Source organism: Urocitellus parryii, chromosome 9 (genome assembly GCF_045843805.1).
Source record: "Urocitellus parryii isolate mUroPar1 chromosome 9, mUroPar1.hap1, whole genome shotgun sequence".
Taxonomy (NCBI): Eukaryota; Metazoa; Chordata; class Mammalia; order Rodentia; family Sciuridae; genus Urocitellus; species Urocitellus parryii.
In genome coordinates, this window is record NC_135539.1 from 132291802 (window position 1) to 132362227 (window position 70426).

Sequence of the window (70426 nt, forward strand, 5' to 3'; positions counted from 1 at the left end):
CTCTCGTCTCTCTGCTCTTTCTAAGCTCATTCTTTTCTTCAATGTGGCTTATTGACTTCCTGTGACTATATTATTTCTCTAAAGGCTAATTGAGGATTCTGATGGCTGGTTAATATTGATCAGCTTCCACTTGAGACTTGAGCCCATCTGCAGCCCTGCCCTCTCTCCCCAATCCCTTTCCATCCTGGATATCAGACTTGGCAGTGGGAGACTAGGAGGGGGTTTTCATGATACCACCTTTGTGTTAAAGTGGTGGGCACAGCAGCACTGAGTTTGACATCAGACTTCCGCTCTGCCACTTATAAATGACTTGTCTCTGTTTTCCTACCTGTAAAAGGGGCTGATAAAGATGCTGACCTTGAAAATTGTTGTGAGAATTAAATAACTCAAGGACCAACTATTGTCAGGCACAGTGTGGAACTGCAATGGAACCTGCACAGATTATTGTACAGGTGATCTGCTTTATGGTGCCTGTTCAGTGGGTAACTGACGGTTGTGCAGTGTATGAGGTTTGGGAATCACATTGTCTGGCCCATACTAAATGCTTATTAAACTTGACCTATGTGCATTAAATATTAGCTCTGTGAATTTACCTTATGTTTTAAATATATCTTAGTCTAGGGATGTGCTTATCAATGGGCTTTTATTTATCAGTGTATTTTTGTATCGGTTTCCTTACATACACTGTGCCAAAAAAAAAAATGCCCAGAAGTGAAGAATTCTCTTTCTGCTTAAGTTCTAAATTCCAGCTAGCATCAGGGTTCAAGACAGGAGTTACAAGGAATGGAAAACTTTTGCATCTTGTTTTGTAGCACAGAGTTTCCTTGGCCTTATCGAGAAGCACTGTGGACATTTTCAGAGAGAGACAATGAGTCACTATGGAGCTAGCATCAGAATTTTTATTTCATCCTATCATCAGGCAATGAATAGTTGCGGCAGAATCATTCACTGTCAGAATTTAGGTTCAGCACCAATAGATCTGCCCAGAAAGACTGGGTCGTGGCATGACGTAGGAGAAAAAGCTCTGCTGTTAGAGTCACAAGACACAAATTCCTTGTGCTGCCTCTTATGCATTGCGTTGCTTTGAAAAGAGGCACTTTACAATTATTAGCCTCAGTTTTTTTCATCTGTAACTTGGGAATAATAACATCCTCTCTGACCATGGCATGTGATTGACGAGTGTCAGTATGTGTCCTTTATGCATTGTAAGAGATTAAGCAAATGGAATCTATTACCTTTATTATAAAACCATTACTTTCTGTAGAGATTTCTGTTACCTGCTGGGTTTCAGAAATGGCTTGCAGCTAGTCTAGGTGTACTTGGAACTGGTCGGTTCCTGGGGGAAAATGAAGACTCAGCCTTAGAAACCCAGAATGTAATGAACAGAAGGCAAGCTTTATCCCAGAACAGAGGTTTGCAAACTTCAGCCTGCATCAGAATCACCTGGAAGGCTGAGCACGGTCCCCAGAGTTTCTGATGCTATGGGTCTGGGTGGGGCCTGAGAATTGGCATGTCCCACACATTCCCAGATGCTGCTGAGACTGTCGGTCTGGGCACCAGTCTTTGAGAACCACTGTACGAGGGCAAGCAGGGAGGCTTCCTTGTGGAACAGAAGCAGGCAGGGTGAAAATCCAGGTGGGTAAGGAGGCTTGGGAGAAAAACTGGAAAAGAGACAGAAAATGGGGAAGATGTGTGCAGAAAGGGCAGAACAAAGAGAAAAGTCACACTCCATCACAAATGCAAGTAGGGGAAGTTGCTAGGTGATGGATGAGGGAGAGAGGTGAGTTTCTTCTGTAAGAAAAACCAGGTGAGAGGCAGGAGCACAGGGTTGGAAATATGCATGTTTGGGGAGGCAGAGGAGGTGGAAATTTCTCATTAAGAAGTGGGGAGCCGTGTGGTTGGCACTGGTGGGGGGTGGGAGTGGAAATGGGCTGGGGGAGAGGTGTCTCTGTAGAGTAAGGGGACAGATGAGATGTGGCAGAGAGGGGTAATTTCAGGGCTGTGTGGTTTGGCTTGGTAGTGCAGCACAATAGAAATTGGGAGAAAGGGGGTGGAATTTAGATGTGTGACCTGCCCCATAGCTTTCTTGCTCTCTGCATTTATCACATCACATCACACCCAGCAAGACAGCCCCCCTCCTCCTGGCTCATTAGGAGATTTGATTCGGCTTGGCTCCTGCTGTCAGCAGCTGTCTGGGGCAAGATCTTTATGCTCCCTGCTCCCTGTGCAGCACCGAGCCTTCAACCAGCAGCAGAGCTCATTAGAAGAGGGTCCTCTGGACACTTGATTTTCAGCTCTTTGGTGGCCCGAAAGAGTTAATACCTACTCTTCGCTGGGTGCAGAGAGGCGGCTGTGGGCTATGGGGACTTCTTCCTGAGCTGCAGCCAGAGGAGCTGCAGGTTAGTGAGGCTGAGGAGGAAGGTGCGGGGAACGTGCCAGGTCAGCTCTGCTCAGGGGCACCTCCTGCATCCTGCCAATGAGGATGGGCGTGCAGACCGTGCCCGGGAGCCGAGCCGCCGCCTGCTGGGTGTAGGCTGCTTCAGTATTTACTGGATGTGACAAGCAGAGAGAAGAGCTTTCAGCGGGGCCGCTTGCTGCCTGGCTCAAGTGGTGGGAGGTGTGTTGTGCACGCATGCCTGTGTATGTATGTGTGCGCGAGCCTGTGTCCATGCAAACATGCCCTTCTCCTGCCAAGGACTTCACTGCTAAAAGCAAGCTCTACTCTTTCCTCAGAGCTCCTTAACCCACAGCCTCTCTCACCATCCAGTTGGTAAAGACCTGCAGGCCATGAGGACTGGTCAACGACAGTGAGTATTGCTTTTGCTTTTCTCTTTCCTCCCTGGGGTGTCTGTGTGCACCGATTGCATTATCCATATTTAATTAACCTGCCTCTTCATGCATATTGATTGCTTTCTCCCAGTTGAGTCTCTTAGTTTCTCTCCCCTTCTTTATAAATCTTTGCTTTTAACCTGTTTTTTTCCTTGAGTATCCTTTTTTCCATTATGTCCCATCCTGTCTGCCCCTGAGTCACCTGTGAGGTGGTGTCCACTTACCAGAGCATACTCCCCATGGGTGCAGTCACATCTTTGAACTTCCTGGGCTCTGGGCAACCCCTTGATTCCACCCTCCATCCCCCAAAAGTCTAGGACCAATTGGGATAAGAGCCCCAAGCTGTTGAAATGGTCAGGGTAGCTGGGTTGGAGTATATTCCTAGTTCTCATTTAATGGAATTCAAGGTTGAGCTCATCAAAGGATCAGTGGGGGTGGGGGGCGGGGCTGAGGGGCAATTTGGGCAGAGCTGGATTTGGAAGACAGAGAGACAGGTGTCTGAACAGCATGGGCAAACCAGTGTGGGCTGGCAGTGAGGATGGGAAGGACAACCAGGCAGGAACAGAGGTTGAGTGGTCTCCTGCCCTAAATGACCTTGCCTGTCATATGTGGGTAGTAGTCTCTGGTTGCGCTCAGCTCCAGGATAATGGAGGCCACCGACAGGGGCTTCCCCCACTCCTGGGGGAGAATCCCATAAGCAAGGTGCCCCAGGAATGATTTGTAGGGGCCCTTACCATTGTAAAGGGCTTTGATTTCCTGACTTCTGGGCAAGCAGGTGTAAGCCCAGTTTGGACAATAATTGGGGGAAGTATTCCTAGTGTCGGGGAACACAATCTATGGGGATGAGTCTTTGCATCAAACCTAATTTTTTTCCTCTTTTAGTTCTAGCAAAGCATTCTTTTTAAATTTGTTAATTATAGTATTATTAGGGGAGTAATTTAAAAAAAGTATTTGTGAAATGTTCAGGGTGATACCAAAATAATTTAAATGGTGTAGCTCACATAGGAGCCTTATCTATCTAAATTAGGTTTCTTTGAAAATGGATTCTATGTTTGGTGTCAGAGTTCCCCAGGGGAACCCTTTATGGATAGGCTGCTCTCTTCACGTGTTCCTTCCTATCAGTTCTCTTCTGTGGGAACAAAGGGCCTGAAGTATTGAGAATGGGACCCTCAGGAGAGAGACTATAAGTCAATCAGCCTTCCACCTCAGTATCCTCTCCTCCCCGCCCCCTGTCCTCCCTCCTCGGGTCAAGAGTAGGCCAGTCCTCAGGCTGAGGAAGGTCACGCAACCTCCATATGGGCCTGAAAGAGTGACTTGCATATTCATTTCTTCAGGCTGCGCCTGTCATCCCTGTAAAGGAGCAAGCAGGGTCCCTGAGAGGGCTCCCTTGGAGTTGCTCCAACCTCCCTCCTGCTCCCATCTCCCAAGCCTTAACACACTCCCACCTGGGACAGGTGCCCTTGGAGGGGAGCAAGAACCAGAGCAGCAGCCAACCACGTTATTCTGGAGCAAGGGCTGCCCCGCTCCCCCTCCCTTCCTGGCTGGTCACTTGGGCCCCACTCTAGTAAGAGAAAGAGAACAGTAATTTTTGGCTTGTCAGGCCCGTGTCTCCCTGGAGGCACGTGTCCCACTTTCTGTTGATGGCCAGTGGTTGGGGAAATAGGAACTTCCTACCAGTGGTCAACAGAGCAAAGCCACCCAACCATTTGTTCTTGTCCATCCTTGGTTGGTCACCCCTGCTAAGGACAAGTAGGCATTTGTGGGAGCTGGGGTGTGGGGAGGTGCTCCATTAGTGGATAGTCCTCGGAAGGAAATGTGTAGTCAGATGAGAGAGGGTGACCCCTCTTACAGCAGATTCTTTGATTTTAGGTGAGAGGACGTGAAAGGGTAAATCCCTGAGCCCCGCAGTCTTATTTGCTGCCCCGGCGTCCCAGCAAACCAGCCCAAGGGTTAACCGTAAGCGGATGCCTGTATGGCTGCCTTACTGATGCCACGCAGGTAATGGATCCATGACCTTTCTTGTCCCTGTTCCTCTCCTCTTTTCTCCACCTTCCCACCTCCCCTGCTGTGCGAGCCTGGCCCAAGCCGTAAGCCCCTGGGTGGTCCACTTGCCTCTGTCCCCCAGGCCTCTGTGTGGACTGAGCTGCTCTTGCCTGTGTGCTTCTTGCAAAGCTGGGGTTTTGCAAGCAGAACTTGCCTTAGCTCCACTCTCCCGCTGACTGTTAGGACCTCTTTCTTGGCTGTGACTGGTGGGGTGGAACAAGGGACTGTGCATGAGCTTGTATGGAACCATTTAAGACCTCTGTAATTTCCTGGGGTGGAAGACGGGGGAAAGTTTAACTTTTTATTTTTTAATATTTTTTATTTATTTATTAGTACTGGGGATTGAACCCAGGGATGATCTACCACTGAGCTACATCCCCAGCCCTTTTTATTTTTTTCTTTTGAGACAGGGTTTGTCTAAATTGCTCAGGGCCTTGCTAAGTTATTAAGACTGGCCTTGAACTTGGGATCCTCCTGCCTCAGTCTCTTGAGTCTCTGGAATTACAGGCCTGTGCCACCATGACCTATTTTTCTTCTTCTTCTTTTTAAAGTAACTTAAAATTTTACCTTTGTTTCTCCCATTATTTGAGCTCTAACTAACTTATTAGAAGATTATAACTTGGGTCTCAGCTAGGAAAGTGGAAAATAAAAATCATTTTGCCCCAAAGAATATTTTTAAATTTTTCTTTAGTTATAGACGGACCCCATACCTTTATTTTATTTATTCATTTTTATATTATTTGTTTATTTTTATGCGGTGCTGAGGATTGAACCCAGTGCCTCACACATGCTAGGCAAGCACTCTGCCACTGAGTTATAGCCCCAGCCCTATTTTATGTATTTTTATGTAGTGCTGAGGATCGAACCCAGTGCCTCACGAGTATTAGGTGAGCTCTCTACCACTGAACCACAACCCCAGCCCCGAAAGAATATTTTGTTGAAGACTTTTTCCAGTGGTTTGGGAGAGTCACGGTTGTCTTGGTAACAAGTAGCCCCCCTCACACTGGCCCATGCTAAGCCTTCTTAAATGGCTTGTGTGGATTTGCCACTTTTTGAGAGTCCGTTAATTGCCCTTTGGGGGCAGTACCTGATTGTTTTATGACTAATGATCCCCAGGCCATTGGGACGAACTGCCTGGCTGGAAGTCGAGTTTGGTCTTGGTACAGCAGGAGTGGGACCTTTAACTTGAATTCACAGAACTGGATGACTCCAGGGCCACTTCAATCAGCTGCTTGCATGGCTGTTGTTGGGCACCCTGGGGTTTGTAAGAGTGAGTGGACACAGGAGATGTTTGCTGTCTCAGGAGAGGCGATGTCTCTTGCGGATGTTTTGAAATGCCAGTAGATGACTCTGGTGTGGTCTGGCGGAGATCAGAGATGGGAACAGGGATGTGCAGGCCATTTTTCTGCAGGACAGAAGATATTTCTGGAAACTTGGATGTTCCAGCCCTAAGAGGCTCTTTGGAGATGTACTGTAGCATACAAATGTGGTCCATCCCTGCCAAATATAATGCCAACTCAGTGGAAGACATTTGTAGGATGAGATTTCTGTGAACAAAGAGAATTACAGGGTCAGGGATGGAAATCCATTTGAGCCAAAGGAAGTGATTGAATTGGATGATGTTTAAGGCCTCTGCCTAGTCCCAGGATTGGGAAAAGGAGGGAAAGAAAGTCTGGCCAAAGGTCTTGCTTACAATGGGGAAAACGGCCATTTCTGTTGGTAATTTGGACCATTTCCATGGTAATTGGTTACCCATGTGCACGTGGCAGTTCCTTTTATAAGTCAATCTGAAGCCCTGATCTGATCATACCACACCCCATCTACTTACCTTTGCCCTCAACAGGAGGAGTTACCATGGATAAAGGTCAGGGGTTAGCAAACTTATTTTGTCAAGGGCTAGAGAGCAAATATTTTTCAGTTATTTGGGTTAACTACCTAACTTCACCCTTGTCGTTGAAACCAGCTTTATATAATATGTAAACAAACAGCGTTGTTGTGCTCCAATAAAACTTTATGTACATAAACAGGCACCTTGGAGGGCTTTGGTTTGCCAACCCCTGGTTAAAAGGTAAATAAGGGTTAATGTTGAGAGTCAGAGAGGGTGGGAATATTTCTCATTGGATCCTGTCACCTTGTGGGTCCTTCGGAAAATAAAAAGTATGAGAAATTAAACAAAAGTGTTAAAAATTTAAATGTGCCCATTGACATAAGCCAAAGTATGAATAGGAATACAGGAGTTTAGTTAAGCAAGTGTAAGAACTAATGAAGGAGATCTTGGTTCTTAATTGTGGATTGTGTCAACTGCCCTGCCGCTCCCCTGTAGACATCAATCCCTGAGGTCCATAGCCCTTCATTCCTATATATCCTATGGGTGGGATGAGTGGAGAGAACCCGAGAGGGAACCGACCAGCCTCCAAGCCCTAGGCTTTGCGCTCTGACTCTCTGATGTGCACTCTGCCTTCTGCAAGCCCTCCTTCCCTGGTGGTGTGGAACTACTTCTGGGGTTTTGCAATTAGAAGCTGCTACTGTTGCTGCTACTTTGCCCTCCTGGCAGGAAAGCAAAATGTGGATTGTTATTTTGTCACCACTGTATTTCCTTTCCCTACAGAGAATCCTAATTTAGAAATTCTTCCAAGCTAATGACCTTCATTGACTTACTATCAACTTGCCCTGTCAGCTTTAAAAAGCATTAAGCCTCTAGAGTAGGGTAGGGTACCTATTAGCAGTCACATTAAGGAGGGAGGAGAGCCCTAGACTCTAGGTGCTCTCTTCTGGTTCTTCAGGGGTCCCCTGGGGGTAGGGGGACAGTGCTGGCTCCTGCAGCCGCAGTTCCAGGGGCCCTTTGGAGCTGACAACGATGATCGTGACAGTCCCGTCCTTCTGCCCCCGTGCTTGTTGCAGGAACAAAGGCATGAGGACTCGACTGGGCTGCCTGTCTCACAAGTCAGACTCATGTAGTGATTTCACAGCTATTCTTCCCGACAAACCCAACCGTGCTCTCAAGTGAGTAGTATGGCGGCCTAGCGCTCCTGGGGTGCCCACTGCGGGGTGCCCACCATGGGGTTATATAACCCATTCTTTTCTGGTTGCTGACCAGATAAGCCACAGGACAATAAATTCCTGCCTCTTGGCAGCTGCTTTAATATCCCTGAGCATGAGTGAAAGGAATGTATGGCTTAGTGATGTTGGAATAGGAACCCTCCTTTTCCTCCAAAGAAAACCATACCCCACATCACTCACAAAGCTGTGGGTGGCGAAGGATACTTCTTGGTTCTACTTAGTTGTCAATCTGAGCTCTCGATTTGGAAATAAACACTCAAACCTACTCTAAAAATATGCTTAGATTCAGATGATCTGGATTCCCTGCCTATTCTGTGCAGGCACTGTATTAAGTGATGTCACAGGTGTCGCCTCATTTAACCCTCACACAGCTCAGAAATGGGCATGATTTATCTCCATTTCAGCGGGGAAGATATCAAGGTGACAGTCAGAGATGGAGTCACGAGCTGAGCCTAACTTTTCTGACTCTAAGACCAGTTTCTTTCCACCGTTACTTTGATGTCTTTAAACCAGTTACTTCACTTCATTGTTTAGACTGAAAGTCGATATACAGAATTTCCCAAATTCCCACCTTGAAGTTTTTTCCAACCATCACTTAGGAGTGCACAAATTTATAGCCACTGAATTGCAGGATTCAGGTCTGGTCTTCATTTGTCCCCTCTTGTGCCTATTTATCCCCTTGGGCAAATATCAGTGGTGTTTGAGGGATAGGAGGTCATTTCAGAAATATTCAAGAGTGGTGTCTCTTCTTTCCTAGGAGGTTATCCACAGAAGAAGCTACAAGGTGGGCAGATTCCTTTGATGTGCTTCTTTCTCATAAATGTAAGTAGAATTCAGGTGGCCTCACGTTTCAGCGAGTCATTCATTTAATAAAAGTTTGCACCAGATGCCTCTGGGGCTCCAGGTACTGTGTGAGGTGTTCCAGACCTGTGTGGGTCCCCTGCTCACAGAGCCTCCTAAAGGAGCATAAAGATAAGAAAATGGATAATTTACGTGTAGAGAGATGAAGGTCTTCTGTTTTCTGGGTTCAAAGTATGGTCCTGCCATATTCCATGTTACAGCAGTTGAGTTGCAGGAATCCAGGTATGTGGGCTGGGGGTATAGCTCAGTTGGTAGAGTGCCTGCCTCACATGCACAAGGCCATGGGTTCAATCCCCAGCACCACACACACACACAAAAAAAAAAAAAAAAAAATCCAGATATGGTCTTCATTTGTCCCCTGTTATGCCTAGGTGTTCCCCTGAGCAAATCTTAGTGGTGTTTGAGGGAGAGGAGGTCATTTCAGAAATATTCAATCAGCAATTTTATTCAATCAGCAATTTTAACAAAAGAGAGTTTAGTTTAGGGGATTGGAGTGATGGGCTCCATGGTCTGAGAGACTCTATGTTCCATCTGGATCTTGTTTATAAAATTAAATGGCCTCTCTGCAGGTCATTGAAGAATCTTGGGCTCGGTATTTACTCAAGACAGAATTTGGACTTCTCGTTCTATTTTGAGGGATGACTGCCTCAGCTGCATCGAGTCCCCAGTTTCTGACTAGAACACAGCCTCTGCTATCCCTCTTCCTCTCCCATTTCTTCTTTCCTTGTCTGAGGTATCTTTTATTTGCTGCAAAAACAGAGAGAGTTGTCCTGTTGTGGTGTGGTGATGGAGTTTGCTATCAGTCCAACTTTCCAGCTCTTTCTCTGTTTTCTTTCTGAGCAAGTCCAAGGAGTCATTAAATACCAGGAAGTTGTTCAGCAGGGCTGGAGAAGAAAAAAAGGGGTGCTGTAAGCTTTGGAAGGTCTCAGGCAGGCATTCGGTGTTCCCCGTAAGTGTGTCATGTCAGTGACTGGTTTGGAGCAGGGGTGTTTGGCTGTTGACTCCACCTAACTGGGGAACATGGTTTGTACAATTAAGTTAAAGGTGCTGGGTGGGAGTCAGACCTGTCCCCAATTCCAAGTCAGCTTGATATAGGTGGGTGGTCTTGATGGAGTCCCTTGGTCTTCAGAAGATGTCTCTAGGAGTGATTTTTTCTTTCCACTTAAAGAGTTTCCTCTGACTCTGCCCTTGATGCTTAATAAACTACTTTTGAATTGATTTTAAAATAAAATGCATAATCTAAGAATAAGCACATATTGTAACAAGTAATTTCGTGAGACAAATAGTCATTTTAGTATTCCATGGGTTGTACTTAGACAGGAAAATAAAGCAGCATAGATACAGCATACATACCATATGGCTAAACCCCACACAGCAAGCTTACGCCATGAATTTAGCGAGGTAACGGCATATGTATGATAACATTTAGGATTCGACAGTAATGCCTTTCTTTCTTTTTTTTTTAAATGAGGCTATTCTGAAGATTTTTCTGGAGTTGAATTTGCCAAAACAAGTGTCACTACCAATTTATGCTGCCTTTTCTGGCTGGTTTTGATTCAAGGTCATCCTGAAGTTGGATTTCTATTTCCGCCTCGCAATGGATTCACTTAGATCAGGTCCCTGAGGCTGTTTCCTCATTCTAAAATGGGGTTAGAAATACCTGCTTGCTACCTGTCACCTGCATATGAGAAACTTCATAAGTGAACAGACGCCTTTAGAGGATTCTGGGCTCTCTGTTCAAAGATGTGTATAAGGATAAGGTGGTATTTTAAAAAATGATTTTTTAAAACTTATCAAATGTAAAATAAATTATGCCTTGAGCATAAGGTTGCAAATTTTTGTAGTCAATGATTAATATTAAGCCCTTAGAGACAAGTTTACGGAGGTGAAATTAAGTGTTGGAAGCTTGGGGTGCATTTGTATTGTGGCAGTGGCAATACCTGGAGATTTAAGAGGTTTAATTTTATTTGCTCAATTCAATGTCTCTTAATCTGAAGATACTTGTTTCTGCGTCTGTCAGAGATGCTTTTGTTTTCCAGGAATGCAAGGACACTTTTCCGAGATGGGATTTGGCTAAGGAGTCTCAAGCTGACACCAATTTGCTTCTTTGTCAAATAAGGACAGAAATGGGCTTTTTGAGCTTTGAAGTTCTATGATCTTTCTTGGAATCTGATTTTCTGTTTTTATCTCTGTTAGTTTGGAGTAAAAAGCCAGTGGAATGAATGTCCTTGAGAAGAAAGGAGTCCTTGTTAAGAATCACTGGTAGAATCTCAAGCTTTTAGAACTTGAACTTGAATGTTTACCCCTCCGTGGGGCTACAGAGGAGTTCAAGGCCAGCTTACTTTGAAGGGTGTTGACAACTTTCTAAAAGTCTAATGAATTTGGGTTGAAGTTGTGACTCCATCAGGATTGATTAGCTTTTCCAAAGGGATTGTACATGTGCTAGTTCCTGAGGAGGGACAGCTTTGATGAGATGTGTTTCAGAGCTTTCAATTAAGACATAAAACATCCTAAGAAGTAGAAAGTAGAGTCCCCGAATGACTGAGCTCTAGAAAACATACATTAGTCTGGAACCCACTCCCTGGCAATTCTCCACACATGGGCGGCTGTCCTCCCTAAAATTTTTATTCCATGAAAAATCTGGATAATTATAGAACACCTTTGTTATCCCTCCTCTGCCTAGATGTTTTGGACACTCATTTATTTTCTAAAGGAGGTGCTTAGTATTCATTATGTACAAAATCTATACTATGCAGCTGGGATAGGGCACAAAAATGAACAGGACCCCGTTCATGCCTGGTGGAGAATGTAGCTGTCAGAGGAGACAGGCAGGCATACGAATAATACAAGAAAAAAAATAGAGTGTGTGACCACATTGTAGGTGGCCTCGAGATTTCAAATGGAATCCTGACATTCATCGACCCTCTTAAATTCTGTCCTGTCCATATTAGAAGTGTTGGACCACAAGGACTGCTTTTAGTTTAGAGCATGGTTTCCAGTTCACTGGAGAACAGGTATTTGAACAATTAAATGAATAGCACTGACTGAGAGTCAAATCTATGTTCCTGATTTTGACCCAGCTCTGCTACTGGATAATTGGGTGCCCTTCATGGAGTACTATTTAGCCTCTTGAAAAATCTGTTACCTCGTGTTTACAGCTGGATCTAGTTCTACCCCCTCGTCCTGGGGTGTTCTGTAGCAAATGTGGGGGCTGGACAGTACCCAATCACCTACAGCAGGTGGTTTGACTCAGCGCTGCCTGCAGGCTTATGTAAAACTGCCTCAAAGCTGAAATGGCTCCAGCTACCAGAAGGGGGACCGAGGTGCCCCTGTTCCAGGCTTCTGCCCTCCTTGGCACAGTCCCTCCTTGGCAGAGCAGTTCATGGGCTCAAATCTCAGGCAAAAGGAAAGCAACTTTGCTATTTCTTAAGGTTTAGAATTAAAAAAAAAAATCTGGAAGGCAAATATTTGGAGTAGTTTTATTTCCAATCATATTTGTTTACAAATGCAATACAAAGAGGAAAGGCACCCAAGGAGGCCTGGGAGGTAACCACTAGCTAAGTGCTCATTTTTTTCTTTGTAACTGAACTTGAAATTGCTGATGGCTTCATTAACTAGGAAGGGTTTCTAATGTGTGTTAATTTGGCATCTTTTCCCACTAACAATCAGACTTGGTGTCTGTGAGTTGTGCACGTATTTGCCCCAAGGGGTATGTGTGTGTGTGTGTACAAGTGTGTATCTGTGCACACATATGAGCCCCCAGAGGTCTTTCTGCTTCGCAGCTCATACCCAGGAGAATGAAGCTTCCTCATTTGGGTGAGATCTTTACTGACAGGTTGCTAGAGGACAGGAACAAAATAATTTGTCTTCTGTTTTCATTCTTGATGCAGTTCAGGCATATGCTGTGATTTGTCCAGCTTCTCGAGGGACACGCTGTGTCGGAATAAATTCTCCCCTTCTTTCTCCATTCTTTTTTGTCTCCCTCTTCCATTTCTCATTCCTTTTTTTTTTTTGTACAAATAATTGGACTCATTCTAGTTTTAAGGTACAGTGGTAGGCTGCATTTCTTACCCTTTTCTTTCACCTGACCCCACACCCGGATGACCTACTGCCTCACTCTGGGCATTTGTTTGGAAGTTGGGCCTTGCTTCATCGTTTGCACAGAACATGGAGGGTCCATGCTGACCTGTCCCCATCTGGCCCAAGGCACACTAAGTGCAATAGGACAATGTTTTGCATTTGCAGAGTGATCATTTATCTTTGAGAAAATGAGACCAATAAAGAAGCTTTGAGTTTCTAAAAATTAGCTCCCTTTGAGATAATGATTGAGATAAAAAAATATATATATATAATGACTTGAAGTGGTCACACAGTCACCAAGCAGAGAACCCCAATCAAATAAACAAAGACCAAGTTATTGGCTCATTAAATTTCTTAAATTATTCATTTAAATGCCCTTTAAGTCTAGAACACACAGTTTCCATTCACTGCCCCACCATAACCCTCTCTAAGCCAGAAGATTCTGGAATCGTGTTATTCAAAGTGAGATCCAAGGAAGGTGGCACCAGCCCCTGTCCAGAGCTTATGAGAAATGAGCATTTTGGATCCTGTTTCAGGATCCCCAGAATCAGAACCCCTGGGGTGTTTTTTCTACCAGCCCCTTAGGAACATCTGTGCACACTGGGGTACAGCAAGGGCTGTTCTCCAACACACTCAGGAAAACATGAGTCTGGAGCTTGCTGTTGGAGCAGGTGGCCCTGGCTTTCCAAGAAACACACAAAATACTGTATCTTGTATTGCTGCTTTCTGCAGCTCTCAGGCTGTGTGGGCCTCTAACCATCCAGCATGTGGCACGGATTCCATGTAGGTAGGGAGGACAGCCAACAGGACATCAACAAAGATGGCCTGTGTGTTTTCTGGAGAAACTGAGGCGGAGGGCGTGGAACAGATAACGTCTTTGCTTCCTTGCCACCATCTCCACGTTGTTGGGTATTTACTGGCACCCAGGAATGTTGCCCATCTAGCCTTTGTGGAAGGAGTGCCTGGGCTGTCCCAGGCCACTTACCAGGCTTGGTGGAAAGGTCTGGATGGAAGCCACTGGACAAACTCCCTTACCCATTCTGTCTGACCAGCTGAGTGGCAAATGAGTTCACATCTGCAAACCTCACTCTTCTCGTCTGTAAGAGGGGGACGGGAGGACTTGCCTAGTGTAGTCAAGAGCGTTCATTGTGACAGCTGTTGTGAAATGCTAAATGTGACGGCTTGCACACAGAGGAGCTCAATGAAAAGTAGCTGTTTTTATTATTTTTGTTAGAACATGACATTAAAAACATGCATTTTATGGATCCTCTATGCCCAAGATTGTACCAGCCTCCTAATCCCCTGGGCAGCTTGAGGCAGTGGATTGGGGATATTATCACTAGCGGGGCTTATTCAGGTTCTGTATCACCCACCCCATGGGCCCCTGAGCCTTTGGAATCCCCTCCTCATTCCTCCCTCTTTCTCCCATGAAAGCAAGGAAATTCTCCTAGGGATGTATTTTTTAAAAGCCCAGCAAGTGAATTTGATATGTTCCCTCTTTGAGAATCTCTGCAGTATTCCCCCATCAAACCAATTTGAGAAAAATCCTGGATACTTAATTTTTGAAATCCTTTAGGCTATGGACGGGTGCACATGAGGTTTTATGTTACTTCTTTATTAAACGAGTCATTTGTGAATGCTATGCTTTCACCCAATTAGGGGTATGTCTATTTTTTCCCCCATTGATAGAAAATTCCTTGTCAATTTCTTGCTGTAGTTGTAGATACCGTCTCTACCTTTTCTTGATGGCTTAGCTCAACTTCTGCTTGTGGATTAAGATAGAACATTGGAAGTGGGGTTGGAAGGCCCAGGATCTCCTTCCTCCTCTGCTCTCACATCCTAGGAGTAAGGCGCATGCAGCCTTAGAGCATCCCTGTTTCTCTGTGTCCAACATAGAACATGATCAAGTCTTTCCTAGCACAAAGATTCTCACAGTTTTCTAGTCCTACTATGGTTAAAAATATGTCATCTTGCTATATAAATACACACTAACAAAGTACAGATCATTGAAGAAAATTACTCATAAGACTGAAGTATAATTAGCATACCTATTACTTGCCAATAAATAACTGGCTGTAGTTGTTATCTCTCTACCTAAATCTTGCTTAGCTCCAGTTATTTATTAAAAACCTTCATTTCATAAATAGCACAAAATAAACATTCTGCTCCCGATTGTATTTTCATCACAAATTTCAAATCAGTGACATGGTTCCCAACCAAGGGCAATTTGATTTCACCACTAGTGTATATGTCTTGTATTTTATAAATGTATTTTCTTTCAAAGTTTTATCCTCTGTCTGACCTTGGAACCTATTCACTGGGCTATTTTCTCTGATTGATCAGGAATACAAGAGGACTTTGATCTTCGGGGGAGAACTTTAATAAGCCTAGAGCTTAATTTTTTTTTTTTTCCGCCCTGAGATCTTGTATTTTTCCAAGTCTGGGAAGGGAGCTAGGCTCCAGCCCACCCCTGAAGCCAGCTAACCGGGGCTGCTGGACCTTGAACTGTTACCTAAGCCACCCTGCCTGCTGCACCAGCTGCACTGCTCATTCATAGTGACCCAGTTTCTTTCCTTATGTAAGCACTCTGCATCAAAGAACTAGAGGGAGAGAGCCAGCCGCCGCAGCATGTGCAGCTCCGGTATGTTCTTGGAGTTTCTGTGGATGCTCAAGAGAATGGCGATATTCTGTCCACTCTTCCAGGACTCCTGGGCAAGCCTCTCTCTTCCTGCTACTGGACAGGCACCGATATAAAAATTTTGTGACCTTCCTAAAGTCTTGATTCCTTAGAGGGTCACCCAAAGAAAACCCAAATGAAATGAAATGCAGTGACTGAAAGACAGATTTCCCCCCACCCCCATTTCTTTCCCATTGTTCGAAGTGGCTCATCACCTACTGACCCCTTTAAATCACCAGACTGTATTTGGTATTGGGTGTGTTATGTTCTGCACTAGGCAAAACCAAAACACCACTGAAGCAACCGTCGCTAGCACGGATGGAGCGCTCTGTTCCACATTCTGCGGATTGTTGACATGTGTGAGCTCCTTGTATGACATAGCGCTCCCGAGAAGGTGCTGTTTCACCTGCGTTTCACAGAAGAGGGAACCCAGGCACAGAGAGGTCAAGCTTCTTGCTCAAGCTCACATTTAGCTGGTGTGCGTCAGAGCCAGGACACCATTCCAGGCAGAATGGCTTCTGGGGTCTGAGAAAAGTTGCTCTTTTCCGGTTCCCTGGGTCCAGTGTGCAGGGGGCATGGGCCCTGGCAGAGGAAGCGCAGTGAATGGTATTCACTGTGGCTACCAGCGTGGCCACCTTGAGTGATGCGGGAGGACACTGATGAGCTCAGAGATAAGCCAGCAGTTTATGGAGAAGTTGAAGTCAAGGAGAGGGTCCTGGTGGGGAAGAGGGGAAAGATGAAACGCAGTGGGGGGATGGCACAGGACAGAAGCCAAGGGAAAGGTGCTGGGGAGTTAGCAGGAGGAGAGAGCACAATGCTTTCAGGGAGGAGCGGGGCAGTGGATGGAGGGGAGAAGTGACAAGGACGAGAGGAGCAAATCCCACCCGCTCTGGTCCTGTGCAATTTGTTTGCTAGGTTGCCTAAGCAGGAGGGGTGTGCATGTGGGGGGCAAGTGGTCTGTCCTGGAAGCCTGCTGCCGCCATCTGCTCCAGGCAGGAGGAGGGCTCTGAAGCAGTGGACGCCTCCTGTCCCTTCTCACTTCCACTGCTCCAGGCTACAGCTTATCTTTGCACAGTGACCTTCCACGGTGTGCCTTCCTCAGTGCTGGTCCTGGGAATGTGAAAAGGTAGGAGGAGGCCAGGGTTGAGAGGGGGTAGGAGGAAAAAGTGTGGAGCAGAGGGCTGAGGGCAGGTGCAGTCTGCTGGGCCTTTGTGACCTCTGTCTATGGTGGCGTCTTGACGGCAATCTGTTCTCTGCTGTTTCTCAAGATCCAGCCCTCCCCCTGCCCCAGGAAGGGCTTTCTAGAGCTGGGCCATTCTCTTCTCCTTCCTCATCCCTCAGCTCTGCCCTTGAAATTCCTGGCAAATTCCAAGTGCCATATTATGCTTGGGTTCCCCTCCTGTTCCCTCTGACCCATCCTGGAAATGCTGGCCTCCAGTTGGAAATGCTGAAAGAGCATCCTGCAGTCCCTTGTCATAGGCGGAAAGACGCCTGTCTGCTCTGGGCAGCGCCACAGCCCCTCAGGAAGATGCTTTGGTCTTTCTAAGTGTAAGAGTGGAGCTAGGGCTGGTGGTCAGCATTGTGGGGGAGAAGAGAGGGCAGGCAGGTTCCAGGTTCTCGGTGGCACCTCATGGCCTCAGTTCTCACCACAGTGAAGGTGATGGCAGGTGTCCTCCTGCTGGAGAATCTCCAGGACTGTAGGCCAAATGCACATGGGTAGGGCTGCAGCATACATGTGTCCAGTGTGGTTGCCTAACCAGGGTTACTGTCCTTCCTTCCTTTGGGACAGCCATGTACTAACTATCAGAGGAGGGGCAGGTAGTGTGGCTTCTGAAGTCACACAGATGTGCACAATCCACTTCCCTCCTTTTTCTGGCCAAGTGACCATACACAATTCAACATTCCACATTCCACTTTCCTTTTTGTAAAACAAACTTCTCGAAGAGCTCACATTCACTGACAGCCTATAATGAATACTAGGCACTTTTGCATGGATGGCCTCGTTTGATCCTGACAGCAATCCAGGGCAGCAAGTCCTGAGATTGTTCCCATTTTACAGATGAGAAGACCTGGGCTTTAAAATGTTAAGGTACTTTTCCAAGGTCACACAGGCTCTGTGCACCGACAGAGGCAGCTCTTGGGCCCCACCATCGTGCAGATCTGGACACTGGACCACTGACACACATGCAAATGCTGGCCTTGTAATTTGGTATCCTTGCCACTTGCTGTGGGACCTCAGGCAGCTCACTTCACTTCTCTAAGCTTTATTTTTCTCTCCTTTCAAATGGTGAAACATCAGGACCTCTGCTATGGATTTGCCACGAGGAGCAAGTGCCGTAGGGAGCATAAAACATTTGGTGTGGTGCCCAAAGGAATTACTCATAAAGTGCTCACTGTGATTGTTTTAAGCCTCTCTGATTTTTTAAACTCCTGATATCTATCTTTCCTTTTTTCCCCTCAACTTCCAGTTCCTAAATCTTGGCTGTTTTCAAGGTTCAAGTTTCATTTAGAGAGGGTGGTCCTTTCTCTGAGAGGTAGATAACACTCTCAAATCAAAAGTTCTTCCTCCCTCTTGGTGCATGGTAACCCTCCCTTTTAGCATCTGGGATTATTCAATTAATTATTTTATTATTTTATTGTACTTTTTCAATTAATCATTTTAAATTATTACTAAATATCTCTTACATTAGACTAGCCTGAAAGTTCTGTGAGGGGTGGCATTATATGATTTGTTCATGTCAGACACACAGCTCCAAAACCTAGCACGTGGATGTAGTCCAAATGGCAACCTCACCCCAAATTTATAAAGAGCAGGATTGTCCAGCTCCATGAATCTCAGATACATTCCTTTGTATTTTATATTCTGTCTTCATCTCCCATTCTCTTTTTCTTCACATGTCATTAAGAAGGACAAGTTCCTCTGCTTCTTGGTCCCTTTTCTGTAAAACTTGCCTTCTTTCCAAATAACCATTCTTCTCCTCTCCGCTCTCTCCCTCCTTGCTCCCCCTCTCTGCTGGCAAACACATCTGGAAAGAGTTTGCTTTGGAGTGACGTGGAACCGGCTGGAAATCTTGGTTCTCCTCTTACCAATGGAGTAGTTGAGCAATTGAATCAACTTCTCTAAACTTTTGTTTCTTCCTGTGGAAAATGGGGGTGATGGTATCTATGGAACAGCATTGTGAAAATAAACAGAGCTAGGGTTTTGTAAAATCCCAAGCTACCAATGATATATAGTAAATCAATAAAGCCCCTACCCCAAACCCTAAATAAATAAGAAGAAAGACTCTGCCTCCCCTAACTCCTCCCTCCTTCCCCAGCCAACAGCAGACAACTCCTTCAATTCCCCACCTAATTCTAGAAACTTCTCTGCATTCACACATGGCTTTTCCTCTTTCTCACCCTCATAATTCTGCTTTCAGACCTATTTCTTCTGCCTTCTTAGAGGCAGCATTTTTTTTTAAATTAACCTTTCTTTCCTTTAACCTCAATTCATCTTGCTCAAGAAAGCCTTTTCTGATCTGATCAACCTTTAAACAGACCTAAAGCTAACTTAATAAAAAAAACCAATAAGCAGCACGAGTCTTTTCCTGATGGCTCCCCCTCAGCTGTGCTGGTTCATCTCTCTTCTTCCTTCTCAGCTCTTGCAAGAGACATCTGAATGGACGGTTTCCACTTCCTCCCTCTCAGTCACACTATCCTTACCACAGTATGACCAGGTCCCCGGCCCGCCGTGACTCGCATGGCTTAGCGCTCTGGGTAGCCCTAGACCCAGGGGCCACTCCTCGTCCTGGTAGTGATCTTTCCCTGGCCATCTGCAGGGCTCGTTCATGGGCCTCTTGGCGTAAGCCCATTCTAAAAATAAGCCCAATCATTTTTAGCCATTTGATTATTATCAAACACTGGTATTTCTAAACTCTAATTACTCAAATGAACTTTCCTAATGCTAGCCTTTATGCATGTGGTTCCCTCTTCCTGAGATTCTCTTCTCTATCTTCCCTTCCTTCTTTCTCTTAGCTTCCTTCTTAACTTCCTGTCTGAGCTTAAAAGTTTGCTCCTTCTGTTGATCTTCCTTCCTGCTTCAGCGCTGGCCCAGGTGCCCTTCCTAGGCCCTTTCTTAGCCCTAGGTACTTTCCCTATTGTATAACTTATCACACTTTGTCATGTTGCCACAATTATGTTTTGTTGGCTCAGACTGCCCTTTGATGGCAAGCGTATATAGGACACCCTGCTGCTGTGTCTGCTTTTAGCACTTAGCAGAAGGCCAGTTCATCTGAGGGTGAATGAATAAATAAATCCACGAGAATGGCATCATTACCACATGGAATCCGGGTTAGTATACCTTAAGGTTTTTTTTTTGTTGTTGTTTTGTTATGTTTTGGTACCAGAGATTGAACCCAGGGGAGCTTAACCACTGAGCCACATCCCCAGCCACTTTATTTTTTATTTTAACAGAGTCTTGCTAAGTTGCTTAGGGCCTTGATAAGTTGCTGAGCCTGGCTTTGAACTTGGAGTCCTCCTGCCTCAGACTCCCAAGCCGCTGAGGTTACAGGCATGGTGTTTACCTTAAATTTAATGCTGCATGTTATTGGTTGTGTGAAATCAGGCCAGCTGCTTCTCTCAGCATCAACTTCCTCCTCTGTAAAATGTGAAGAAGGACGGTAACTCTCTTTCGGGGGGCACTTTGCAGGTATTATTTCTTTTAATCCACACAAGGCCCACCAAAGCTGAAACCTGGTTTAGAAGAGAGTCTGTTTGAACCTTGTCTCGCCTAGGACCGGACAGAGCTTCCTTAGCAGGGATGTCCTTACCAATACCATGGAGGAAGGCAGCAAGGGAATTTCCCTTCCTTATCTTTAACTACAGTCAACTTGCTCAAAAACACCTGTTTTTGTTTGGTGAAAAACAAAATAAAAACCAACACAAATTCTCCCAGTCAGGGATCAAAAACAATAGACTCGTGAGTCCCTTTCCAGTTCCTCTTCTAGGTGAACACATAGGCTCAGAGGCCCTTCTGACTCCCCTTTCCTTCCTAGTCTCTGACCTCAGTGGGAACTGTGTAGAGACAGATACAAGGCCCATGAGCTCCCTCAGAGGTGGATTCTGAGCAAGCTGGCCTCACAGAATCGAGGTAGAGGGAGTGATCAGGAAAGACTGGTCAGTGGGTACTCAGCTACAGCTGGATAGGAGCAAGAATTTCTGGGGTGTTATTGCATGCATGATAGCATGACTACACAGGACAGTAAAGTATACTGTACATTTTAAAAAGTTAAAAGAAAGAATTTTGAAAGTTTTTACTGTCAAGAAATGATAAATGTTTCAGGAGTTTAACCTGATTTAAACATTACACAATCTATCCATGCATGAAACATTACATTACCCTACTAATATGTATGATTTTTATATTTTTATGTACCAATTAAAAATAAGTTTACTTAACAAAAAACAAGCCTGGAAAGAAAAGATAGAGGCAGGTGGACAGACCTCTGGCCTGGGGGCCCCAGGTCTTCTCAGGTCCTCTGTGGTCACTGCTCAGAGTCCTTCCTTGCTGAACCAGAGGGCACTGGATGTCCTTGGAAGGCTGGTCCAGGCAGCGGAAACCTTCTGGAAGGCATGCTTGCTCTCAGGCCCAAGTTTACTCTGCCACCTCTGGAAACTTCTGAATCTCCACCATGGGAAATTTGGAGAGGCCCCAGTGTGGGAGGTGTATCAAAGAAAGCATCCATGAGAGATTTAATGGGAAGTAATTTTATGATTTGTTCTCTAATATATCCAAAGACCTTGGTCAGTGCTTTTCACATTAGTAACTTAAAAACTACACTTGAATTGAATGCATGATTCTCAGGCCATCTCTGCCTAAATGTTGCCATGTTACTGTTCTGTGGTTGCTGGGATTCCCAATGTATCATGGATTCCTACTCCCTTCTAGAGTTTTGACCTGGTGGGAGGGGCCCTGAGTAGACTTCTCATTTTAGCCTAAACCATGATTTTACTTCCATCCTGCTGCTGGGATGTAACCCTACACTATACCCTACTGTCCCCTCTCCCCATGACTCAGAGTCTGGCGACCATGTGCTCTGGGTGTCATCTGTGATGGTCTTGGTTTATGCAGATTGTCCCCACGTCATTAACACGACGTCCTTCACTTGCAGAGCTGTCCAGGTGTGGATGGTAGATTAACCAGCCACCCTACTTTTCTTAAACACGTTAAATCCAGAGCTCCAAACTCAAATCTCTTTGCGATTTAAAGCTTGGCTTTTGGGAGCCCCATGAAAACCCTCGTCTTTCTCAATCAAGTCCCTGGTTCTTGTGATGCCAAGTCTTGGCTTTTATGACTGTTCCAATGTGGACGTTAGAACGTCTGTTTTGAAAGACAAAAACATACAATGATTTTTTTTATTAGGAGAAATAAAAATGTATCCAAAAAATCAAAAAACAAACATTTAAATATATCAACTGCCTGATACCGACAACCTATTCAATGATCCTAGCCAACACCCTGACCTGGTGCATATCCGTGGACATCAGATGTCCAAGTCGTCATCATCATCATCATCTAGAATTAAGAATTGTGAACAGTTGGTCCTCCTAGTGAACTTCAGAAAAGAAATAAAAGTACACCAGAGTCACTGTTAACCACCGTGGCACTTCTTTATTTTGGGTTGTATCTGCTCCTCTTCTGAGGACAGTATATGGAAAGCTGTAGCTGTTCCTGGATTAGAGGAGAGCCTTAAGGGTTAAAATAATTCATGATAAAAATATTTAAAATAAAAACATTTAACTGAAAGCACAGGGTGTAAATGAATGTCATTTTCCTTCTGGACTTGATGTGGTGACCCTGATCACCTTGTGCCGATGGAAAGCTCTGCTTGGCAATGTGGATGACTCTGATTAATAAGAATGAAAGGGGATGATCATTGCTAAATTATTTGGTAGGAAAATTATAATCTACCTCAATTAAAACATAATTTGATAGGCAAATCTTAAGTAAAGAATATATGGAATAAAACATCAAAAAAACAGGACCTCAAAGGTTTTCTAAAAGAGGCTGGGGATGGGGTCCAGGCGGCAGGATGGCATTACCAACTGAATTTTGGTAGGGGTTTACTCAGATATTTTTCTGGTCACTGACTGGCTCTGAGACACACATGTTCGCCTCTAGTTGGTCTTGCCGCAGATCGTGTGTTTTCTCAGGGTATTGACTTGGATTAGAGTAGAGTATGGAATGCCTATGTTACCTTGGCCTAATTAGCAACCAGCAGCCCCAGGGACCACCGACCCTGCATTAGGGAATGGGTCATAAACCCTGAGGGCTGATTAGATGCGGCCAGGCCTCCCCATGTTTATGATTATGGCGTTTTGAACATTCCTCCCTGGTATGGCTCTGACCCTTGGACGAGAAGCACAGTTTGCTCTCAGGGTTCCTGCGTGTCTAAGAGAAAGCAGTCGTCAAGGGGGCATCAGTGAGCTTGGACCCTGAGGGGCACCCCCACATACTTATTACCTCTCTATCTATCTTCTCTAGTTCTTGGACTTAGGTTTGTCCTATCTCTTTTCTCTCCATCTCCCCCCCTTCCTTAGATGGGGTGGCCGCCTTCCGCGCCTTCCTGAAGACGGAGTTCAGCGAGGAGAACCTGGAGTTCTGGCTGGCCTGCGAGGAGTTCAAGAAGACCAGGTCAACCGCCAAGCTGGTCTCCAAGGCCCACAGGATCTTTGAGGAGTTTGTGGATGTGCAGGCTCCACGGGAGGTGTGTTGGCCAGGGCACCCATCTTGTCAGACCTCTGTCCATGGCTCCCGGCCCACATCTCTCTCCTCAGAGAGGGTTTGATGAGGACTTTCTTCTACTGAACTGAGCCTCATAGTACTCTGGTGACTCTCAATGAAAAGGGATTATTTTTAGGAGCAGAAGCTGTCTCTGATACATATGCTATCAGGAACTGGGTTGCTGCAGGGATTTTGCAAGAGTAGGTGCCACTGAGTCCATGTTTGTTTGTTATCCTACTACAAGACGGCAGAGTTTAATGGAATAAGATCTGCTTTGGGATTTGATTCCAATCTCAGCTCCACCACTAATTAGCTGTATGATCTTGGTCAATTTACTCTAATCTCTCTGAGTCTCATTTTCCTCAGTGTAAAAGGGAATAATATCACCTGTCTTTCAAGATTACTCTGTTATCGATAAGGTACCTATTCAATATTTGCCACTGCTCATTAATGAACATTTAGAGTTATTTATATATATATATTTTAAATATTTATTTTTTAGTTGTAGTTGGACATAGTACCTTTATTTTATTCATATATTTTTAAGTGGTGCTGAGGATCGAACCTAGGGTCTCGCACGTATGAGGCAAGCACTCTGCTGCTGAGCCACAATCCCAGCCCTTATATATATTTTTTTATAATTATGGATAATGAGGTGAATTTCTGTGAAATGCCATTCTGAGTTATCCTGCAGAATTTCACTTGGGAGAGTTTTAACTGAATAAAATACTTGTTATGAGTGCAGGAGTGCTGCATATCTGGAGCTCTTCAATTATGTATTGACTGGGGAGTGCATGAGGTTTTCACCAGGTGAATAGGGTGCTAGAGGATCCTTATAATGCTGATTGGAATAGAGCCGTACATTCTGACCAGGCTCTTTCTCTACAGAGCACTAGTTACGGAAGTACAGTGGGGAAAGCTTACTTCAGGGACCCTGCATTAACACTTGGCTTGAATCTAACCCTTCCCTGAAATCAAGATGTTTGAATTAGGAGTAAATTGATTTGGGGTTTTAAAATTTGACTCTGTTCTTTCTTCTTGAGGCAAGCTTTGCAAGCTTTGCTCTCTTTTCTTCAGTGTCCTTATTTACAAATTGAAACTAAGAATATCTGGTCTTCAGATGGCACAGGATTCCTGCTGTGATCCTCAGAGATGAGATCCATGATGGCAGCTTAAAAAGCCTATATCACCTTAAAGATATAAGATGCCGTCATTAGTGATAATCACATGGCTTGGCCCTTGGGGGTTTGTGAACTTGCTCTCTGTTTGTGTCTCTAGGTAAACATCGACTTCCAGACTCGAGAAGCCACAAGGAAGAACATGCAAGAGCCGTCCCTGACTTGCTTTGACCAGGCCCAGGGAAAAGTACACAGCCTCATGGAGAAAGACTCTTACCCTAGGTTCCTGAGGTCCAAAATGTACTTAGATCTGCTGTCCCAAAGCCAGAGGAGGCTCAGTTAGACCTCAGACGGGGACTCTTGGAAATCACTGGCCTTCCCCTCCCCTCGCTGCCAAGACCATAATCTAATGTGAATTGTCATGGATGTTCAAAGGCAGTGGCATTTGGGGTGGGAGGCTGGGGGTGAGGAGGGAACGAAGGGCCATTCCAAAGTGTGACCCAGCTGCCAGAGCTTGGACTCTTCCATTTACCCACGTTTGTGTTTGGTTAGTGGTAGCACCCTGCCGCTGTCACCCTTCTCTGGGTTGGCAACTTGCCCTTTATAATGCCTTGGGTCATCTCCACTGAGAAGGCAGATCCGCTGTGCTAGGCTAATCTGTAAATAGAGCAAATGCAGTTTCCACCACCTCCACACCCTCTCCAGTTAGGATTCCTGACTCTCCACTTGTCCCGGACCCTGGGAGGAGTAGCTGGAAGATTTGGCCTCTCGCTTGGGATTTGCTGTCACAACATAGTGGCCAGCCTAGGGTGCTGGGACCTCACAGCTTAGGAGAGAGATCTCTGCAGAATCCAGTTTTTTTTTTTTTTTTAGGATTGTCATATGGAGTCCCAGGTTTCTAGCACATCGACAGGTGACCTCTGGGAGAGGGTAAACTCCGCGGAGTGGGCTCTTCCTTCCATTTCCATCGGACCAGTGTGAGAATCTGTGATCACTGCCCATCTTGGCCTAGGAAATTTGTAAGACTTCCTTACTCTTGCATTTCCGGAAAGGGTCTTGGGAGATTTCCTTTGGAACTTCTGAGTGAAGCTGTCATTAAGAAAGACACAGCTTGAGAATCTTCCTCAGTTCTACCAAGAACGTTTCCAGAAGCAGAATGACCAGGGAATGTAGCACCCGTAGAATTTTGTGTCTGTTGCTTAATGCATTCTCTGTCCTCGCCTCCCTGTGGCATCACACATCACGGATCTTTTAGGATGACAGAGAGCTTGGCAAAAGGAGGTGAATCCCATAGCATGACAGCTCTCCCAGTGCCTAATATTTTCCCTGTCTCTCCACGTCCCCCTTCCATGCAGGCGATGTAATTATGATGGGGGAGAATGGGAAATTGGACCGGAACTCCTTGCATCTTGCTTCCTGGGAACATGCTTTCTTAGAAAGATCCTTCTCTTGGCTACTAGGAAACAACTTTCTTCTTGGTCTCTGGTCTTTGGGATTAAATATTAAATAGGTGTGGCTAAGAAGATCACTGTGAACACCTGGCTGTGGAGACCTTCCAACAATGCTGTCATGGTACCCTGGGGCTACTGTTGGCAATGTGTCAGGAAACGCTTCCTTGGAGAATGAATGAGCAATTCTCTAGCTGCCCAGGAAAAAGCTGACTTTGCTGCAAGAGCAGTGTCAAGGGAATGAATCCTCAGCAGAACGATCAGAAGGTGAAAGAAGATCCTGGAAGACGCTCGTATCCAGGGGGAACTGACTTACCAAGAATGTGGTGGAGGTGTTACTGGGATAATTTATGACCAATGGATTTGGATTCATTTCAGATCTACAAACATTTTGGCGCGGCTGACAGTGGATTTGCACATGATTACACACACACTCTGGAGTACAGGGATGGAGAACTGGTTGATGGAGCACTCTTCTTTTGTGGGGTGCTAGGTTATTTTAGATTATACTGGGGTTCCAGGGTTTGCATTCCTGTCCAGTAACATTGAGAATCACTCCCTTCCTTAATACCAACCACAAAAGGCCAAGAAGGCCCTTGAATCCCACTAGTGGTAGTGCCTGCTGCTGTGCCATGGCACCTTGTCATCTGTAAGTGTGGGTCGGCGGCAAGTCTATGTGAACTTCAGGAGAGAGAGGACAATTGCTTCCTAGGCTTCACACTGAAGAGACCTGTGGAAGTTCACGTTCAAAAACTCCAAAGCCTCACATTGTATTCCCAAATAGATCAGATCGTATCTCCCCACCATGGTCAAAAACAATCCTTAGCTAAAGCTGCCAGAATTAACTTAATGATTAATTCTCTAACAGGGTATTCTGAACATTGTTTACATATGAAAAGTGCATCTGCTGCCAACTCTACTGTCGAAGATGGGGTGCATATAAATTGGGACTGCACAGAGATATGGAGATGTGAAATGTCCTAGGAGAGCCTTTTTACCACTTCCACCATCCCAAGGAGAAAGTTCTAAACAAGAATGTTGTGTGGCCACTTCAACTGGGGCCTGGAGTTCTTGCCAAGTTCTGGTGGAACGAAGGCTGCAGATGGTGGTATCATGGCGCCCTGGTGACTCCCTCCCACCGTGGGAGGTGTGAAGGACCATGCTTGGGTGTCTTGAATTTTGCAGCTAGACAAGGGCACATGGGTGTGTGTCCATGCATATAGTAACATGATAGATCTATTTCTGGTTCTCCCGTGGAGCGTCTCTGTGTGCGTCTGTGTGTGTAATAATGTGAACACTGGAGTAGTACATTGCAGTCATGATCTTTCTGTGAGGGTGGCTTCCCTCACACCCTGTAGCCCCTGATTCCCACAAAAGGCGCAGAGCTCTCTGCTCTGATGCCCACTTTTAGGCACTTTGGTCATGCCAACCTAGATTTTGGTCTGTGATGAAAGAGAAATGTTTACAACATCTAGAGCAATATTCAAGCATACCTCATCCCTGACCATCCACGTCACCAGTCCTGTCCCTCTCTCCCATTTCCTCTTCCATGAGCCTCATCCACCTCATAGTCCGGCATCCCAGGTGCCAGTTCCATTGATCGTCTTCCTTTGCTGCTCATGCCAGGCTTGTGTGGATGGCCATCTTCTAGACTCAAGGGTTGGTCTGGTCCTGGAACCTGTGAAGGTTCAAGGCAAGCTTGAGAAGCAGGCTGGGTAGTGCTGGGGCTTTGAGATCTGCTCTCCATCTCTGAGTGGCCTTTTGGTCTCATTGGAGTGCTAACCTGTTTTGCGGCTTGCCGTGGTGGACTGTGTAGAATAGAGTCATCGACAACCATTCGCAACCCCGGGCACCACTGGGGTGAGGAGGGATCCTCTGATCAGTGCTCTTATTAAACTTGAGCACGCACAGGAATCACCTCAAAGGCCTGTTATGAATGCTAATTCCCAGGTTCCACACCCAATGGTGTTGAGCTTATAGAATGGGGAGAGTGGGGCCAGAGATCCGCACTTTTCATCAGCTCCCGTGTGTGTAGTGACCTGTGGACTCTGAATAAAGATGGTCGAACACAGTGGCTTTCAAACTTGGTTGCTCATTAGACTTACCTGGAGAGCATTAAAAACCTGGTAGACCAGGACCCACTCCAGAAGAGCTACATCGGAGCTCCACAGGTGGCTCAGGTGTGCAGAGGGGGTCAGGAAGCACTGGCCTGAGGAGTCGGGGGACACAGCTGAGGGTAAAACAGCTGCCGGGCCGAGAGGACTGGAGGCCACCCAGATGCAAAAAGCACAATGACCAGGAAACCTGGCAGCTCTGCGTGGGACTCCTGGGGTAGCTGCCTTTACCCTCCCAGTCTGACTCACTCCTTTGAGGTCAAAGTGCTCTGGCCAAGCACACGCGTGGTTTGGCAGTCAGTGTGCCCGGCTGGGAGCTGAAGGGGACCTTGATCAAGACATGCCTCCCCACGCCTTCTGAGTCTCGTCTGCAGTGCTTCCTTCGGGCTGGCCTCCTGGACCTTGTCCCCTGTTTGTTTCCCCATGCTCTGTGTTTCGCCGTTTCATGTCAGGCTGTGCCTCTGTACCCGAGGCCATGCAATAGGGTAGTTGGAACTCAGGTAGTGCGTGCAGAGTGTCGTGGTAGTGACAGTAGTAGTAGTAACATAAACGACTTCCAAATTTTTCAGTGGAGGGTGTCACATCCTGGGGAGTATCAAGATCTGGGAAGCTTTTCCAAGATCTCAGGGGGTTTGGTCTTTGTTCCAAGCCCTCTGCTTTCCCTCTTGGTCCCAGGTTGGATGGGCAGCTGGGAAGCTGCTAGCTAGTTGACTCTCTGGTGCTCTCTCCAGAACTTGCTGCTCCGATAAACCAAAGCTGTGAAGGCATCCTGCCCAGATTGCAGGGCCAGCTGCCGGGTGCAGGCCCTGGGCACTGATCTGCAGTGGGGCTGATGGGGCCTGTGACCCTAAGCCCAGGACAATAGAGAAGCTCGGTGTGCCGTGAGGGGAAGGCATGAGCCTATTGTGCGGAGAGTTTGGGAAGGATGGGAGGGGAAGACTGAAGAGGAAGGAGCAGGCAGGAGAGACAAGCTACGGATGTGGCGTCTGTTCCTCCATGTCCCAGAGGGAAAGGTGACAAGGGGCACATTCAGAGGCAGGATGGCCTCCCGCCAACAAGACTGCCCACTTCTGAGCCAGGCAGAGGAACCCTGGTTTCCCATCCTCAGCCTTGAATCTGCCAAGTGTCAGCCCTTTCAAAACCTGTATCCTCTGGGTTAAAACAAGAAAGGTGGCAAAGTCACTTCTGGCACCGAGAGCCTGTGCCACCATGCCACTTGGCATGAGACTGTGGAGGAAGAAGCCAAGAGAAAAGATGTCTTCCTGTCCCTGTGGCCGCTCAGGACTCCCACAATGCTCTGGGCCATGATGGGAGACTTCAGCATGGGGCCACTAGCCTTCCCGGGTTCGGGGTCTGGGTCTTTTCAAATAACTGTTCCTTTCTTGATTCTTACTCCCTTTGGACCCTTTTGCTCTCTCCCCTCTGCCAGGTGCGGAAAAGGTGGCTGGGCTCCGTGTGCACTCTAACTGCGGTAGCATTAGCTGGTCACTGGCCAGCACAACAGATTTGTAGACGCTCATCGCCATATAAACCGCTTGGCTGATGGAGTCCTCATTGAGTTGTTTCATTACCATGTAAAGTGGAATAGTGTCATTCACCTTTACTATCAACAAGGCTGTGAGAACATAATAAACAGAACCTGAACAAGCTGCCCGTTGCTCTCTGCCCACATTTCTGGTCGGCTGATTTTTTATGAGGAGGCTCTTCACAGAACACGTGGACTCCCCAGGGGAAGCACGTGGCCTTGCTCTGCAGAGGCTGGCACGGGGCTGGCCACCAGGAAGAGCAGAGGTGTGGGTGGAAAGGGGAGGTGAATGGTCTGGGATGAGTGTGGGGGTGGAGAGTAGCTTTGGGTTATAAGAGTGGCTTTGAAACTGTGAAGTGCTATACAAATGCCAGGTGTTATTTTTATTTGTACCACCTACTGTTTGGATAGGCAGGGAGAGAAAAGGCTGGGGATGGTTTATGTATTTGTTTAGCTGGAGCAACCTGAAAATGGAGCGAGTTGGTCTATGGCTGCACCTCACTTTATACATTTGACAAGCCTCTGAAAGCTGCGATCAGCCTTCAAATCTTTGACTATTTGGTGATAAGGTCCCATGGAGTGGACCAAAGGAGAATATGCCACAGCATCTACTGGCATAAAGCTCATTATTCAGGTGGGGTGATAAGGTAGAAATACAAAATTTTAATCATCCAAATAATTTAAAACAAAACCAGAGAAGGTCCATCTCTAAGGGAAACTTTGTTTCTTTGTTTCTTTCTTTCTTTCTTTCTTTCTTTTTTTTTTTTTTTTTTTGTACTGGGAATTAAACTTGAGGTTGCTTAACCACTGAGCCACATCCCCAGCCTTATTTTGTATTTTATTTAGAGACAGAGTCTCACTGAGTTGCTGAGTACTTCGCTTTTTCTGAGGCTGGCTTTGAACTCCCGATCTTCCTGTCTCAGCCTCCCGAGCTGCAGGGATTACAGGCGTGCACCACCATGCCTGGCTGGAAACTTTTTTCCAAGGTGAATCTTTGGATTCAACGAAAAGCTTTTGTTACACAAATGATAACCCCCAAATTCCATTCCCCCCACATAGCTTTATTGAGGCAAAATCAAAGTACAATAAAACGTACATATTTGAAGTATGCAATTTGATCAGTCCATATTCCAGTTTTGCAGACGTGTTCATGCATGGTGGCAGGGGGGGGGCTGCTGCAGGCAGGAGGCCACCATTGGGAAGGGGGAAGTGGCTGGTTTCTCTCTTTCCAACTTGGCTTTTCTACTCCTTCTATCCCTATTGCCACCTGGGGTTTCTCACCCCACTTTTGGGGCAGGAGGGGAGGGTGCAGGGGCTCGTGCTTGGTGTAGATGTCATCTGGGATAGGCTGTGGACTCCCTGGACCAGGAGTGCTCTGGTGGATCCTACTGCTGTCTCCTGGGAACCCCCCTTTGCAGTTCCCCCCAGGAGGGCCAACATTCCCACTCTGGTGGTGGCTTGCTCCGTCCTGGACAGTGCTCCAGCTCCTCTGGGAGACAGTCTGTTTGCTCCTGCAGTCTGTCCTCTTGGACAGGTCCTGAGATGAACCCATGCCAGGCTTTCTCTTGGGACGCCCCCCCCCCACACACACACACTGCTATCCCGTAGGGCACATTTAGGTTTTATGGGCCTCTGGAGTTATAAGACAACAGCTCCCCCATTTGCTGTGCAGCCAGGGCCCCCAACAAGCCCACTACTCTCATAACTGGAATCAGATACCCTTCGCCTGGTCCTCAGGCATCAGGGGCACATGCCAGGCTCTCCAAGGACCCTGTGGAACTTGTTCCCATGGGAATGAGGCAGGAGGCGGGCAACCTCCCCTCCTCCTCCCAGGCAGGTGGGGCACACAGCATATGATCAGCTCTCTCCACAAACCTTCACCAATTCTCTCCAGCCCCTGGTCTTATCCCCTGTGGATCAGGTTTTCCGGGCCCTCTTCCTGGTTCTTCACTCCCTCCCTAGACTATTTGCTTGGTCTGGAACCCGCTCTGGTATTTTAGCTCTCTCTCCTAGGCCCTGACAGAGAGCTTATACACACGTAGCACAATGCCTGGCCTCTCACTGACACATAGTATTCATGGAGAAAATGAGTCCTGACTCTTCATCAACCAAGGGAGAGCCATGGCCAGAGGCAAAAGAGGTAATTGAGATAACCCCCTTCTTCTTAGCTGGGTTCTGCTTAGTCTGTTTGAGCTGTTATAACAAAGTACCAGAGGCTGTGGCTTCTAAACAACAGAAGTCTATTTACTACAATTCTGGGGGCTGGAAACCTGGGACCAGGGTGCCCACATGATCAGACTCTGATGAGGGCCCTCTTCTGCTTGGTGGGCTCCAGCTTCTCACTGCACCCTCACAGTGGAAGGAGAGCAAGCTGGCTCTTTGGGTTCTTCTTATAAAAGACACTGATGCCATTCCTGAGGGCTTAACCCTCAGGACCAGGTTGCCTCCCATAGGCCCCACTCCTAAATACCATCACATCAGAATTAGGCCTTCAACACGTGACTCTTTTGAAGGGAGTATAAACATTTGGTTCATTGCAGGCTCTGTCTTGGTCCTCTGTTCAGCAGATAGAAGACAAGCCCCTGAAGGCCTGAGGGCTGTGTTGTAGGTGCCACCTTCAATGTCCATAGCTCTCTCCATAGCACAGAGGGGATTCTGAGCCCACCCTCAGGTCATAGTGCCCAGCTAGGCCAACAGAAAAGCCACACACCGTAGAGGACTGCCTTTGCCCCGGCTCCGTAGATGCTCTTCCTGATAATTTGAGTTCTAATACTAAACTGCCTGGGTTGGAATCTTACAAGTTGTGTGGACCTGGGGAAGTTCTCTGTGCCTCAGTTTCTTATCTATCTAAAACAATAATAATAAAGCCACTGCTTCGACCATTGTGAACCTTGAGTAGGCTGACCTGGGAAGCATGTGGCACGTGGTGGGCACATGACATGTGCAAAGTGGCATCTTTTATCACACTGGGATCCCCAGAAGTCAACCAGCACCTCTGTCTATAGCTTGCTTGCTTGCTTCTTGGTTGAGTGCAAAAGAAACCCGTGGAGAGCAAATGATATTTCAGGATCAAGGTCTCAGCACTGCCTGGCAGATGCTAAACTCCCTGAGGGCAGGGCCAGGGTCTGTCTTGCTTACTGCTCTGGACCCTAAAAATTAATTGAAAGAATACTGAATCCACAATGGAGTCAATGAACCCATTGAATCCACAGATCCAATGGGTGTTCCTTGGGGAAGCAGATGTGCTCAGGGTACCTCTTAGAGATCAGTTACTTGGATAGATTAGGAGCAAAGAAAGAAATCTCACCCGGGGCCCTCAAAGAAATCATACAGCTCTGACAAGGACTTCCTGCTTGACCAGCACTAGCACTGAGCAAATAAGTGGTAGCAAAGGTAAGCAGTGAGCAGCTGCATGTGCACAAGCAGGAAAACTAGTAGGTGACACTCTGGAGCCAGGAACTTTGCTGAGCAAAGTGATCCGTCTATGAGGCTGTGCATTAGCCAGACTGGCTGCTAAAGCCAGAGAGTGCAGACAGGGCATCCTGAACAGCTGAGCTCCCTGTCGCACAGTTCTGGAGGCTGAAAGTCCAAGAACAAGGTGCTGGTCAAGTTGATTCCTTCTGAGACCTCTCTCCTTGGCTTGCAGATGGCCGCCTTTTTCTTGTGTCTTTACCTGTTCTTTCTGCTGTGTCCTCAGGCTTTTAGTGTCCCTTCCTCTTCTTCTAAGGGCACTGGTCAGTCATGTTGGATTAAAGCCTTGCCCTGAGCAGCTTCATCTTAACCTAATCTCATCTTCAGAGATCCTTTCCCTCAACTCTGAGGTACTAGGGATTAGGATTCAACATGTGGATTTCAGGAGGATGCAATTCAGCTCCATATAGGTGGCAGTTATCAACCCCGCTTACCAAAGAGGAGGCTGAAGCACAGAGAGGTTAAGGTACACCCACGTTCAGACAAGGTGCAGGTGGCAGAATGGACATTAGAACCCTGGTGTTGTAAATCCAGAGCCGGCCTCCTGACAGCCGGCTGCTGTGGACCAGAAGGTTCTGGAAAGGACAGGGCGGGTGGAGGTGGCATGGGGATGTAGCTGGTGGTGGAGGAGTTTGGAGGTGCTGGAGCTAAAGTGCTCATAGGAGAGGAGGGGTGAGCACACACCATTGCCGGCTGCTAGGGGTGAGGGTTAGAGTAGAATAGGGATCAGTTTTCTGATTTGGGTTTATTCGGAAGACTGGCCTCCTGGAGAGGCTGGTGGAAGATGGGGGTGGCTGAAGACATGCTGGGAAGCCCACTTGAAGTTGGATTGGTGAATTATGTGCCAGGCAGTTTGTTTTGTTTCGGTCCTGCCCTGTGCCCTCTCTCCATTAGAATGTATCTGCTGCTGTCTCCCACAACACAGGGAGACCAGCATCCTCACAGTATGCTGTTCTTCCTGGGGAGGCTGAGTCACAACCTGGGACAAAGGTTGGCTCCATCTGTTGTATCTGCCACGGGTGAGCACATCTGCTAGGTGCAGGCTCCAGCCTCATCCTTCCCCAGGAGGGAGAGGCAACCCCATCCCTCAGCGGCTAATTCCAGCCTAGTCAGCACCCACAGGGGCCTGGGATCTCTCTAGAGCCACGTGATGGGGAAGCACATGGGATCTGGATGCAAACAGGCCAGAGATGGAATGTTGACGCGGACAGCGTGCTCACTCTGTGAGATCAGAGGAAGGCACTAAAGAGAGTGATAAGACCTACATTTCTGGGCATGGTTCTTTTAAGGATTAGAGATGATTTTTGCAAAGTATCTGGGGCAGGACCTGGTATTGTAGAGGTGCTCAAAAAACCATAGCTGTAAGCTTTGGAGGTCCCGGTCCTGATGTACAGCCATCTCAGCACTAGGCGCCTCAATTTTGTCTGGGGTCTGATCCTTCCCAGGAAGTTGGCAATAGAAGTTCTACCTAGGTGAGTGCACATAGGCTGTACCTGAGCAAAAACAGGACCTCTGTGAGCTGAGACCAAGACAGGGGGCCTTTCATTCAGGATGGTGCTCTACCCTGGCCAGGGCATTAGTGCTATTCCTTAGGTGGCCTATGAGCTAAACATAACAGGGATCACTCATGGGTCACACAGCTAGCTCTTCAATGCAGCACCAAAACACAAACAAATAATCTGGATGTTTGAGTTGGCAGAAATCCTTGAGGCAAATCAACCGATCAGGCGCTTTGGGTGTGCTCTTCTCTAACTTATCCCAGCATCACTTTTGACCTGCAGATGTTGGAGAAACACAGGAAGTGGTGATGTCGACCTTCGGAGACTAGGTGAGATAGTGAAAGCAGCTCCAAGATGGATTGAAATGGAAGGCAGAATAGCTCTATGTAGGTTTGCGGGAATGTCAAGGGGAATGATTTTAATCATATGTTCTAAAAATGAAATTGTTGGGGTTTTCCAGTAAGGGCTTTGTCAGGTCAGCTGTGAACAACAAGCAAGGAGGATTTAAACCCACAGCGCTTCAGGCCTTCACTGGCAGCATCTTCCAGGAAATGGCAAGGAAGGGGTGAGAAGCCCGGAAGTGGGATTCTCAAGTGTGGCTTCACTCAAGATTAGGATACTCATGTTCCTAATTGCACTGAAATCACAGCAGCCAGGAGGTACTGGCATGATGGGTCAGGAAAAAACCCTCTCCCTGCAACACAGGGAGGACAGCCGACTCCTGATGAATGTGGGTAGTCGCTTATAAGTAACCTCACCCTCACTTTGGCCATGGCGGGGTTGAAGAGAGGGCAGGCCCATGAAGACTGATCCCTGCTAGGGGGCAAATAGCCTTTCATGCCTGACTTAGTCATTGCTAAGAAAAGGGGGAGGGTGCATCTAGGTAGCCAGGGGAGCTGTGGGACCCTCGCCCCTCTTGCTGGCACATGGCCCATTGCAGATGGGTCTGCGGAGGGACTTGTCCCATCCAGGAGGAAATATTCTCGTGCAGACGGGTGGCATCTGGCCTGTTCTGCAGCCTTGGAGACATGCTTGCTCTATTGAGGGAGCAGCTGCTGGCCACCTGCTCACCAGCCTGGGCTAAACCCTCTTTTGAGCAGGAGTCGGGAGGCCTGGCTCCAAGAATAAAGGGCTGGAGGAACAGTGGAGAGACGTCATGGTGTGTTCAGCACCTCCTGCGTGGGCCATTAGTGCCTCAGAGTGAGCCCTGTGCAGTAGTAGCCCAGGTGCCTGTCACGTGTCCTCCCCTGGCCTCACCTCAGGTCCCACACACAGGGCCCCTCATGTTCTGGCAGCTGTCCAGCCTGCTGGCCTTTTTGTCTCACTGACACCTGCCCCTGCTCCTGCTTCCCTGCAGTGTCTGTCCCAGAGCCAGGCCAGCCAGCAGCAGGCTGAGCGGAGGCCAATGAGGCCTGGCCACTTTGGAGGGACTCAGGGACTTTGGCCTCCTGTGCTTGTCCCTCTACTAGGACACGTGGAACCTATCCTGCAGGCTGCTGAGCTGAGCCAAGTACCCCTGGGGCATCTGTGCTGCTGTGTGTATGTGGGGTGGGGGCGGGGGGGGCAGGGAGATGCTCTCTAAGGCTATGGAAGAAAATGCCATTGTGTACACGTTTACCATCCGTCAAGAGTGGAAAGAAACAGGCCAGAGGGAAGGGGGAAGGGAGCGGTGCACCCCCTAACCTTGAGTGTGAGTCCAGGACTTGGGGGGGAGGGGCCATTCCGTTGCTGGGTAGGGATGGCCCCACTGTGAAGCCCTGTCACATGCCTGAATTTTACACGTTGTTTAATCTTCACCGCGGCCCTAGATAGCGAGTAGGGTTATTCCCATGATACAGGTAAGCGAGGCTCTCAGGGGTTACCTGATGACCCAGGTGAGAGGCGGGATGGGACTGCAGACTCATGCTTTTGGCAACATGGTGCTAATCTTCGCCTCGTCCCCCACCACCCCCCAGGCTTTGTTTGTCTTCCTGAAGAGGGCCCTGACCGTCTAGGCCACCTTGCCCACACCTACGGAGAGCTGGGCATCTGTTTAGCTCCACTGGGGCCTCAGCTTTCAGAGGGAAGAGTCCCTCGGATGCACCTTGACAGGCAGCCCCTGCTGCCCCTTGCAGGATTTGGGATGGACACCTGAAGGCTCTGTGATTTCAGGCGACCCTGGACCAATCTTCCTGGGAAAGATAATTCCCTGACCCTTTATCTGTAGGGCTTCAATACTAGATGGTTTTTCCAATGGGAACCTACACTGTCTCCTCTAATCTCCCTTTAAACCCTCAGCAAGTTCCATTGGAAAACGAGGGTGTGGGTGAGAGCAGGTCAGTGGGCTTGGGAAAGAGCCTCCCACTCCTGGCCTGGGGGGCTGGAGGAGGGGTTTTCTAGGCCCTGCTAGGACTTCAATATGCAGGGATCTGAGAATCCTGTGAGCCTGAGGGAAGGGAACAGCTGGCTGGCCGCAGGCATATTTGCTCGGTAATTCTAATTTTTATTTGAATGCCTGTCTGCCCATCACTGATATCACAGTGCAGCTGTGAGTCTTGTTTTCCCCTCCTGTTGCACACGCCTCCAGCCTGGCCTTGCACTCAGGGATGATTAAATGGCTCTGTGGGTGGCCTCCCCCCAGTTGGCATGTGCTCAGGGGTGGGGGTGGGGCGGGTGGGGCCAGAGGGCAGTTGGGATCATGGGCAGAGCAGGAGCAACCAGGAGGCCGTGGCTCTGTGTGGATGCGCTATGGGTGAGGGGCGCCTACCTGGGGCTGTCTGGGAGTGCCTCGGAGAGGGAGGGGAGGCCCTGGGAGGCCAGCAGTTCCCTCACCCTGCAAAGCCAGCACAGGCCAAAGCATATGGAAACAGATGTATGGCATTCTCAGCACCTTCTGGAAACAGAAGTTCCCAAGATAAACCTGCAGAGAGACCCTCCTCATTACTCTGATTGCCTCTGACCCACCTTTCCGCACATCTCTGTTGGTCATAGGACAGAAAATTTCTCTTCTTGATGCTGATTTTTTACTTGCTATGTGATCTTGAATAGTTTCATTAGCCTCTCTAAGCCTTGGTTTCCTCATCTGTAAAATGGACCCAGCAGTTCCAATTGCTGGTATATGAATCTTCGAAACAGAGGAGCACACCAGAAACCATGTACCAAGAGGGTTCTTAGCGGCGCTGTAGTAATCCAAAAAACTGGGTACCACACAGAAGGCTTTTACAAGAGGAACAGATAAATTTCAGCACATTCACAGGAATATCATATAGCTGCAAAAATGAAGGGACTACAGTGACACTGTAGTGTCCCTCTAGATGAACTTAGCAAAATAACGTGTAAAAGAGCAAATTCTTTTGTGAAGATTAAAGTACGATAAAAATGAAGAATGTACTTTAACTTTTTCATACATTTGCAATATAACTTAGAGAGAGCAAGGAAGTGATTGATGGGGCATGGGGTGGTCTTGGGTAGCCAAGCAAGGGGGAGGAGAGGGAAGGAGTGGTGAGTAGATGTCCATCAAGATCAGTGTTCTAGTTCTTGAGCTGTGTATAATTTCAAGTCTGTTCATCACATCACTGAAACAAATGACTGAAAGAAAGAATAAATAAATTATCAAGACCCAAGCAGGGACCAATAAGGACAGTACAAAATGGACCAAGGGTTATAAAGATTAATTGGCTTTGTGCACTGAGCTCCATTAAAAATACGATCATAGGGATTGCAGGACTACTTTAAATTAGATAATATGCACCACTACCAACAAAGGCACCATCTTTCACCTGGAGGTGTTGAAGAAATAAATTCATCTCTCCATCCTCCCAGTCAGGCAGGGACTTTGCCTTGGTGCCCCAACTCAGGATTCTTAGTGCTTTGACACTGTAGGGTTGAACCTTAAATCATTCACCTCCTTCCATTTCCTTCTCTTCCCAGAGCAAATAGTTTCTCATGTTACACAGAGTTAAAGAGACAGTGTATATGAGAAGTTCTGAGACTGTTAAGTGCCCTGTGGACTACTTTATTATAAGCCCTGCATTTTGTCAGGAGATGAGAAGAACAAGGCACAACTCTTGGGCCTGGGGAGCTTCCAGTCCTTCTGAAGGTCCACTCCCAGGTGAACTAGACGCGTGCCATCCTGTTGGTGTTTAGCAGGTAAAGAGACTGGTGTGACCTGTAAGAGTCTAGGAGAAGGCTGGAGCAGGTGGCCTAGGATTTCACCTTGTGACGGTTTGGATTTTAGTTTTCCACCAAATTTCATGCATTGCAATGAGGGCATGTTCAGAAGCGAATTGGATTGTGGGAGCGGTAGCCTCAATAGTGGATTATTCCATGAAGAATTAATAATTTGGATGGACTAACTGGGTGATTACCGTAGGCAGGTGGGGCAGGACTGGAGGAAGTGGGTCCCTGAGGGCATGGACCATGTTGGTCCATGGCCCCTTCCAGGCTGCCATAAGATGAGCAGCCTTCTTCTGTCTCAGCCTTCTGCCGTGATGTCCTGCCTCACCTCATGCCCACAGCAATGGAGTCATCAAACCAGGGACTGCACCTCTGAAACCATGAGCCAAAGTAAACTTTTCTTCCTTTATGTTGTTCTTATCAGATATTTTGATCATAGCAGCAAAAAACTGTCTAATACACACCTGGAACAGCATTTGTGGTCTAATGGAAAGAACCTTGGACTGGGAATTGTAAAGCATAGGTTAGAATCTTGACTTTCTTACTTCTTATTCACAGGTTGAGCCCTGCCTCTTCCTCCTCCTCCTCCTCCTTCTTTTTTTTTTTTTTTTTTTTTTTTTTTGGTACTGAGGATTGAACCCAGGGGTGCTTAACCACTGAGCCACATCTCCATTTTTTATATATTTTTTAGAGACAAGGTCTTGCTGAGTTGCTGAATGCCTCACTAAGTTGCTCGTACTGGCTTTGAACTTGTGATCCTCCTGCCTCAACCTCCAAAGCCTCTGGGATTACAGGTGTGTGCCACCATGCCTAGCTTAGCCCTGCTTTCTGCATCCATATGATGCAACTTGGAAGAGAGAGAGAGAGAGAAAGAGAGAGAGAGAGAGAGAGAGAGAGAGAGAGAGAGAGAGAGAGAACCAATATAATGCTTGACACAGAATGGACATTCAAGATAGGTCTGCTGCAGCTGAATCCTACTTCCTCTCCAGAGCTCCATTTTCTCTCTAGGGGAGTGACATGGTTCAGCTAGAGGCAAAGTGGTCTAACCCAGACTTGGCTAAAAAGGATCATTTTGAGTCTCAACACTGATCCTTGGTGAGACAGACAGGCGACATTTGTCACAGGGCTGGGGGTGGTTTCCTGATTCCCACCCATGCTCCCCAATCCCCATACACACTGGACAAGATACTACAGGTCTTAGCACTGGAACCAAGGGAGGGAGACCACCAAAGCTGGCCCAGAGGGTAAAAGGAGCTGGTGAGAAGCATCTGGGGACTCTAATGGGGATGGAAGTTGGGGGGGAGTTAGGATGTGTTGGTGATTTTATGGTTAGGCTTGACCCTAGAAAGATGCCTCCCCTTTCCCCCAAAAGTGACTTAGCCAGGCCCGGGTGCGTGATTCAGTCTGGGTCTGTGAGACAGACAGGAAGCCTGGGCTGAAATCTGCTAGTTATTTCCAAAACAGACTGAGTGCCTATTTTGTGCTAGGCACTGATAAGTTTCTAATACTTAAAAAAACCCCATAGTATCTAATCATTGTGTATCTCCAAATATTCATTTCCTGCGTAAGAAAGAGACTTGAGGTCATTTTTTTTTGGGGTCAGATGGGGTTACCCAGAGATACATAATGAAACCACGGGCGGGGAAACCAAGAGTGGGGGTGGAGGTGGCTGATGGAGGTGGGTGCTGCCTGCTGTCACAGACAGGAAGTTCAGGCACCTGCCTGTCTAACTCAGTGGGCAGTGTGTGTGTGTGTGTGTGTGTGTGTGTCCTCCGTGGAATCTGACCAGGCAGTTATGAGACTTGGGAGGGTGGCCTTTGGAGGCCTCAGCTTCCTAGGTGGAAATGTCCCTGCCATTACTGACCTTTTCATGCTGCCGATCCTGGCCCACTAGAGGGAAGGCCGGGGGTCTGATGTCTGCCCAGGTGTGATGGGGCGGAAGCTTTGCCCTGAGAGGTAAAGCTTGGTGAGGCTTCAAACACTGGTCTGAATCTGTGGGGAAGGGAGATTTATAAGACACCTTTGGGTGCCCTGCTCGGCACTGGAGGGGCAAGGATTCTGTCCTAGTTCCAAATGTGGGCTGCCTCTCCCTCTCCTCATCTCTCAGATCACTCTGGGGTACTTGCTTGTCTTTGTGAGCAGGCAAAGGCCTTTTACCTATAGGAACTTTTTTTTTTTTTTTTTTTTGAGGTAAGATATATGAAAGTGCTTTATAAATAGCGAAGGTTACGTAAGTGCAAGGTGATGCGTTCATTACCCCTTCCTATGGAGGCTGCAGGCGAGGCCTGGCTCCCCCTCCACTGGAAGCCTGACCCAGATTGGACTCTCAGGAAGACATCTTATGTAAGAATTGGCTAAATGGAAAACAGTGCCTCTTCCAAGTCCAAATTCGGTTTGACTTATTTCAATTAAAATTGTTTTTACTAAGTGTTCACCACATGCCCAGGCCTAGCTGACGGGAGAAAGGAACATGATATAAGCGTGGTTCCTGTCTTCACGGAATTTATCATTTAGTGGAGTGGATAAAAAAAAAAAAGAGTGGAAGTTGTTTTGTTGAATGAAATTTTAGTGGAAATGAAACGAGGAGGGGGCTTCAGTGGAGCTGGAAATGAAAGGGGCTGGAGGTCCTGCAGCTGGAGTTCACCCTTTCTCCTCAGGGCCCTGTGAGCCTTTCTCAGAGGCCAGTTCAGAAAGCACTCATTTCCATAAGGCTTCTAGAAGAACACAGGAGTGTGCTTTCGTGGCCTGGGGATAGGCAAAGAATTTTTAAGATGCAAAAAGCACAAAGTATAAAAGGAAAAAAATGATCAATTAGACTACATCAAAATTTAAAGCTTCTGATCATAAAATGACACTTTTAAAACAAATAAGGAAGCCAGATTAGGAGAAGATATTAACATCACATACATCTGATAATAGTCTTGTATTGATCAAAACGTTGATCAAAAGGCTTGAACAGATACTTTATAAAACAATGTACATAAATGCCCAATAAACTAAATTTTAAAACTGACCCGTAATCATTCACTAGGGAAATGCAAATCAAACCATTTGTCAAAGTTTGTTCTATAAATAGTGGTGCCAGAATCTGAAAGAACTTTTTTTTTTTTAGGTACTGGGGACTGAACTCAGGGGCACCAGATCATGGAGCTACATCCCAGCCCTATTTTGTATTTTGTTTAGAGACAGGGTCTCACTGAGCTGCTGCTTAGCACCTTGCCATTGCTGAGGCTGGTTTTGAACTTGTGATCCTCCTGTCTCAGCCTCCCAAGCTGCTAGGATTACAAATGTGAGCCATTGCGCCTGGCTGAAAGAGCTTTTTGCCCTTACTGGTTCCCCAGATCCCTGTATATCAGTCAACTTTTCATTGCTATAATGAAATACTCGAGGTAATTAATTTATAAAGAGAAAAGGCTTGTTTAGGCTCATGATTCTAAAGCTTCCTGTCCAAGATTGGGTGGCCTCATTCTTTGGGCCTCTGGTTAGGGAACCCTAACAGGGTGGGATCGTGTGGAGGAGCAAAACCACTTGTATCACAAGCCAGGAAGCAAAGAAGAAAGACCGAGAGGCCAGGGTCCTGCAATCCCAGTTAACGGCATGCCTCTAGTGACCTAAGGACCTCCCACTGGGCCCTGCCTCTCTGAGGTTCTACTGGTAGCACCATGCTGGAGACCAAGCCTTTAACACAGAGACCTTTTGAGGACACTCTCCCAAACCATAGCAACCCCCAGTGCATTTTTCTTCTTAGTTATGAAACTTTTCTCATATCCATCCTCAGCCTCCAAATTATTTTTATCTACAGCATTGAAGCTATGGGGACACAGCTAGATTCCATAGATGTCAACGCTTACATAATTTTCCACTTCTGGCCTTCGAGAACTCTTTTCTAAACCCACAAGTGACGTATTAATATTTCTCTTTTCCAGGGAGCAGTCTCCCACTGGGTCAGTTACTACCCTCGGTCAACACGCAAACCCACATTACTGTCCTGAAGCCCTGTACCGGGGTTTTGCTTACCCATAAACAGCTGCATTTCTGGAGTATAAATGACAGCCAAAAGTAGTGCTGAGAGACCCCTGCTCGGAGCTCTGAGAAGCTCTCCCAGGGACCGGGGAGCATTTAGAAAAACAACACCACAACCCTCAGTGAGATTCCATTAAAAGCCCACCAGAAGGTGTAAAATGAACATCCTGATCACAAACGGGGTTGGCAAAGAGGTGGCAGGCCTGCAATTCTTACCCGGTGCTGGTGTGAGTGCAAAAAGGTACAGAGAACTTTAGAAAGCAGCTTTGTAGTTTCTTATGAAGCTCGATGAATTGCTCCACTGTGACCCAACCACTCCACTCACAGGCTTGAAAACCTGTCCACAAAAAGACGTGTATGCAAATGTTCACAGCAGCTTTATTCACAAAGGAAAGACTTTGAAACAACCCAGATAATTACTACTGATGTACTACTGATCAGTGGGAATGTTCTACTGATCAATGCTCCAACATGGATGAATAGCCAAAGCGTGCTGGGTGAAAGAAGCCAGACCCAAAGACCACATTCTGCCTGATTCCATTTGCGTGAAACTCTAGACCAAGCAAACTAATCTGTGGCCTTAAAAAAAAACATGAGAAAAGTAGATGCCTGGTTGGGAGTGGAGTGGGGTGGGATGGAAGGTCAGCAGGAAACTGAGGGGGGGGCCCAAGGGGACATGTGGGGTGTTGGGAACATTCCATATATCCCTAGTGATGGGGGTTACGTGGGGGGATGCATTCCGATAACTCCTTGGGCTAACGCTGTTAAAATCTGAGCATTTTGCTATCTACAAAGCACTCAATATTAAGCAGTGATATTCTGGAAAGACAAAATCATGGCCATAGTGAAGGGGTCAGCACTTTACAGGGGTCGTAGGGAGGAAGGGTGAATAGGCAGGGCACAGGGGATTTTTAAGGCTATGAAATGACTCGTAGGACACTGTAATGGGGTTGCATGTCACTGTACTTCGTCCAACCCACAGAATGCATGGCTATGTAAGCTATGGAGTCTGGATGGTAATGGTGGGCCAACGTAGGATGGTCAATGCCTGTACCACTCTGGTGGAGATGTTGATAAGCAGGGAGGCTGTCATTGGTGGGGGAAGGGAGTAGATGGGAAATCTATACCTTTTGCTCAATTTTGCTGCAAACCTAAAGACATGCTCTTAGAAAAGCCTAATAAACATGTTGGGGAAGAGGAATCCCTACTATCCATTTTCAAGAAGACAGCTCAAGCCCTTTCCTCTACTCTTTTCTCTGAAAAACAACCCACAAATAACTAGTAGAACAAATAATGAGTGGGCAAAACAAACTTGAGCTCAGCGAAACTAGATAAGATCTGTACTACACGGAGGAGACAGAAAGCAGACGGGAGTGACAAATGACTTCCCAAAGAGGACGGAAGCCGACCTTGAGCCCAGAAGGAGAGGGGTGGAGGGGAGGGTTGTTCCATCAACAAGAGGCAGGTCGGGAGAGTCCCGCAGAGGCTCAGGTCGGAGAGTGGGCCAGAGGTGGGTGAGGGGTGCTGACAGGGACTGTTGGAGAGCCTGTAGAGAGGATTCCCTGCACTCGCCCTCCAGTCCCTAAAACACCCTGTGTGAGAAGCACAAACCCCTCTTGCTTTCCTGCAGACCTGGGTCCTTCTCAAGGGTTGGGGTTTAGGGAGTCCAAAGCCAGGAATATCTGCAGGCCATTTCTGTTTTCCCACTCCATACCATACTTCCTGGGCAAAATAAGCTAGCAGAGTTAGCTATTTACTTGAATGGAGGGTATCTGTTTCACAGGAAAACACAGGAATTACTTGAATGGAGGAAGGAAAACAGGAAATTTTAGGTAGGAAAAAAAAATAGGTTACTATTCCCAAATATCATCTGACTACTTACACAGGCAGATGTATTCTACATTTTTTTTAGTATTAGACTTTATGAAGTTTTTCCACCACAAATGAATCTGTGAGGTTGTGCAGACATTATTATTCCCTAACTGACTCATGTGAGGCACAGTGCCACATGACCTGTCCAAAGTCACAGGCTACTGCCCAAAGAGAACAATGGCCCTGGCCTCTCCAAACTAAGGTCAGCATGCATGTACTATTTCATGATGACTGCTGACCATTCTTCAAAAACCTGGGCCAACAGGGAGAGAGAGAGAGAGAGAGAGAGAGAGAGAGAGAGAGAGAGAGATCCATTCTAAAAAAGTGCAAACTAATCCTTAGTGACAGAAAGCAGAGCAGTGGTTGCCTGGAGCTGGGAGTTGGGAAAAGGAGGCAGAGATTCCAGAAGAGCATGGGAGACGATTGGGCAATGCGCGTGCTCACTGTTCTGATTGTGATGATTCCACCGAGGTTTACTTAGGTCAAAACTTATTGAACTTACCACTTAATATCCAGTGTGTTGTATGCTGATTATCTGTTAAAACCTGTTTTTAAAAATATGGGCAGAAATTAAGTCAGTAGCTGGGAGTTCCTTCGACCGTCATTTCTACCTTTTCAGCCCTGACAGAACATCCAGGTACGTGCTAGACCCACAGAGTGATGGAGAGCCTGCCCTCCTGGGGACACGCTTGGAGAAGAGGACTTCAAAAAATGGAAGTCAAGGGAGCGAACATTTACTGAAAATCTAGCATCCTATCTTTTGGGATCTTCACCAAACCCTGTGAGACAGCCATTACCATCCACTCCACTGTACTGGTGAGGAAGCTCTCGGGTCAGTTATTGGAAGTGTTGGAAGGAACCAATAACTCACACTTCTATTTTCTACCCACTTCCTGAGTCCTGGCCCCTTTGACAAAGGAGTCAGATATCTGGTGATGAGAATGTCAGCTTTATCACTCTATCACTTTTACCTAAGTTACAGTGCTGGCCTCAATGTCCTCTTCCAACCCGTCTGTTCACTGGTTGATTCCTTTCGTGCCTTCTTATTAAATAGGATCACTAAGGGACTTCTACCCATACAACCACCCCCTTTTCCATCCCTTGCCGTTGTTTATACCATTCCCTACACCTGGAATCCAATTCGATTAAGCAAAACGTCTTGTGCATGCTCTGGGTTAGGACTGAGAGGTGGAACTATATCAACGAATAATATCTAGCTGCTGGATATTGCAAAGATCACCCCTTAAATGTCTAAATCCTGTCCATCCTCCAAGGTCCACCTGGTCCCTGAAGCTTTCTCAGGGTTCCAGCCGGCTGCAGTGTCTGGTATTTGCCTGCTGGAGGAAGGGACTTGCAGCGTTCACCTGCTCATGGGAACACCTCAGCCACACCTACCCACAGGAGCACAAGGAAAACACTCCATAATTCTGTGACTCACCTCCACAGCTGGGTCCTGGAGAAGTGAATCTTGTATTTCCTCACTTAGAATTTTGCTGCCTAGTGTACAATGGGCTGGAAGGGACACAACTGATGGTTGGCAAAGGTCGCCATGTGCTTGGCCTGTCCCTGTACCCTGCTTGGCTCCCTCCCGCTCCAATTCCCCTTTGCCTCAGTGGCAAAGGAAGACTTTCCTGTTGCCATGGCAATTGGTCCTCTCTACCCTCTCCTATGTTGCTCTTCTCCCACGGCAGCCTGAGCTCTTCTAGCTTGAGTGAGCTCCCTTCTGGTCCAGGACCTCACCTTTTCTGTCCACCCTTTCATCCATCCCACAGTCCAAATCCATCACCAGCCAGAGAAGCTGCTCTGTCCTGGACCTGGAGCCAGATTATACTTCCATGCAACACTAGGGACCCTAGGGACTCCCCTAAGTGTTTCTTAACTGACATTTGGCATAATAATATATTTTTATTTATTTATTTTTTAGTTGAAGATGGATACAATACCTTTATTTTATTTATTTTACTTTTATGTGGTGCTGAGGACCGAACCCAGTGCCTCAGACATGCAAGACAAGGGCTCTACCACTGAGCTGCAACCTCAGGCCCTAGTAATAGTTTTTGAGAAAGCCCAGGTACATTCCAGTTGGCTGTGGTGCACCTTGATCTTGCTTAGCATTTAAACCCCTTCCTCCTGCCTCGGAGTGTGGGAATCCTGTTTTGCTGGTACACTTTTGTCTGTAAGTCCCTAATTCATCACACCATGCAATCCTGGATCTGTCTGCCTCTTTCTTGGGTTTCTCCACCTCTATCTTTAGCACCCAGTTTTCCTGCACCATGTTTTTTTTTTTTTTTCTGAAACAACAGTTGTATAAATATTATTTACTATTAAGCCAAGTAATACATTCTAATTTACATATCCCTTCTTGCACAATTATTTTGTTTTTCCTGGAGTTAATAATTGCCTCTTTTTTCTTGTTTAGTTTTCTGTCCATACCTAAGTCCTCCCACATGCTCCCACGGCTCAGTGAAACACTGCTCAATAATATTGCCACATTGTCAGCCTGTCAGGTGTACATTTCCTCTCTCAGATGTCTCCCTGGAGCCCTCGGACCCCATATGCAAGACCAGTTGCTCTCTTGGTCTGCTGTTTAGCTGTTTTCTCGCCCTTTCCTCTGGTCTGTCTCTTGTCTGCTGATTCTTCTCTTCCATCTCAGTCTTCTTGTTTCATGGCCTTTATTTCAACAGAATATATTTTTCAGAGTAGCTAAGAAAGGATGCATGGGATATTTTTTCGAGACATTTCAGACCAAAATTCTTTATTCTCTGCTGGCTCTTGATTTGGGTGGCACAGAATTCCAGGTTGATGATAATTTGAAAAACTTGGGGGGTGTTACTGTTTTGTCTTCTGATTTCCGCATCATCTGTTTCCTGTCCCTAGCTTGTGGCCTGTTCCACTTCCTCTGTGCATCCCAGGGTTATGAATTTATTATGAGGCAGGAATTTTATATGCAACGTAAGCTCTTGATAGTCTTTGTCAGTCTGGAGACTGACATCTTGGGGATAGTTTGCTTGTATCATTTCTTTAATAATTTTTTGCATTTTGTTTTTTCTTTGCCCCTATAGAAACGAGACTTCACCATGCTGAGGATGGAACCCAGGGTCTTGTGCATGCCGGTCAAGTGCCCTACTGTTGAACGACATCCCAGCCCAGTTTGTTTACCTTTTATTTTCTTGCTCCCTGCATTTAGGTTGGTTTTTGCCCCTTTCTTTCAAGCTTGAGGCTTTGCTCTAAGGTCTGGTGAGGCTTGGTCCTTCACTCTTATTTAAGAACCTGACATTGGAACATGTTGGAAGCTCTGTGTGAGTGTGAGGTATTTGGGGGCAACCAGCTGTTTTTTTTCCACAGGGAACCCCAGACGTCAGTCTCTTCTCTGGAGCGAATGACGACAGAGATTTCTGAGCTCTTCGTTGAAAAGAGATGCCCCAGGGGCTGTGATGGGAAGGTGTGGAGAGTTTCCAGGTTGTCAAAACAGAGGGACCTGGTTTCTAGAAGTGTCCCTGGGAGACCAGCACAACCCCAGAGAAGAATGGTTGGAAGGACAAATGACAACCCGAAGACATTGCTGCAGAAGACTCCTAATGACCAAGAGAAGAAATGAAGCGGCAGACAGCCCCTGGGCCTGAAGGAGTTTTGGATGGGGATTGACTGTCGGAGCAGAAACCTGTGTGGAGGGAAGGCCAAAGACCAGAGGGCCACTCATGCCTGCTCCTCTGTGTCTCGGCTTTATATAAAAGCCTCATGACCCTGTTCCATTCATAGAGAGGTATTTTGTGAAAGTCTGATTTCTTGTTTAATTTATTCATTGCCTTTGTAGCAGTCTGTGGAATGATGGTGAATTTAGAGTGTCCTGATTAAAAACTTAGGGTAACCAAGGGAAATAAAGAAAATAGCAATTGTGGGCTGAGATTCATATGCACATTTGTGAATAAGCTAAGTCCAAGTGTATCAAATAATGACGACATGAAAGAAATTCCCAGGCCCCAAACTGGGTAGGCTTCTGTAGCTCCCTGGCTGCAAACCACCTCTGTAGTCTTGGTCTGCCCTGCATCCATCATTGGAGGAGGCCACCGAACATTTCTTTCCATTGAAGTTGTGCAAGGTTGAGGGCATCACCAACCCTCCAACAGAAAAAGCAAACAAATGCAGTTGAAATTGCTGATGTGTTTGGAGAGAATTTCAGTCGTTCAGTTTGGGAATCACACACATGTGGGCACGAATGTTGACATGCATGCACACATGGACTGGTTCGGCTATCTGGGGCAGGGTCTGTCTGATGGTTCCAGAAAGGTGGGGTGGATACGAGATGGAGTCTGGGCAGGGAGGCACCCAGGGGGATGGTGATAGGACTGGACACTCTCCTGAGCCCTGGTATGAAGGAGCCCTCCCTCCCTCCCCTCCTCCATCTCCCTCAGAGTCCCAGTGCTGAGGCAATGTGTCACCATATTTTCAGCGATTCTGCTAAATTGTGTCTCAGAGAAGCGAAAGACAAATCTCCAGAGGTTTGCATGTTTGATTCACACCTAAAACAGCAGCTGTCTGCTGCCGCGGGAAAACACTTCTGCGTAGATGCCGGCAGCGGCAGCAGGGGCCATCTTCAGCCTCTTCACTTTATGCTTGTCTGGTTGCTGGGGCCTTGGAAAATGCGTGAATGATGCAATGCCAGCCCTCCTTGCTACGAGTGACTCAGGTACTGGCACTTCTGGTAGACAGAAAGCTGGCCCAGGGGAGAGCACTTAGCAAGTGATGGCAGCAACCTCTTCATCATACTGGAGGCCAGAGTCTGCAGATTGCATTCTAATAATACCTGTACTGATCCCCAAGAAGCCTTAAAGAGAGCCTCGTTAAGATCTCACAGCTGCCTTCTGAAATATACAAAAGACTCTGATCTATATTGCAAAGAGAGAAACTGAGTCCTAAAAGGTTGACTGGGTAGCCCACAAGTAACCAGTAATAGAAAGTTCCAGAAGTCCATGCTCATTCTCCCTTCCTCTCTCCATCTCTCTCCACTCTCTAGGACCAAATTCCCCGTTTTAAAGGACTGATTTATTACTAGATGGCTAAGCCTATACATGCAACGTGACTGAAAAAAAAACAAATAAGAAGGCTGGGGATATAGCTCAGTTGGTAGAGTGCTTACCTCGCATACAAAAGGCCCTGGGTTCAATCCCCAGCACCACAAAACAACAACAACAACAAAAAACAAAGAAGAAAAAAAATTCAATTCACAATTCACAAAAGGAATGATCTTTCTTGTCCAATGCAATTTTTTTCACTCTATGAAATCATGTCCCTTGGGACTCTAGGAACGGTGGTACATTTAAATATGGGTGCATGAATCTGCTCACTGAGAAAAGTAGGGAAGAGGGGAGCAATGGAACTGTCAGCTGAAGTGCCCCGTTGTCAATGGGAGTGGAAGAGCAGCTCCCTGATCAACACTTTCTGGAATGATGGGGCAAGCTCTTGAGCGTGGAACCGATTCACACTCACGCAACTCTTGGGCAGTGTCAGGGGTCTTGTGTTTGCTGTCCAGCAAGCCCTGTCTGTAGCAGTGTAAACCCAGAAGGGCAGCCTCCCAAGAGCCTTTATGAAGGCTTACCAGGCAGGCTCAGCAGGCTCCTGGAGGTCACCTACCCAGGAGGCAGGGACAGCTGCAGTGGTCAGAGCATCAGGGCAATTAACTGGGTAGGGGCTGTAGAATCTTTGGCCTAAACCCATATGGAGTGGGCTGTCCTTTTTCCTGTGTATCATGGCCAGGATTCCAGGGGAGTTAGGGATCACTTCAATGCCAGTAATCTACCCGCCCTTCCTGCCAAGCCCTCCCTTGGGAGGGACCTTGTGCTCCTGAGAGCATAAAGAATCTAAGTTCAAATTTGGACTCTGCTACTTAGTGCAGAGAGCCAGGACAAAAGTCCTGACCTTCATTAGCCTTAGATTCTGCATCTGAAAATGGAGAGCGTCATTACCTTACAAGGAGATAGGTATGGTGTCTGTGAAGGATTTGCAGCTAATAGGCGCTCAAAATTAGTAGCTATTGGTTTTACTACAAGAGAGACTGAAATTCTATTGGGGGTAGGAGAAGAGGCTGCATCAGCCAAACTGGGTTGAATGTGTGTATGTGTGTGTGTGAGTGTGTGTTGCGTCAATGAGAGTGGATGGATTATATGTACCCTTTACTTCCTACCCCAAGCTATCCTACATCCAGGTTTGCATGCTCAGCAGAGTGGGAACAGTGCCCATGGTCTGAACTCTACGTCAAAAGTATGAGGTGGCAGTCAGACACCCCGCCACCCTCCCGCGACCTTGAGTCAGGAGCTGGTGATGCAAAGAAATGGGGTGGTGGAGAATCCGCTTTGTGGTTGTCTGTGGCTGCTGCATCTGATTTCCGGGTGTCAGAGCCACAGGGCTGTCTGGGGAGTTCCTGCGTTGTTGTAGAGTAGGCCGAGGTGTCTAGCTTCAGCCGCGGCACCCATGGGGCCCTCATCAAAGTGGTGTGGGGGAGGGATTTTTGGCTACCAAGTTTCCCTTTGCTCTTGTCTGTATTCTTAGATACCCTGAAAAAATCGGAGGCCCATCCAGCTCAAACTCCTTACCAGAGTTTGTTTTGTTTGTTTTCTCTTTCAGTTAGAAAAAGTCCATTTCTGCCCTCAGCAACAGAAACCTGGTCAGTACCCTTCCCAAACCTTCTTACTCAAAGTAGTTCTCCTTTTCACACTCTGTTTCCTTCTCGTCATTAACCATCCTCAGTAACATTTTGCCAATTTGGTACTTGTCCATTATCTGTCTTCTCTTCCAGAATGGAGCTCCTGACGGGCCTCAGCTGCCCTCCTTGCCATGCCCCTCCGCTGGCCGCCCCCAAAAGCTGCTTGGCACAGTGTGGTGGTCAGGATCCGGCCTGGCCTGTTGAGTCTGTGGGCCTCTGTGTGTTTGGGCTTCCCCATCAGCACAGCAGGGAGACACATTGTAGAACTGGGAGAATTAAGCCAGCTAATGAGAGCAAGGGCTGCTGGGCATGGAGTGCTTGTGAATGGGTGGACTTAGAAGTTCAGAGGAGTAGCAGTTGTTTCTGGATTTCGGGAGCTTCAAACCTCATACTTGGCAGTGACCCGACCCTAGAGTCAGCCTGTAATTTTACCAAACTGGCATTTTGGATCTGCTGGGCCCCGGCTGGCTTTATGGAGGGTCTCCACTTTGGGGCACTTTGTACCATCATGTTTTGTTTTATAAGCACTTCCTGGGAAGTCAGGTTTCTCTAAAACCATTGAGTCATGGGACCCCCCACCCCTCCAAATACACACCTCTACCCAGTGTGCTAGGGCCAGTGGGACTGCCACTTCTTCCAGGAAAAGGCACTTCTTCGGGGAGACCAGGCCTTGGAGCCTACCGGAGCATCAGAGCAGAGCATCTCTCCCGAGGGCTGCAGATGGGCAGCCAACCCAAACCCTGCATTCTTGGATGCTGGCTCTTCTCTGAAAGGCCTGCGTTACTTTTTCCATGGCCTTGGCTTTTCCGGAGCAGAGGGCCGGAGGCCACAGGAGCCCGGGTGTATACTGAGCGGGCCGGCTGATGGTGCAATGAGCCCTGGCCTGTGAGCCGTGGATATTTGCTGCTCTATTTTAAGATTCCCAGTGTTGTCCGTTTCCCAGCAGTCATCACTCGGTCAGAGGAAAGGGAAAACGGGGGTGGGAGAAGATGAGGCCCAGCCACATTACTTCCAGCTGTGTGGAAATTCCCACCCTTCATGGAAGCGAAGCATCTCCCCCCACCCCCCACCCCCCAGCCCTAGTGACTCAGGATTCTTCACTGGTCGGGGCCAAGGTCTCAGAGCACTTTGAAGTACTTTCCCCTGTTTGTTAGGTAAGACAGACATAACTACTCCCTGTTAACCAGTGAGAAAAACTAAAGCACAGAGAGGTTAGGAAATACACAGGGTCACAGAGCTAGCTAATTATCGAGCAGTCCCGGAGCTAGACCTCCTGAGTTTTAAATTACATTCTCTCGTTCAGTAAACAGCAATTGATTACCTTTCTTTCTTGCACACCACGAGGACTCTCCTGTGCTCATCTGCATCTTATCATGGAGGACGAAGCAATAACTGGCCTCGCGTGGTTGATTCCGGTGCCTTCCTATTCTGTGGCTTGTTTCTCCTCAAGTACCACCTCATAAGGGAGGACATTTGTTCAGGCAAATCAGCAGTTGCTGAATGCCTACTGTGTACAATACCATGCTTTGCACAATTTATGTGAGAAAGTTTCCAAGCACCTAATTATGATACAATGTGATAAAGCTGTTGGCAAATATTCACTATTAGGGAAGCGGAGAAAGAGGTAATTTGCATGGCTTGGGGGGCAATGAGAAGAATTTAAAGGGGTTTTCTTTTGGCTTTTTATTATAAAAATTTTCAAGCATACAAAGTATTAAGAGATGGTTACAAGGACTACCACCTAGATCCAACCATTGTTAGCATTTGCCATATTGGTCTCCTGCTATATAGATAAGTAGACATAGACATAAAGACATACAGCTGAGGCACTCGAAAGGAAGTGAGGCATGTCTGAGATTCACTCCAAAGCATTTCAATTTTGGAGTTTTGAGTTGGGTTTTGTCAATGAATAGTTTACTGGACAAAAGGAGACGGTCGGTCCAGGTCATGGCAAATGGGTGCAAAAGCAAATGGGTAAACTACAGGGAATATTGATGGGGAAATTTGTTGACCATGACTGGACAGTGGGTTAGGGGGCAGCTGGAGGAGGAGACAGGAGCAACTGCTGTGAAACAGTTGGAGTCCCCTGATAAAGAATTTTGGTATAACCCTGGGGGAGATGGGAAACATTGGAGGTTTCTAAAGTAAAAGATAAAGCCGGGTGTGGGTGACACTCACCTGTAACCCCAGCAGCTCAGGAGGCTGAGGCAGGAGGATCACAAGTTCCAGGCCAGCCTCAGCAACTTAGTGAGGCCCTAAGCAATTTAGCGAGACCCTGTCTCAAAATTAAAAATATGAAAAAGGGCTGAGAATGTGGCTCAGTGGTTAAATGTCCTAGTGTCCTAGGGTTCAATCCCTGGTACCTTAAAAAAAAAAGTATAGAATGACATGCTCTGATTTGTCTTTTTCTGGCACTAGAGTGTAGGACAAGGAAGAGAGGGGAAGACCAGTTAGGATGTGAGAGGGTGGCAACAGTGTTTGTGTGGAGGAGGGGGCCATTCTAGAGACCAGATTAGAACAAATAGGATGTAGGGACCAGAAATAGGAGGGAGGGATGTGCAGGATCACTGACCGTGGGTGAGATTTCTTTGAAAAGCAGCTGAGACTCTATTAATTAATGTCCCTGGTCCATGTGGTGCTGGGTGCAAGACACCAGATTAATTTGGGACAAGTATAAAGACACCTCATTTGTTGGTGGAAATGTGGGTCTGCAACCTTGGTGGAGTCCAGAGAGAGGGGTTTGGGGGTCACCTGCTTATAGACTGTGGTTGCAGAAATAGCCACTGACTGGCAGAGGCTGCCGTTGGAGCAGAGAAGAGCGTCCAGTTCGCACGCAGCCCTGGGCAGCATCTATAGAGCATGCAGTGCCCAGATGGGTGACAAAGAGGAGCCCTGGTGGTGGAGAAGGGCCAGCGTGGCCAAGCCTCCCTGGCGGGTTTGCAGTGAGCGCTGGATGAGCTTACACTTAGGAGATGGATCCCAATCTCTGTGCTAGGGCTTCATGGTTGCTGGAGAAATGGGAAGACCATGGTTAGACACGGGACAAAGGTTCTAGGAGGAGAGGGGCCCCACAGCCAAAAGCTGCAGGGTCGACCTTCTGTAAACAGCACCCAGGAAGTCCTTTCCTCTGCTCCCTCTGACCCCTCCTGAGAAACGAAGACCATCTTGAACTGTAAGGAGTGAGCCCAAGCTCAGGGCAGGAAAGTACCTTCTGCCACCCTGGGAGATGGGAGAGGGGAGGGGGCAGGCTGCAGAGCGAGTGGGCACTGCGTGGACGCGGCAGTCAGACGACCCGGGATCACACCTTGGCTCCGTCCTTCTGTGTCTTCCTCAGTTAACGGAGCTTTGCCTCAGTTTCCCCCCTGTAGAATGACAGTCAGAGTGCCTTCTCCAGAGGTTAGCGGAGGATCAAGTGACACACAGGCCATGATAACCTTAACACAGAGCCCAGAGGCAGTGCTGACTAACTGTTCCCAACTGTCATTGCTACTGCGGCAGCCAGGCTGTCCAGGAAGCCTGGGGATTTGGACCTGGGAGGTTCCCTGGTGGCCACATTTGGAGCAGCACAGCCAGCGTCCGTAGGGGAGGAGTGACTCAGTCACACAGCTCCCCGCGTGTCTCCCCCTGCTCAGACGTGCAGGGCCCATTAGGGAGAGCTCATCTCTTTCTCTGCAAAACATCACGCGCCCCCCGCGGTGCTCCTCCCTCTGTCCACCTGGGCCAGTTTCTAGGACAGCTGCTGTGTCAGGGATGGCCCGGAGCTCATGAAAGGACCACCTGTTCCTGTTGCTCCCTCCTTCCCTCCCACACCCCAAGGCCAGCCCCACTCCCAGCTGCTCACGCATCAAACCACGCTTCTGCTCGGGTGCTGCGGCACATTGTGAGAGGCACGTGTCCTCACGACTTGCTCTCGTCGCAGCTAGGGTCCGTGTTTTAAAAGTGGCACCTCCTTTGTTTTCCTATAAACCACTTTTCTCCTGTGCCACCGCACCATCCCTCTCCATCCCAACCCCACCCTCCCTGTGGACACCCTCCCTATGGAAGCACAAAGGAGGAAGGGTGGCCACATTGAGGGCAGGTCCCGAAGTCCCAAGAGATGGCAAGGCCCTCCTGTGCCTCTGCCTTTACACCTCTGCCAGCGTCAGTGGTGGCCACATGCTGGGGCTTGCTGTTCCTGGGGTCCTTGTGCCTCCTCTGTGGCCTAGGTGAGCCCCCAGAAGTCCCTTGGAGCAGTGTGGTGCCATGGCCGGATGTGGCAGCCAGGGCCAGGGCATGAGAGCTGCTTGGGGGCCAGGGGCACAGCACTGAGTAGCCCTGGGTTTGGGCCTTCCAGACCCAGCACCCTGTTTACCAGGTGTGTAGATTGCTAACCCATGGAGGTCCATCTCCCCCTCTGTAGGATGGTGTCTGTAAGGCATGGAACTCAGAGTTGGGTTAGGCCTGGCCTAAAAATGGTAGTTTCCCTTTTTCCAAGGACCTTTCCTAGAGCAGAGACAGAGTTAGCCTGGAAGGTCAGCTGTCCCAGGGTCCCCCTAACACAGGTATCTCTGGAGCACCTGGGAAATGGCTGGAAGGAGGCAAGGAGAGCTGAGAGCTTTTTGCACTAAGGAGAGTTGGCTCAGGTGCCCCGTATGTCTGGCTCTCTGTCTCAACCCCAGCTGAGCTCTGGGGCCCTGCTCTCTGCTCAACACTTCCCTACTTTGCTCCAGTTTGCTCTACTTGCAGAGACCCCCTGAGCCATAGGGTGGGCCATGCTAGGGAGTGCAGAGCAGAACTTTCACTGTGTAATCTGATCCATCTGGGACCCATTTCCAGGAAGTTGTCTGGCAGACGTTCAGCTGAGAATACTTGCAGTCCAGGGCCCTGGGGAGGCAGGGTTGACAGTGACTCTCCAAGATATTCATCATGTCTAGTGTCGGGTTCAGACGTTCATTTATTTAATGAGTATGTATTTTTGTCAGATCCTTTGCAGGGCACCAGATTTGGGGTTCCAGAATTCCCCGAGTCTGTTTTACCCCTGCCCAAGTAAGCATCCACATCTCATCCACCTCCACAACCAAGGACAGCACTGGAGAATCCTTGGTGCAGGGGTAGTTTGATTTTTGAAGTTTCCCCAGAAACTATGCTTCCACCCCACCTGGTCTATGGCCCTGTTGTCCCCTTGACCCCCAGAGTTCACACATCACATATCAGCAGTGTCCTGTGCCCTGGTTGGAGACTAGGGTGGATGATGGTCAGGGCCCCTCCTCTGCCTGGGTGGAGGTGGCATCTGTTAGGATTCCCCACTGCGTGCTTCTGCCTAGAGGCAGAGGCATGATCCAGGGTGCAGCACCTGCCTGCCTTTCTAGTTCAGAAATAAAAAAGTGCTCCATCCTCAGCCTGCAGAGAATAGGGAACAAGAAACCCAACGTCACCTTTTGGTCATCTGTCAACATCAGGCCTCACTTTCCCCCTCTACTCTTTTGTTTCCAATGGCTTCTCAGGGACTTGGAAATTCCTAAATGGAAAAAAAAAAATCTAGATTTTGATGAACTCTGTTTCTAAGTCTTCATAAATGTCCATAAATGGAAAAAGGCTAAGAAGGAGATAGGTCAGGTGAGAAAGAGGAAGACATTTAGAAACCCAGGATTCTTAGGTAACTCTCCTACTTTGGAAATGTCAGAATGTGGGGGCCCATTTATTGCTATGGAACGTATCAATATGATAAGGGGTGTGGGGAGGGAGTGTTTGCAGGAGGCATCCTGTAGTAGGTGAGGGTTGATAGGCTGAGGGACCCCCACCCTGGCAGGCAGGGGTTATGATGGAAAGTTGGGTTATGGTGTAGGGTACAAGCAGAGATCACAGCCAGGCAGACAAGCCATGTGGGTCAGACCACAAAGCACCATGCTCAGGGCGTATGTAGGGCCAAGCCAGCAAGCAAGGAAGCATAAGCCCCAGAGGGCCGCTCCATCTCCCAGCAGTCAGAGTCCCCGGAGGATGGGCAGTAGGGAGGTCCTCAGGGCCCAACACTTCCTAAAGCTTTTAGAAACTGAAGGTCTGCTTCTCTGCAAAGCGACCATGGGCTCCTTCCCGGTGGAAACCAGGGTCTTCCAAGGGCAAGGGGTATGGGCTGGAAAGGGTGGCAGGGGAATGCAGAGCTCAGATGTTAACCAAGGGACTTCAGCAGAGGACGGGGCTTTCCCAGCCAAGCTTGGGAACTGCATACACAAGGGACTGGAGAGTGGAGAAGCAGAAAAATCCAGAGCTGGTGACGACACTGCAGCTAAGGGCAAAGACAGAAAGCGGAAAATGTGAGTGGGGAGGGAGGAATGGCGTGAGCAAAGAAGAGGGGGAGGGAGAGGATTCGAGGAAACGGGAGACAGCAGGATGAGTTGTAGCATCCTCCCATTATTCCCCAAGGACAAGCTTCGTTCTCCCATAGTGAGCCAGTCCCGAGCTGTGGAGAACACCACCCAGCAAGCCGACATGGTGCAGGTTGACGTGGTGCATGTCCACAGGCTCTGGAGTTAAGACTCTGAGATCAAAACCCAGGTCTACTGCTGCCTAGCTTTGTGATCATACCCAAGTTGGTTCACCACTCTTCGCTCCAATGTAAATGAGGACAATATGTTACCTGTCTCATAGGGATGACTGTGAGAACTGAAACAGAGAATTCAGGTCTAAGTTCACAGAACAGGGCCTGGCACATAGTAAATGCTCAATAAACATTTACTTCAATATATTTGTGTTGAAACACAGCCATCTGCCTGGCCAATAGTTATGGACTATGTGCTAAACTAAGCATGGTAGGAGGGACTGAAGATAAAAAGATGACCAAGGCAATGGCCCTACCCTCCAGGAGCTCACAGTGGAAAGTCTGGGAGTCAATTCTGTGAGTGAGCACAGAAGACAGATAACGACAGGGATGGCTCAAAGGAGGGCACGGCGGTGGAATTAGGGAAGATCTCAGGGTGGAGAAGGCACGTGAGCTTAGTCTTGAAAATAGGTAGAAATGCCAAGGAGAGTCTAGGCCCCAGGCTAGCGGTCACTTCTGTCTGCAGGGGGAGCAGCTGGAAGGGATACAAGGGAAGTTTCTAGAGTTTTGGGTTGATTCGGCAGCTTGACTGGGTATTGGTCACAAATTGGTGATCCATTGGTGACTGGGTGTAGCACACATTTACCAAATTTCATCAAATTGTACACTTAAGATCTGTACATTTTTTATGTGAATTATATTTCAATATATAAACAAAATTAATGTGTTGAAATTATATACGTTTTAAATAAGTAGTCAAGGGAGGGAGAACCCTATGTGGAACCTTCAGCCAAAAGCACACATGCTCAGGGGCTGCAGGTGGAGGTATCCTGTGGAGACCTGCCAATTACTGAGTGTGGCTGGATTTTAGGGGGTTAGAGCCTTAAATGGCACACAGAGGCATCTAAACATCCTCTTCCATGCTTTAGATGGAGGGGAGAGGAGGAGAAGAACCCAGAGTGGACAGATGGGCAGTACATTGAGAGGCACCCTGTGCCTAAGGGTCACTGCAGGAAACTGTCCATTTCTATATCCAGGCTGCACTCAGGCAACTTCTGCTCAGGAGTGGAGGGCACCCAAAGTTTCTGTCATGATCTGGCTGGGAAATGTCTGCGGAGCCTGTCAGTGTCACAGCTGCTGAGGTGATCACTGCCTCCTCACCCAGCTGCCTCAGAATGCATGCGGGCTCCTAAACCTTAAAGTGGCATCCAACTGTGTCCCCAGAGCCTAAGCAGCTCTGCCAGTGTCTAGGGAAATTCTAAACCTTCCTGCACCTTCACGCTACCTCCAAACAACAAGGGCTTTTCCTAGTTGCTTCTCCCATTTAAAGAATGCTCCCTCCTACCTGCCCCGCATTAAAACCTCGCTATCATCCCTGGCCACCAAAACCCCCTCACTTTTTAAAAATACTGCCCATCCTCTCTGATCCCTCCACATCTGTTTCAGCAACAGACAACAGTTCCTTTCTCTTTCCCCCTCCCCACCACGCAGTTGTTTCCTAGGCTAGATTATAAGGTCCTTGAGGTCAAGGAGAAGCCTTACTAACCGTTGTTTTCTACCAACTTGGGAATATAGGAAATTTGTTTTAAATATGTATTGGTAAATTGATAACTGAAATTCAGAGGATCCAGGCCACTGTGGGGAATCATCTGTGCAAAATCAAAAATTGAGAAAGGGTTATTTCCCTTAAACATTAGCAGTAGACAAAGATCCTGTCTAGAATTCTGCTACTCTGAAAAGGGTGGTATTGGGGGATAAAAGGTAGCCTGCCTGGGACACTGTGAGACATTTAATACTGACCCCAGCTTTGCCCAGATTGCTGATCCCAGATGACCCGGGCTGCAGAGCTGTGTCCCACACCCTCCATCAAAGAGATCGCAGCTGCGCTGGAAGTGCTGGGCAAAAATGAGGTCAGCTTTTTGTCAAAGCTGGTGCAATTCACAAGTGAGTTCAACTGGCTGGATTTACAGCAACTCTCAAGCCATCCACATTACTGAAATTGCACATACGAATCAACCTGCTGGGAAGAGAATTTGGGATAAATTGTGAACTTCAAAAAGTTTCTGCCTGGAAACCAAAGGGGTAACCATGGCAACTTGAGGCAGGTTGAACTCAGAGAGGGCTCTTCATCTTCAGCAGGGAGCCTGGTGCTCTCCGATTTGCCCGTCTGTGCACTGCACATTAATCCCTTTGTCTCTTTGCTTTCTTTGTCCAATAGAGACAGGACTAGCACAGGAATCTGGAGATGGGGCCCTCGGTTTCAGCTGTTTCCAGTTCCAGCGTCTCAGGGACAGCTGTTTGTTGTCTGCAAAACGGAAATAACAAACCTCCTCTGGCCTATTCACAGGGATGCAGAAAGACTAGGGGGGTTTGAGGGGATTCTCTGCATAATCAGTATTATTGTTGTCATGTGGCCATGTCCAGCCTGATTCAAACATGGTGCCACCAAGGGTGAGACTGTGGGTTGGAGCCCTCCCTAAACTCCTTTTTGTCACATGGAGAACAGCTGTCTCACAGATGACACCCACATCTTCCCCTGGCAGCTGCATCATAAAAGCATGCCTAGGGACACCAGAAGTATGGGTGAACCAATTCTCACCCCAGCTGGCCAACCCCTCCAGCAGAATGCCCTGCTGACCGGCTGGGGCTGGCTGCCTCACTACGTAGATGAAGGACCGCTGAGAAGCAAAGTGGTTCAACAAGGTGGCCCCCCCGTTTTGCCTGGCTGCATGCCGCTGCCCTGCATTCATCCAGCCCTGGACCTGTGAGGAAGACAGAGTGAGAGCCTGGCTGGCAAGATGGGAATGAGGGCGGAGGCTGGCGTCTGAGATGGCACTGCCATGTGAGGGCTGCTGTGGCACCTGCCTGCACCAGCTAACGGGGAGGTCTGGGAAGGACTATGATTGGCAATTCAGAGTGCACGGTTTTGACTCACTGGGTATCTTCCACAGGCCTTGGCTCAACAAGGGGATCTGCTTTGACAAAAGATCCCACACAGTATTCTGATTTGGGCTTCTGTTGCTGTAGCGGCCTCAACCACAAGCTCACCCCCACCCCCACCGTGGTTTTCCCCTTCCTTCCCCTGCCACCTTTCCTTGGTCTGCTTGCTGAGAGCTCTCGGGTGGGAACCTCCGTGTTTCTCTCTTTTCTGACCCTTTACTTCTAGAAACACAAAGCAGGCCTTGCTGAGGATCAGCAGCTGTCAAGATGCCTCTTATGAAATAAAAACCTACATCCCGAGAGACACAAAAATACTTACTATTTTCCTTATTCTCTAAAATTCCAGTATCCTTATAAGTAAAACTGAAAGCTAGCACTTATGGAGTGCCGACTGCATGCTGAGCCTGTTCTATGCACCTTACATGTTGCTGAGGATGCTGTGGCTTGCCACCCAGGACTCTGGCCACCAACTCCCAGTCTGATGTCCACTGTAGCTTTTTTTCCAGGAGTTGTTCTGGATAGAGGGAAGCTTAAATAAGCTTAAATCTTATTTAAGATTAGGCCATTTCTCCAGGCAGCTGCAGAGATGCAGGGGTACAAAGATGTGTCCCCTCCCTTCAGTGGAAAACCTAATGAAGGGTCAACTGAACCCCAGAGCACCCTCTGGGCCCAGCTGGGGGTTGCTGAAATGGCATGGCATTCACTCCTCCTCCCTCTCCCCAGCAAACCTCCTCAGCCTCTGCCTGAGCATGTTTTCTGGGGGAACGAAAACCAAGAATAAACCGGTGTAGTCCTCACAACAACCTTATGAAATAAGTGTACTGGTGTCTCATCTTAAAGACAAGGAAATTGAGGCATGGAAAGGTGAAGAAGTTTGCTCCAGGTCTCCCATCAGCAAATATCAGAGCCATGATTTGAAACCTGAAAATCTAGCTCTGGACCTGTACCCTTCACTTCACTTCAGCCTCTTAATAGCAATCCCCATAGGAACTGAGGGGCAGTGGGGGAGACTATAATTCTTTTATGGGAAGATGATAAGAGACAGAGCATTTATTACCTGTGTCTTGAGGATGGGGACCCTGAGCTAGCTTATTGATCCTGCTTAAACCCAGGGTCATTCAGTTACAGAGGTTCTGAGATTTTTTTTTCCCCTTCTCTTTCTCTTTATGGCAGTTGGAAAACCATGATGAAGCCCTGAATTAAGGCACCAACACTTAACTAACTGTAAAACTTTGAGCAGTTTAACTTCTCTGTGTCTAGTAAAAAGTGCCCCTACATATTTGCTATTTCCAATTCTGATTGGGCAACTCTGTAGCTTTTAGAGCTTCTGTTTCTTCATCTATAAAATGGGCAGGATGATGAGGAGGAGGATAATTTAACTGGCAGCTAACTGTACAGTCACGGGCGAGCTGCACCCTGTGCTCCTGTCCTTCAAGATTCAAGAGGCTCAGACATTTCTGCGTTCGCCCCCGTGTCGCCCTTCCCGACCCGCCACCTCCACACGAACCCTCCTGACACCGCCGTGTCAGTTTCCAGCTTTTACTAGAGGTCGCCGGGTTTTTCCCTACCATGCTGGGGCGGTGCGTCCCCCCTCCGCCTTCTCCCTGCAGCTCCTGGCTCGCCACGCTACATCCCGGGCAGGAGGGGGCAGCCCCGCTCGCCCGCCCGCCGCAGACCCCGTGTGTGCCAGTCTCGCCCTCCCACGTGGGGCCTCGGCCCCGCCTCCGCCCTCGCGGCGCCCAGCCACGCCCTCTGATTGGTCAGCGGCGCCCCGCCCCGCCCCACCCCGCCCCTCCGAGGGAATAAAAGCCCGGGCAGCCCGGCCAGGCGCATGCAGGCTGACAGACCCGGCCAGTGCAAGTGAAGGCCTCCGCTTGCCCCTCGCGAGTCCCCTGGAACCCGCCACCATCCTCCTCAGGACGTGCTGCCCAGCGCCTGCAACCATGTGTCGCACCCTGGCCACCTTCCCCACCACCTGTCTGGAGAGGTAAGAGGAGTTTGTCTAGCTACCGGGGGAAGGAGGCCAAGCCCCGCCAACTCTTAGGGAGCAGAGCGGCAGGCTTGGGGACTTGAGTGGACGGGGGAATGGGACTCTAGTGACTTGAGTGGCGAGCCAGAGGGCAACTTGATACCACCAACAGGGAGTAGGAAAAGCGAAGGGAAGCCGAGGCCCGTTGTGTGCTGCGTTGCGTTCCCCATTCTCTGACAAAGGGCGGTAAGCCTGCCCAAGATCTCTCTGCTGGATGACCACGTTGTCGCCTCCAGGCAGCACTGAGCCTGTCCCAGTTTCTTGTACACTTGGTTTTGATTGCACAGCGCAGGGATGGGCGCTGGACTTCTTTTACTTCTGGGAGGGCAGGGAAGTCTTACTCATGTCCCACCAGCGAGGGATGTGTGAACTTCCTAGAGAGCTATTATGCAGCTTCCATGGAATTGGTGTCTCAGGAAGGAAAAGTTAAAGATGAAGGCGGGAATCAATTTCCTCGCAGTTCCAGAAATTCTCCTGACAAGCTTAGGGGATGCTAAATGGCACAAAGATCTTACTTTTTAAGTAGGAAAAAACTCTATATGGGCAGGACTGTAAACCCAGAAAGAGTTGACCTACCAGGGCACAGTTCAGACATTGCTGCTGTTGCTTCAGGCTTGAAGATACTAAAAAGAGAAGCACAGTTTGGGCCCTGGGAACAGCCAAGCATTTCCAGGAGCTCTTGAGGCTGAAATTTGGGTGGCAGAGCTCTTCTGGGACCCCACAAACCTGTCTGTGCTGACTGGGTCAATGGAGAATCCTTTCATGCTCATGATTTGTCTTTCAGAGCCAAAGAATTCAAGACACGTCTGGGAATCTTTCTTCACAAATCAGAGCTGGGCTCTGATTCTGGGAATGTTGGCAAGTTCGAGTGGAGCAGTAAACACAACAAAGAGAGGTAAGTCCTGCCATCCAACCCAGGGCTCCTAGCAGGGAGGGAGCCTAAGAAGGAGAATACAAGAAGAAACTAGGACATGCTAGGGTGAACCTTGGCAACCCCTCCCTTAAGATGTTAATGGGACTTCTTATTGGTCTGGTGGCCACTTGACTCAGGGGAGAGTGGGTTGGTGGCTTTAGGCTTCTAAGTCTACCAACAGTTGACTGCACTCAGGTCATGAACAGTTACTAGATGCTCCCTTCTGGGAATTCACAGTACATATAGCTGGGGATAGGACAGGGTCCAGGGCCACTTGAAGTAGTTATTAATGACTCTACTTCCATTAGTGTGCACCTTGCCTAGAAACCCTTTCATACTAACATCAACTGGGCCAGGAGCTGCACTGGGCTCTGGGGTGATACAATTCCTATACAAGGCCCTTATTCCTTGTGGAGGTGTACACAACAAAGCTCTCAGAGTCAGGGAAATGGAAGCAATTTTGGAAGCTAAGAAACAGCCTTAAAGATACTCACTGAGGATTAAAGGGTCCCTGACTTTGGTTTCTGATCACTGAATTGACACCACCATTTATCCTGGCTCTAGCTAAGAGTTTGAGGAGTCAGCTTGATAAATCACTGAGCAAGTTTTTGTGTGAATTATGCAGCTTCTCATCAGGGTTCTGGCTAGGATTTGGGCTATGCTTTTTTGTTGTTGTTGTTTTGCTTTAATTTTAAAATATTGACTTTTTTTTTCCCCTAGTAGAAGCTTCTCAGAAGACGTGCTGGGATGGAAAGAGTCCTTTGACTTACTGCTGAGCAGTAAAAGTAAGTAGGACTCTGTTGTGTCTGTCTGTGGATGACACATGTGTACTCATGTGCTTTGGAGCCAGTCCGAGGGATGCTGAAAGCACGGGCGAAAGAATAGTAGTAGTAATAATAACATGATCCCCTAGTGTGCCAGCCTCTTTTCAAAATACAAAGGCAGGTCCTTGTTTGAGAAAATTACATCCTAAAAATAGAGCCATTATTGCAATTGCTGTCTTTTCTTCTTTTATTCCTCACTGTCCCCAGTCTGACCTGTTTCCTCCTTTCTCCCCTCAACCCCAGATGGAGTGGCTGCTTTCCACGCCTTCCTGAAGACAGAGTTCAGCGAGGAGAACCTGGAGTTCTGGCTGGCCTGCGAGGAGTTCAAGAAGATCCGATCAGCTGCCAAGCTGGCCTCCAGGGCTCACCGCATCTTTGATGAGTTCATTCGCAGCGAAGCCCCTAAAGAGGTCAGTGCCCTGACATGGCCATGGATCCTCCAGACCCTGCCTGCCCCTTCCCCTTTAGAACAAGGAATAGTAGGAAGCCAGCAGGTGAAGGATTGGGTTTTAAATTGGAGAGGTCTTCTTTGTCACTGGAGGAGTGGGCTTCTGTGGCCAGAGACTAGAAAAACCAGGCGGTATGCTATTGCTCGGTGCTGCCCCCTTCAGATTCATAACCAGGCAGGATGGGTCAACAGGTTTTTCTGGTTTCTGCCCATGACCACCTTTGTAAATTGATTTTTTTTCAACACATTTACTAACTGGGGAGACAAAGTCATGAATGAGACCTCGTGTAGCCTGGCTCAGTCCCTGGCTGCCCTGTCTTAGGCCTCCGGCTCTGTGGTCCCCGAGTCTTTTGCAATTCAGCCTTCCCTTCTGGCTGTTTCTGCATGGCGGCTGCTTTTGATAAAGAACATGGGGCCACCTGGTGGAGAAAGAAGGGATCACATTTTGTATTTGGTGTTCTGACCACTTTGATTTATTCCACATTATGGAACACCAGTTACACGCAAGGTACTGACCGTTAAAGTCTCAGTGGAGATAGTAGTGAACAAATCACCCCCTACCCTGATGAAATTTATGTTCTAATGGGGAAGATGCCAATAACCAATTAAACAAATATAAGCGAGCCGGTGACTTGTGCTGTTTTAGAGACAAAGCAGGCAAGCGGAGAGGGAGTGGAGGTATGGAGCAGTGGAGTGAGGGAGGGGAGGTCTTTCAGCTTCATAAAGGAAGCCATGAATGGGCTGTTGGAAAAGGTGACACAGGAACAGAGCGTTGAAAGAATTAGGGGAGGAAAGGAAATTCTAGCACAGGAAATAGGGCCATGTGGAGCAGGAAGAGAGAGTCGGACATGAGGACATGAGGTCAGACAGGCGGAGATGGCCAGATGGAGAGTCCCACAAGCTTCCACAAGCACTTTGACTTTCCTCTGAGTGAAGTGGGAAGTAACAGAAATGCTACCAGACGGAGTGAGTTTTAAAAGGCTCAGTTTAGTTGCCCGGAAGAGGGTAGAAGACAGAGACCAGTTGGGTCCTGACACTGACCTGGTGGTGATAACTCGAACCAGGGTTGTTACAGAAGAAGGAAATGAAATTAGATTTGCACGATCTTACTATATCCTCACACTAGTTCTGAGAGATTGGAGGCTAACAGTGGTTCTGATGTGGGCATAGGCCCAGAGCTGAGAACCCAGGTTCCTGATTCAGAATCTGTGCTGCTTCCACCACCCCACTGCCTGTTGGCCCTTCCCCCGCCCACAGGGCCACCCCTGGCCCTTCCCTGCTCTGCCCCCCACTCACTCCACGTTACCCTCTTTCTCACAGGTGAACATAGACCATGAGACCCGGGAGCTGACCAGGACAAACCTGCAGGCCACCACCACCATGTGCTTCGAGGTGGCTCAGGGGAAGACACGCACCCTGATGGAGAAGGACTCCTACCCACGTTTCCTGAAGTCTCCCGCTTACCAAGACCTGGCTGCCCGAGCCTCGGCCGCCTCCGCCTGTACCTCCAGCTGCAGCCTGGCTGAGCCCTCACACACCTGAGCCTTCCGGGCCACAAGGAAACTAGTGGGCAGAGAGGTGGAGTCACCCATCCCCGAGGCGGCCACCCCTGCATGGGAGGCAGGTTCTGCCCAGCAAGTGCAAGAGGACAGTGGAGGTGTCCCAGAGTCCGCACGGGAGCAGCAGTCTGTCCTCCAGAGACTGTGAACTGAGTGCCCGGTGGGAGAGGGCTCCCCGCATCCAGGAGCTGTGGGGAAGGGCAGCATGGGGGCTGTGTGGGGCTCTCTGGGGACAAGATTGGTGGCGTGGCAGGCAGCACTGGCTCTTGGCCTTCCCCCAGGGGCAAGCAGATGTTGCAGAGTGTCTTGGGCAACTAGAAAAGAGTGTGGGAAGAAGGTAACTGGGTGAGCTATTGGCCAGTGGGCAGTTGACTTCGATCATGTCACAGAAAGAGCCATGGGTATGGAGTCTTCCCGCTGGGCCCTCCTCTCCCACCCGGGCTCACCCCAAGGTCCATCCTCACAGTCCTCTCAAGGTCAACATGATTCTTGCCTAGAACGAGATGTTTATACCTCAAAAACTGGTCTTTGAGCCCCTTTGCAGGTCAGTAGCAAGTCCGGAAGAGGCCATCTTGCTCTTGTGGACCCAGCCTGGGTGCTGTTGATGGCCTCTTGCAAGTGGCTGCTGGTCATGTTTGCAGCAGGCCCACCTGTGAGCCGGGACTTCTGAGGAGCTTCTGAGCCCTATGCTGCCCTTGAAGGTTGGGCCAGGAGGAGGGACGAGGGAGGCCTTAGGGGCAGGTAGCCCAGCTGTCACACCAACAGTGTGGAACAGGGAAGAGAAGGGTAATGAGAAGCTAATCCCTTGGCAGTACCTGAAAGTCCTTCTGAAATCAAGCCACTATTTCCTGTGGGCACAAGATGCACCCCTGGGGTGTTGGGAAAGATGGCGCAGGGACCACCATGGCCACGGGACAGAAGGTGGAAGCTGCAGTCAAGCTGGGGAGCAGGGCTGCTTGGAAAGACAGGACTGGGGGAAATCAGCACTTGCCTGTCACCTTAGGGCCTCACCGAACAAACATTCCATGATGGATTCCCTGCGCCAGAGCCCAGGGTGGGAGGTGAACTCACCAGGGCAGCCCCCTTGTGCCCCAGGATTGCCAACACTGTTCTCTCTGCACTTGAGCTCCTCCAGGAGGAAATTTATTTAAGAATGATGTCTTGTGGCGGTGTGCCGATTGTCATAGCATATTATTTTTGTTACCATTGTCGCCGTTGTTATTTATTGTCGTCATTTCAGTTTGTCTGCACTGGAGAATCTCAGCAGCAGCTGCTGCCTGACTGTCCCCTCCTCCACCAGACTCTACCTCTGAGCGTGCTGGGAACCGCTAGGGCCTGTCAGGAACTCCTTATTGTTTAAATATTTATTTATTGTTCACAAAGGGAGCTGGGTTCCTTAATGAGTGATGTATGCGATGCCTGTTTTCCTGTTTCAGCATGTTATATTCTTGTAAAATAAAAATAAAACATAAATGCGACATCCTGTCTATAAGGGCTGATTGGGAGAAGGAGCGGGAGATGTGTGGAGGTGCTGGGAGCTCGCAGGATGGGGGGGCGGGCCCAGGGGAAGACCTCTGTTCACCTGGTAGCTGGCAGACTTGGAGAAAAGCGACAGATGCTGAGGGTGGCCACGTCCCTTAGCTGACGGCAGCTCCACTTGGGCTACTTGTGCAGTGGACCAGGTTCAGTCTGCTGTCACTTCACAGTAGGGACTGCTGGGACTCAGCACAAGCCATTCCCACACCTGCCTCTAATAGCACAAGGGTGGGTTAGTAGCCTGAGGTCCAGCAGCCGGACTAATTATCAGGCAGTAACTTTTGTAGCCTGGTCACAGCTGTCCATGTTTAATTTGCATTAGCATTCTTTTATAATTTCATTTAAATTCAAGGGATTTAAGTTATTATCTTACACCATCACCAATGTCTGAGATGAAGTAGGTGAGGCCATTCTGTGTACGAGGCTGTTCCTCTCCATGGGTTGAGGGCATGTGAGGGTTAGGCTGGGCATGAAAGAATTTGGGGGAATTTTTGCCAAGTTCAAAATCTGCTCCTCTTCAGCCAACTGCCTGCTTGTTTTCCCTTCTCATCCTAGCAATCCTCACTTTTTTTTTTTTTAAACTCCCTGATTACCACTGTTTGGAAAGTTTCTTTTTTCTCTGTTTATGTACAGATCTGAGCCTTATAGTGACTATGATTTCTCCCCTGCTGTTAGTCTGAACAAAGGGGTCAGAGTTCAGACACTTAGGGTAAAACTTCACAGAGTCACACCCGAAGCCCAGAGGGGGCCATTCTCTGGGGGATTCTGATGTTAAGGGCTGAGGAAGGAGCACCCTGAGGTGGCCCTGACCTCATGGGGTCCTGACAACAGCTCTGTGACACAGGTGAGAAACTGATGTTCCCCGGGAGGGGCGTGCAGGGCAGCAGGATCTGAATTGTTATACAGCGGCGGGGCGGGGTGGGTGTGGGAGGAGTGGGGTCTGCCTGGGACAAGTGCACGGAAGAGTGACAGGGCACCCAGGGAAGTAGGGACACTCTTTCTTTTCACTACTTTCCTTCCACCTTCTTGCCTTTTCACATGCGTTTGTTGAGTGCATCCTGGGCACACCTGGTAGAAAACTAAGAACAGACACCGCACCATCCATCAGAAGCAGGAAGCCTCATTTAATGGAGGGAGAGGGATTCTGGATAAGCCTAGGCAAGGGCCAAGCTGTGTTTCCGAGGGAATGGGTGCTGGTTGGAAAAGAAGAGAGAGATGAACAGGCTGATGGGTGGCTTCTGACAGGGGCAGGTGCTCTCGGCTCCTCTGTCCAGAGAGACCATCCATCCTCTGGGCCTGTTCCCAGGTAACGCACCACTCTGCTCACCCTCCCTCTCACATAGGGTGGCCTTGGGGTGGTCAGGGTATGTCCTGAAGGTGGTGGGGGAACATTGGAGATAAGTAAGAAGAACTCTTCACTGACCTGTAGATCTCCCAGCGTCAGGCTCAAAATAGTCCCATGGTGTTTGGTTTTCAGAGTTTGAGTGACACACTGAAGATCACGCAGCTAGCCTGGGATCTCCATCATCTTTAGCCCTGCAAGCTCTGTCCCCTCCCCTTGAGGACCTCAGGCCTTGACTTCATAGGCAAAGTGCCTCTTGAGCAGGCCCCCGAAGGCCTCTCAGGCCTGCTGTCTTGCTTCTTTCTCACCTGTCCCTTAAAATCAAACCTGCCTTCCCAGATGCACCCCACTCCTGCACACTGGACCACCTCCCTGCTGGGGCTCCCCTCTCTCAACGCCACCCACGCCTCCTCAGTCTGCTTGGGCATGCATCCTTCACGGGAGCCTCCCCTGGCCTTGGGTCTGGCTGCGGAAACCTCTCCTTCATGTTGTTCTGCTGCGGATGCCCACCCAAGAGGTTCCTTGATGCCTGAAAGGGTCGTTACCTCCCTTTACAGCCTGCAGACTCCCGGGATTAGGCACGTCCTCTTCTCCAGTTTTCTGCTCCCAAGGCCTAGCACATCATCACTGCTTAGCAAATGGTTCTTAAGTCAAGTGTTAATTCTAAATCCAGGGGGAGGAAAGTTTGATCATGATTCCATCCCAGGAGGACTTCTCTTCCTGGGTTCTCCCCTGTACTCGCTCCCTGTACAAATATATCCAAAGCCTAGGTCATCCTTCTCCTCCTCAGATATCCTCTGCCTTCTGTTCCCCTCACCCTGGTACTCAGGCCCTGTCCACCAGGTTTAGCCGTCTCCATCTCTTCCCCATCACTTTTAATCCCTATCAAATCCAAATGGGTGGAGCCAGCGGTTCTTCCCCTGCCTCAGGGAGACTTCCTGTCTCTCCTCTCCAATCTGGGCTCTAACAACTGTTTCCCCCGCAACTGTCCTTACCCCAGCCCCCCACCCCCTCTGGCTCCTTCTCTGCACTGGGCCATGCACTGGATGCATGAGGCACAGATCTGAGTACTTGGTGGCGACAT

The 70426-nt window shown here is 48.2% G+C and overlaps 2 protein-coding genes across 4 annotated transcripts; both read left to right on the forward strand.

Moving 5' to 3' along the window:
* Window positions 1-2787: 2787 nt before the first annotated feature.
* On the forward strand, window positions 2788-24773 carry Rgs8 (regulator of G protein signaling 8). 2 transcript variants are annotated; one of them, XM_026392885.2, is made up of 5 exons: window positions 2788-2807; window positions 7774-7875; window positions 8690-8754; window positions 23129-23295; window positions 24591-24773. In XM_026392885.2, exons 1-5 carry the CDS (start codon window positions 2788-2790, stop codon window positions 24771-24773), a joined length of 537 nt encoding a protein of 178 aa, XP_026248670.1. The 2 variants fall into 2 exon arrangements, with proteins under 2 accessions (XP_026248670.1, XP_077658907.1); XM_077802781.1 differs by lacking the exon at window positions 2788-2807 and adding an exon at window positions 4802-4827.
* Window positions 24774-62543: 37770 nt separating this feature from the next.
* Window positions 62544-67890, forward strand: Rgs16 (regulator of G protein signaling 16). 2 transcript variants are annotated; one of them, XM_026392859.2, is made up of 5 exons: window positions 62544-62678; window positions 63505-63615; window positions 64354-64418; window positions 64701-64867; window positions 66226-67890. In XM_026392859.2, exons 1-5 carry the CDS (start codon window positions 62635-62637, stop codon window positions 66445-66447), a joined length of 609 nt encoding a protein of 202 aa, XP_026248644.2. In that variant the 5' UTR covers window positions 62544-62634; the 3' UTR covers window positions 66448-67890. The 2 variants fall into 2 exon arrangements, with proteins under 2 accessions (XP_026248644.2, XP_026248645.2); XM_026392860.2 differs by having other exon boundaries at window positions 64357-64418.
* The last annotated feature ends 2536 nt before the right edge of the window (window positions 67891-70426 follow it).

Bases quoted from the DNA above. Each gene is read 5' to 3' on its own strand.
- Rgs8 (XM_077802781.1), top strand. From the start codon at position 4,802: ATGGCTGCCTTACTGATGCCACGCAG. The intron at 4,828-7,773 runs GTAATGGATCCA...TGCTTGTTGCAG, and splicing joins GCCTTACTGATGCCACGCAG to GAACAAAGGCATGAGGACTC. The intron at 8,755-23,128 runs GTAAGTAGAATT...CCCCTTCCTTAG, and splicing joins TGTGCTTCTTTCTCATAAAT to ATGGGGTGGCCGCCTTCCGC.
- Rgs16 (XM_026392859.2), top strand. From the start codon at position 62,635: ATGTGTCGCACCCTGGCCACCTTCCCCACCACCTGTCTGGAGAG. The intron at 62,679-63,504 runs GTAAGAGGAGTT...TTTGTCTTTCAG, and splicing joins CCCACCACCTGTCTGGAGAG to AGCCAAAGAATTCAAGACAC. The intron at 63,616-64,353 runs GTAAGTCCTGCC...TTTTTCCCCTAG, and splicing joins AGTAAACACAACAAAGAGAG to TAGAAGCTTCTCAGAAGACG.